The 72,089-nt window shown below is 38.9% G+C and overlaps 3 protein-coding genes across 4 annotated transcripts; 1 reads left to right on the top strand and 2 right to left on the bottom strand.

The window, feature by feature from the left end:
• Positions 1 to 24,320: 24,320 nt before the first annotated feature.
• On the bottom strand, positions 24,321 to 28,055 carry LOC144699923 (uncharacterized). 2 transcript variants are annotated; one of them, XM_078571263.1, is made up of 12 exons: positions 27,631 to 28,044; positions 26,495 to 26,827; positions 26,312 to 26,386; positions 26,152 to 26,210; positions 25,960 to 26,071; positions 25,771 to 25,867; positions 25,611 to 25,677; positions 25,436 to 25,534; positions 25,229 to 25,318; positions 24,996 to 25,150; positions 24,793 to 24,894; positions 24,321 to 24,640 (listed from the first exon to the last, which is right to left on the bottom strand). In XM_078571263.1, the coding sequence occupies exons 2-12, from the start codon at positions 26,742 to 26,744 to the stop codon at positions 24,490 to 24,492; spliced, it is 1,257 nt and encodes a 418-aa protein (XP_078427389.1). In that variant the 5' UTR covers positions 26,745 to 26,827; positions 27,631 to 28,044; the 3' UTR covers positions 24,321 to 24,489. The 2 variants fall into 2 exon arrangements, 1 of the variants encoding a protein (XP_078427389.1); XR_013580644.1 differs by having other exon boundaries at positions 24,499 to 24,640; positions 24,793 to 24,911; positions 27,631 to 28,055.
• A 16,814-nt stretch (positions 28,056 to 44,869) lies between these two features.
• Positions 44,870 to 46,875, top strand: LOC144699921 (Leucine-rich repeat (LRR) family protein). Its single transcript, XM_078571261.1, has one exon. The coding sequence runs from the start codon at positions 45,091 to 45,093 to the stop codon at positions 46,822 to 46,824; it is 1,734 nt and encodes a 577-aa protein (XP_078427387.1). The 5' UTR covers positions 44,870 to 45,090; the 3' UTR covers positions 46,825 to 46,875.
• A 96-nt stretch (positions 46,876 to 46,971) lies between these two features.
• On the bottom strand, positions 46,972 to 48,386 carry HMGB6 (high-mobility group box 6). The gene is made up of 8 exons (XM_078571262.1): positions 48,230 to 48,386; positions 48,038 to 48,120; positions 47,893 to 47,944; positions 47,676 to 47,789; positions 47,532 to 47,589; positions 47,387 to 47,431; positions 47,223 to 47,306; positions 46,972 to 47,143 (listed from the first exon to the last, which is right to left on the bottom strand). Exons 1-8 carry the CDS (start codon positions 48,328 to 48,330, stop codon positions 47,084 to 47,086), a joined length of 597 nt encoding a protein of 198 aa, XP_078427388.1. The 5' UTR covers positions 48,331 to 48,386; the 3' UTR covers positions 46,972 to 47,083.
• Positions 48,387 to 72,089: the final 23,703 nt, after the last annotated feature.

Below are 72,089 nucleotides of genomic sequence, written 5' to 3'. Positions count from 1 at the left end.
TATTTTGATAGCATAACCATCACTAGATATATGATATATGATAGCATAACCATCACTCTAATCTCAAAAGGAATCACAAAAATGCAAATGTGTATATAATCACTGGTTACATATCACAAAATAGACAGCATAAGTGTGGAGCTATGTGTAAAATTATTGCCTTCAACTGTACCTCATTTAAGGAGCACCCAAATTTTGACATTAAAACTGTCGCAGTATGAACGGCCTATTCTCCATCTCAAATGTCAGAATTTTCTGTAGAGAATTTGACATAGGGAGAAAGAGAAATAGGGATAGCAGAGAGGGATGGAGATAAGGAGATGGATAATTGAGATAGGGAGATAGATAAATAGGGAGATCAGAGAGGGATCAAGAAATAGAAAGATTGAGATTTTGAGACAGGGAGAAAGAGAAATAGGAAGAGCAGAGAGTGATCGAGAAATAGAAAGCTAGAGATTTTGAGATAGAGAGATTGATAAATAGGGATATCAGAGAGGGATGGAGATAGGGAGATGGAGAATTTGAGATAGGGAGATAGATAAATAGGGAGAGCAAAGAGGGATGTAGAAATAGAAAGATAGAGAATTTGAGATAGGGAGATCAGAGAGGGATCGACAAATAGAAAGATAGAGATTTTGAAATAGGTAGAAAGAGAAATCAGGAGAGCAGAGAGGGATGGACATAGGGAGATGGAGAATTTGAGATAGGGAGATAGATAAATAGGGAGATCAGAGAGGGATCGTGAAATACAAAGATAGAGATTTTGAGATAGGGAGAAAGAGAAATAGGGAGAGCAGAGAGGGATGGAGATAGGGAAATGAAGTGATTGAGATAAGGAGATAGAGATAGGGAAATAGGAAGAGCAGAGAATGATCAAGAAATAGAAAGATAGAGATAGAGATGCAATGATCATTTCTTCAGTGAAGAGTACGATCATATATACCATGGAAGAAGATCAACGTCAAGGAATAAGATCGGATATAGCATGGGGAAAAAAATTGCACAACTCACCGCAAGAGAGTGAGGATGAAGATCAACGTGAAAGGGAAATTTCCAGAGTTCTTCACGAATTGCCAGTGAAATAGGAGAGGAACGGGTCTTCTTCCGTCTTCAACTTTGACTTCGACTTCGACTTCAACGGTCAAAGATCGACCTAACGGGGCTCTGACTCAAAGAATTAGAAGTTGCGTTATTAGGTTTCTTAACATAGTAAAATAAATAATAATACTTCCATCACCGGTGATGGTGATGGTGTCACGGTGACGGTGACGTGATGGAACGAGAAAAGAGGGACGCGTGATGAGTACGTGACGGATTTTTTTAGAATCCCCAGACATGTGACGAGACTATAACATGACTAACATGTTGATAAGCTCAAATTATGGGTATTTTTACTGGTTATTGACTGGTCAATCGTGTGAGGATTTGAGCTTATGCAACAATATTTTTTTAACCTCACAGCCTTAGGGCGAGTAAGGTGTTGATCCACAGGGAGCAGATAAAACAACAGTAGTTCCTTTTCAATGCAGTTTAATTTATCAGATTTCTGTATCAATCCTAACAATCAGAGAAATTATCTTCAGTAGAATTCAGGGAATTTCTTCAGGAGAGATATGTAAAGTAATTTCTCAGTAGACTAATGAACTCTGTTTCAGGATTGGCTTAAGGGAGCTAACACCTAAAGGGTGTTTCTTCCTTCACAAGCTTAAGCCTGTGGTTTTGGCAAACTACCAAACACCCTGCGCGCGTGCACACGGGGTCAACCTGCGCGCGGCGTTGGCGGCGCGCGGGCGTGGCCTGCGCGCGGCAAATGCTGCGCGGTGTTGGCTGTCTTGCGAAATTGCTGCGCGTGTTGGCCTGCGCGACGGCAATTGCTGCGCTGCTGTGCTGCGCTCTGCTGCTGCGCCCGGCCTGGCTGCGCGCGCTTGGCTGCACACGGCCTTGCGGCGCGGCCTTGCTGCGTTGTGCGGCGCTGTGCTGCGCTTCGCGCGGCTTTGGCTGCGCGCGGCTGTGCTGCGCGCGGCCTTGCTGCACGGCTTGGCTGCGCGCTGATGTGCTGCGCCCGGCCTGGCTGCGCGGCTTGGCTGGGCGTGGCGTTGCTGCACACGGTTGTGCGGTGTGCAGCTAGGCTGCACAAAGCTGCGGTTGAAGGGGCAAAACTTGAACTGGGTGTGATGAATGGATAGTCGATTTGAAGAGAAACAAAGAGAGAATGGAATTGAACAAACTATAAACTTGAAATCAAACCAAAACGAGGAACAATTTCAGTTGGAATTGTTGGAAGATCACTGGTGAGAATCTTCCAACCCAACCTAGATTGTCTAATAGAGAGAGAATTACACAGTTTCTGAAACTTGGGAAATCGCTCCAACCTTGTGTCACGATCCTTGCGGCGAGGTGGAGGTCGTCTAGCCCAAGCTACTCCTCAGCTTGCTCCTTCTCTCTAGCTCCAATGCTCATCAGCTCTTGGAGGGTGCAGAACTCTTCTTCTCCAAGCCCTAGCCTGTTCAGGTGGAAATTTTGGACAACCTCAAAATGAACTCTCAAGAGAGTATTTATAGGTTTCTCTTAACACATGCCCCGGGGGCATTTTCGGAATTTTCTTCTTCTTGAATTTTCGCCAACTCCTCTTGATTCTTGTCGTCCTCCTTTGGTTGTCTTAACCTGTTTCTGAACTTACTAACCAAAAAATGTCAAATATAATCCACTTGATTCGAAGAATCAAGTGGGGTTAGTAATTTTATAAAATAATGCGTATGTATGACAACTCACATGAATTAACTAAATATTCTTGATGCTTTGATACTTAAAAGTCTAAATATTTGATGACTTATTGAGAGTCATCACATGTCGTCAGTTCATCGTTCGTCACATGTCATCATCCGTCTCGTTATGTCCTAGGTGTCACATCCCAGATGTGTCATTCCCTAATAACTACATTCTTAAATTTTGTTCCCCCAATTTCACATATAATTTTAAACTCTCTTTGTTTCAATGTCTTCTTTGTTGGGTTCTAGAAGCCATGACATGGATCAAGAAATCAAAACATTCCGCCGTAGAAGACTTTAACGAAATCAAAACGGCATAGATAAAACCATGAAACAAAGTACATTTACATAGATTGCATCCGTGATTTCTTGGATCCTAGAGCGAGCCAAGTCGAGATACTCAAATGTGCAACCTCTAGATGTATCCACGTGATCATCGACACATCGTATCTCATCCTTCTCATTGACAAGCCCCGTTCTATCTCCATAGTCATCGTAACGTCGTCTCGATCACATCGGGGATGGACAGGTAGTGTGGGGAGAAAGGAGAAGAAGGGGAAAGGCCCCTAAACAATTATGGCATGGGTGAATTTTTTTGAGGGTCTTCCCCTATTTATATTAAGTGGATATTTCTCACAAAAACCCTACAGGCGACGCCACGAGCGGCGGTGCAGGCGGCGACGCAAGCGGTGGCGCGGGTGGCGGCTCGGCGAGGCGGCGCTAGTGGTGGCACGGTAAGGTGGCGCAGTGAGACGGTGCAGCGGCGGCATGGGCGGCGACGCAGCGATACGGCGTGGTTGGCAGTGCGGCGAGACGGCGCGGCAGCGACGCGGCAATGGCATGGGCAGCGGTGCAGGTGGTGGCACAACATGGAGAGTAGCATGGGCGAGGCAGTGTGGGTTGAGGGGTGCAGCTAGAGGCAGCGGCTATGAATGGCCATTGCCAAAGATTGAGGGAGAGGGAAATGCCGACTAGAGGCGGGGGCAGGGAGAAGAGGAGGAGAAAGGCGGTGGTCTGACGGCGCGGGCGGCGCACGAGGCGGTGCGACGATGGCGGAGTCCAGCAGAACGTGGCGGCAAGACAAGGCTTGAAATTTGCGTGGAGAAGACGCGGACGGCGAGCCCACGGTGATTTGATGGCAGTGTCCAGTAGAAGGTGGCAGCCGCGGCAAGCTCGCGGCGGTGGCGATCTGCGGTCGGCGACTGCGATCAGTCAGTTGTAGTGGCGGCATGCAGTCGGTGGCCATGGCCTATAGGCTGCGGCGGCCGCGTCCCTAGTACGGAGACGACCTCTCGATGGTGGAGGCGAACCCATGGCGACGACGGTCGGACGGCGGCGCTTTCCCCTTTCTTCCCCTTTTCACCTTCTTCTTCTTCTCCTCCTTCCTCTTCTTCTTCTCCCTCTCTCTCTTGAATGTGGATTGGTGGGTCCCCTTTTCAAAAATAGAACTTGACTATGAAACTTTGACCAAATTGATAGCATTACCACTACGTCCCTTATATAAGGATGTTAATGGGCCTCTCGAAAGAGGCTCAACAAGGGGGGCCCATTAGACACAGGGCCCCCCTTAAAACCCAAAAAAAAAAAAAAGGAAAAAAAACATAGACGAAAATAAAAAGAGGGGGTTGAAATGAAGGGCCTTGCAGATGGATATGGCCCAAAACATGTTGAAACTTACGAGCATGGGCATGTCTACGCCTTCGCCTTAGTGTGCCAATCTGGCGGGGTTCGAGCCAGCAGTTGTCGCCAGTGACGGCGTGGGCTTTGGCATCTTTCTTGATGGAGGGGAATCTGCTGCTCCAACAACATATAGATTAATAAATGTCGGATAGATTTAACCCAATCGATAGATTTAGTCTCCAACACATGGGGTGCCAAGTTGATGTATAGACTCATGGAACTTGTTTGTCATCGGTTACCATGTACCTAAAAACCTGCATCCACATGACGCTCCTTGGATGACTTAGGGTATGGTCAACTATCAAACCCTAATCGGTCATCCGAGTTAGTATTGATGCATTCGAAAATCATCGGAGAACTCTTCTCCGATATTTCACTACCTTGGCCAAGGACTTCATCGCATCGTCATCGTTGAGCCTTTACCTCTTATACCAAGGGTGGAAGATCCCATTTTGACCACTCAATCGTCTTCCTAAACTTCTTGATGTACCCAAATTGATGGAACACAAACAATGCCGGGATTGAACAGCTCGTGTTACACCACAAGGAGGGGAGGGCAGTCATGTTATGTAGTGGAGACTACTTAGGTGGATTAGTGCAAGTGATGATGCAATGATGAATTTAATGAGAAGTAAGTCACCCGACGTCAACGGACACCAACAAACACTAAGTCACTGTAAGTAAGACCTGGGAATGTCACAAGGCTCCTGATGATCCGGATGTCGGGTCGAAGACCAACGGTGTGAGCTCAGCTATTGTCCCTAATGTTCACACCCTCGACGGTCCCAACCAAATATATGCATAGATTGAAATCCTAACCCTTCGTAATGAGAATCCTATCTATAACTAATCTAACCTCGACAGTGGACAAAACGTTCAGAGGCACTCAAGAATGAAAATATAATGCTGAGAGGGAGGTATGAGCGTACCGATAGAAGCAAGCGACAATGTCTGATTCGATAGCAGTTGACGATGAGCCCCTGTAGGCGGGATGACGGCTCAGATAGACGCAGTAGTGTGAGTAGATGCGCTGGCACAAGTAGACGTGGTGGTAGGCATGACAACGAACACAATAATGGGCACGACAAGGGCGCAATAGTAGTAGGTTGCAGCAGCGCGGCAATGTGGCATAGACAGGATGCGACGGCGTGGTGCAGTGAAGAGGTACGGCTGCAACGAATGCGGCAGCTGGGTGTGGCAATGTAGTGCCGGAAACTCAGGGCAGTACAGGGGAATGATAGAGGTGGCATAGCGGCGCAACAATGGCAAGGCATTGATAAACTCAATTTTAGGGCGTTTTTTACTGGTTATTTGTCAGTTGAATTCGTGTGAGGATTGAGCTTATGCAACGAAATTTATAACCTCACAGCCTTTGGCAAGCAAGGGTCGATCCACAGGAAGCAGAGAAAACAGCAGAAAATTCTTTTCTATTAAATCAGTCTATTCAGTTCTCTAATTCCAAGTGTTAATCTCTGTAGAAATTTTCTTCAGAATAAGTTGCAGAGAATTCCTTAAAAGTATTGATTCAGCTAATTCTTCAGTCAAATTATCTTCAGTTAAGTTTTACGGAGATATCTTGGCAAAACTCAATTGAGCAGAACCGTCAGCAGAGAAATTTTCTTTGTTGACGGTTCGCTTACGCCCTGTGAGGCAATTGAGCAAACACCCTGCGGGTGTTTGTGCACGCGCGCGGCGCTGCTGTGCGCGGGCGAGCCTACGCGCGGCGATGCTGCGCGCGAGGAACACTTGCGCGCAACTGGCTGCGCATGCGGCTTCTGCTGCGCGCGCGGCTTCTGCTTGCGGGGCGTGGGGGCGCTTGTGCGTGGCGTCCCTGCCTGCTGATTGCGGTTCGTGAAGGGTGCCCAGGCACAGGTGTGATTGATGAACTATTGATGAACGATTGATGAACGAGCGTGATGATGAATGGAACTAAGGACAAGAACGAGAACGACACTGAAAAGAAAATCAAGAGTAATAGATGAACAACTGTTGTTGGAAACTGCTGGAAGACACAAACTGTGATCTCCAACCCAACACAGATTGTCTTAGAAGGGAGAAGAGGAAAACACTGAAACCAGAACAATCACACCTCCTTGTGTCACTTCCTCCCGGCAAGGCGATGATCTTCTTGGTCTAGCTATGCCTCAGCTTGTCTCTCTCCCAACTCCAATGCTCATCAGCTCTTGGAGGGTCTGCAGATCTCCTCTCCTCCAAGCCCTGGCCTGTTGTGCTGGAAATTCTGGACAACCTAAACTCCTCTCTCAAGAGAGTATTTATAGGTTTTCTCTTAAGTCATGCCCAGGGGCATTTTCGTAATTTTTGCCACTTCGAATTTTTGCCCACTTCTCTTGATCCTCCTCTCTTCCTTGATCTTCTTAACCTGTTTCTGAATGTTCACTAGCCATAAAATGTTAAATATAGTCCACTTGATTCAAAGAATCAAGTGGGGTTAGTGATTTCATAAAACAATACATATGCATGAACTTAGCATGAATTCACAAGATAATTGTAATGAATTTAAACTTAAGAACTTGATTATTTGATGACATATTTTAGAGTCATCAGGCATGGCGGCGTGGCAGTGGCAAGGTGCGGCAGCACGGCGGTGGCAAGGCTCGGAAGCAGCAGGGTGCGGTGGCAGTGGGGGCGCAGTGGCAACAAGGCATGGCGGCGCAGCGTGACAAGGCATGATAGCAGTAAGGCACGGCGGTGCAGAGGTGGTGAGGCATGGCGGCAGCGAGGGTCGTAGCCACAGTCGGCGGTTGCGTTTGCGGTGGCACCTGCATAGCTATAAAAGAAACATAGTTGATTATATTCATCCAAAGTACTCATAAGGTTCCTCATTGAATCTCCCATAAAAAAGTAGGTAATTGATTGATCACTCTCTACAGGGTCAGAATACTCTCTCAGCTTCATTCTCCTCATTCCTCGTTCAGCTCTAAGATTTTGGTTGTCTTCCATTCTCTCTTATATTTGTTGATTTTCTCCCTCATAGCTCTCAGTGATACTATCAATACTATAACTTCTTCTACCAATCATCTCAAGATCAACATGATGGGTATTTAAGGATCTCCTACCATTCATGCAACGGTCAATAAAAACAGATATTGAGGACAAGTCAGATTATCTAAACAAGACAATCAAATTAAAAAAAAGACGAATGACACATTTGGAATTATCATTATGTGTTTTGATGCAATCAAAATTCTGAATTCAAAACAAAACTTGAATGCAAGTTCAGAATGTAGCAAAAATAGTTACTCTCACTAGATATGTATATTATTGATGTGTGATTTTTTATATTCACCTTGCCTTCCCAAGAACGGCGCCCATTGATTAGCCTATATTTGGGTAAGATTAAATGTGAGTTTAAATGTGGCATTTGGATTTAAGCTGACGCAATAAATTTATAAATTTCCTTTTTTAAAATGTAGAACGTATAAGATGAGAAAGGGTCGAACCACAGGGAGGCACTTCTCAAGAATTTTTTCCTAATTTTTTATGAATTAATTCAAGAATGAATTAACTCTTTTATGTAATGGGCATTAGTTATGTTTAATTTTGTTTTTTAATGACTCAAAAGTAAGAATAATCTTTATAGTGATCTTAATATTTTTGGTCAGAACACTCTGAAGAGGACAATTTGATTCTTGTGTCATAGTAATTCAGATTACCAAGATTCAAATCAAGATGATTTGTCAAAATAATTTTTTATTTAGTAAAACTGGGAATTAATAAGCAAGAAAGGGATTTTGAAATTCGGCAGCATTCAAGTGGATATTTGGATGTCTATGAGGAAGCTCAAAGGTATTTTTGAGTTTTTGAGAGGGTCCACTTGCATTGACTGGTTACACAGATGCTGATATGGCCAGGGATATTGACGAAGTCTACTTCGGGCTATGTTGTCACATTTGGGGAGGAGAGGAGGATGGGTGTTGGGAGGGTATCATGGCAGTCTAGAACTGCAAAAGCGTATGGCTCTTTTAACTACAGAAGCAGAATATATTTCAACTACTGAGATCTGTACGGAAATGTTGTGGATGAAGGAGTTCTCGCAACAACTTGGGCTCAAGCAGAAAGAATATGTGATTTATTACGACGGCCAAACCTTGTCCACACCCACATGAAGACAGACAAAATAGATTAGTTTGCCCTACCAGTCCCTAAGAAACGCTAGTTGGTGTTAATCTTTCCACCAATGCCTTTTAAGACTCCACTAATCTATTTTGTCTGTCATCATGTGGGTGAGGACAAGGTTTGACAAAATAGATTAGTGAAGTCGTAAAAGGCATTGGTGGAAAGATTAACACCAACTAGCGTTTCTTAGGGACTGGTAGGGCAAACTAGTCCAAAGATACCCCTTCCATACACGGTCAATGCAAACATAGAGCAAGAGGAATATGATGCTCAAGCTGGAAAAGACATGATGGTCACGCATGAACAAAACCATTACAATCAATATAATATACTAGGCCAAAATCAGTACCGAAGGGAATAAGTATAGCAATATTTACCAAGGTAATAAGCAACAAAGCCAACCCAGCACTAGTTGTTCACTTGGAACTAGGAGGGAACCTGACCAGACATATAATCAACCTATGTTCAACATACCCAGCTCAAAATACCCCTACACCTAATGATCTTTCCACTCAAGATATTTTCAGAAAAGTGGAGCAAATGACATTGCTCACTTTGGGGAATGAAGCATTAATGGAATGGGTAGAGAGATTAAAAGCTCCTAATGCATCTAATGTTACAGCGAAAAAGGTAGAATTTGCAGATCAACTCCCATGTAATCTAGGTTCAAATAGTAGGAATTTGGGGGCTTCACCTAGCAAGCATCAAGTTAATCAGATTCAGTTGAATGATCAAGGAGAATAACAATTTAATGCTATCTCTCTACTCAAAAGTGGGAAAACATTACTTGATCCATATAAGGATTTATTTATTAAGGATCAACTAGAAGCATATACAAGGGGTGAAGAAGGTCAGAATTGTGATGTTGTTGATGAAAGGGAGGATCAAAAATCACGAGTCAACACTCCGCACATTCAATTTCCCAATAGTGCGAAATAAGCCTCCAATAAAAGGCTCAAAAGCAACTCAGAAGCTGCTTCAGGGCCTTAAACATCAAACAATCACGATACCTCTAGTGGATGCCACCCAACACATACCGGTGTATGCAAAATTAGCAAGGGAATTATGCACCCCTCAGTGCAGTACTAAGAAAATTCAGCTGAGTGAAAGCACAGTTCAATCCTAGTACATCAAATGCCAAAGAAATAAGAGCTCTAGAGCACCTCTGATTACACGTGAGATTGGAGGCATAACTTTAATAATGGCATTACTTGACACGTGATAATCTGGAAAGTAGGGTTCTAGATTATCGATACTAAGTATCACTAACCTAGGTCCTGTAAAGAGTTCCCTAGATTTATATATAAAGTTATGTTCCTCACTTCTAGGGGAGTGCGGGTCAAACCACAGAGAGCAACTAGACCCAATTAGAGTGGATTTAAGCTAAAAATGGGTGTGTAAGAATTTTAGGAATTATATTCAATTTTACTTTGATTAAACAGAAAGTAAATAATGTTAAATTATGAATTTACCCATTTAAATGAATTTTAATGAGTATAAAACATCAAGGTGAGTTTATAAAATATTTTAATGATTTTTAGGTATTTTTTTATATTTTTTATCTGATTTAATTCTTTATGATTAAATCAAGAAGAAATTCAGAATAAAATAGACTTGTTCTTATTGAACAAATCTTGGTCAAAAATGTACTTTTGACCAAGATTTTCAAGAAATTGTTTCACCCCACACTCGTGGGATCTTCCAGATGTTGTGAATGGAATCGGGTGTGTTTTTGGGCCAAGAAAATCCAATTCCCATAGGGCAGGTGGCCTAGAGAGATAAAGAACCCCTAATCTTGATTTTTACCGCAATAAATCAAGATTAGTCAAGGAGGAGAATGGTAGAGAAACAAAGAATTGGCTTACCTAGATGGTGGGCCTCTCCTTCCACCTCCACAACCCCTTGACGCTTCTCAATTTTTGAATCCTTTGGCAGCTCCAATGTAGAGAGAGACAGAGAGGTTGGAACCCTTGGGAGTAGAGAGAGAATGGCTTCTCTCTCCCACCTAGGCCTTGTCAGCTCACCTTCCTCTTGGCCCTCACTAACACTCCAAATTCTAGAGAGAGAGAGAAAGTAACAAAAGAATCCTCTCACCCTTTCACTAGAATTCCAAATAAAAATTCAGGATGCCTTTTACAAAGGAGTCTAAAGCATTATAGGACATTGCCTTAGATAATGGATCAATTTGATTGGTGAGATTTGGGCCAAGCCTATAGGCCCATTTGTGCCCCTTCTAGAAGATTTGAATCCTTTTAAAGGGTCTCTTAGAATTCGTTCTTGGGTTTTCTCCCAAGAGGGAGTCCCATTAGCCAAATGAGATCTCATTTGGCTTTATGAAGAGTCCCTTGGTCCTTTCATAAGTAAAATTTCTAGTTCTGAAAAAGGTACAAATTTCTCCAAAGAAGAGGTTACATTCAGCCCAGTTTGCTGATTGGCCAAGTGGATAACATTAAGTACAAAAAACTAAACTTTTATACTATTTAAAAGATGAATATATCTGGAGAGTTCTATCATGATATTTCACTAATTGCCTATGCTCCAAGTTAGGATTTAATATGAAATGTTAATAAAAGGTGCATTAGTGAACTCTCATTTAATACCTTTATTTTGACTTATCAACACAAGAGCATCAATTAACATTATGCCTAAAGTAGTGTATGATGGATTCAATTTCGGGGAGATTGAAACATTTTTCATAGAGCTAACTAGCAAATGGCTCGATGAGGCAATCACACGGAATTAAAAAACATAATTGTGAAGGTGGAACACTCCCAGTTCCCTGTAGATTTCATAATGGCCGATATGAGTGCGACCCATGAGTTAAGTCAGGCTCCAATCATTTTGGGATGACTGATAAGCCGCAAATAGGGGTGAAAATTACACAATTTTTTTAGCCCTTGTCGTTGTGAATTTTTGGCTTATGCAATAAAATTTATAAAACTCTACTTAATATGTATAGTGATAAGTATGAGTGTCGTCCAAGGGAGGCAAGTAGGAATTTCAATTTGATTTTCTTTTTGGTGTTTTAGATCCTAATTAGAGTGAATTTGATCTTCAATGAGGATCAAGTCACCCTAATTAGATGAGAATTTAGAAAGGGGGTAGAAGAGTTGAGATGAATAGAAGAAATATGGAGCTCTAAAATGGCTTCTTTGATCCTAATAAAAGGATCCAAGAGATCAATTAGAGAGGTTAAAAGGGAATTTTTAATTTGAGTTTGGTTTGTTTTTGCAACTTTGATAATTCAGAACTGAAATGGGGGTAATTTAATCTCCTAAGAATTAAAACTAATTTTTTTAGAGTTTTTCTTTGGAATGCAGTTGAATGCTTAGTTGAATCCCTCAATTTCTCCTCTCAATCCTAATCAGGGCTTGTACATGCCACTCAAGCCAAGCGATTTAGAAGTTCAGACTAGAATGGAGATGAAGAAACAAACAACTTAACCTATTTCATTCAAAATGCACAAAAGTTTGAATACAGTCAAGGAAAAAGTACCAGATAACTTGATCCAGGGTGGGACTCCTCTCTGTCTTGCATCTGTGATAGAGAACCATCAAGAATGAGCCCCTCCTCTCGAAATTCAGCTTTTATACCTAGGTTACATGGTGAAAATTACCATTTTACCCCAGTTTAGTAATTAATATTTATCTATCAATGTAGGCTAGATCTGAATGATCCAATTTTTTAATACAGATAGAAAGAGGGGATCAAGACGAGAAAATCCATAAAAAATCATCTCAATCGGACTTCAGGATCAAAAGTTATTAATAAATCAATTTTAACCAATTTTAACCATTGGATTAAAATTGATTTATTTCTTAATTCACGCAATGACGTGTCGGCAGCCTATTGGTTGCCGCATTTCAAATATCTTTGGCGGGCTCTCTCTCATCGCGCCACGTACCCCACCTGCGAAAAAAAGAAAAACAAAAGAAAAATCGTGCGGGATTTGCATATGCATCGCTACGCACGCGTGCGGTCGTTTCTTTATACCTTATCCATTAAACTGTCGCCACGTCACCACCCGTGCGCGTGTTGTATGCACTGCACGGGCGGTGTATTACCTCCTGCGTGTGGCGCACATCTCATATCCGTTGGATTTTAACCAACGGCTATGATTCGCCACGCCGACGCCGGGCGGAAGGCACCGCGCGCTTTTTCAACGAAGCCCTTCATAAAACAGATTATTGATATCTGACGTCGCCTAGAGGTATTTGTATATATGTCCTTTAGGCACTCTCTCTCCTCCGATTTTCTCTAAAATTAATAATGCAATTACAAATAAACCTTGAATGATTTTAAATTGGATCTTTACGCCTTCCATGGCGACCGAGAGCTATTTTCAGGGTCTTTTTGCAACGAAGCGTTGCAAAAAGGCCCCGGAAAGTCTAGAAATTGCATAAATACATTTTTTTCTCTTATAAATATGCCCTTTTTTAATAGAATAAATGCATTTCTTCTTGAAATAAATCCCAGAAAATTCCTAAAAATTCGTAAAAAATTCTAGAAAATTCCCTGATTCATTCCCATGTTGATAAATGTCGAAATAAAATTTTTAATGTGCCATTTTCATCCAAAAATAATTATTTTGAGCTTCAATAAATCCTTAAAAATTCATATAATTAACAGAAAATTAGGGAAAAATCAGAAATTACTTGAAAACATTATTTTCTTGTAAATATATGATAACAACCCAATTTTAAGCCTTTTAAATGCATAAATCATGCTAATAACATGAAATAAAGACCAAAATTAGGGTGTTATCAATGACCCTTCTTAGCAACGGCTAAAGCCATAAAAGACTGGGAGTAAGGCGTGGTTGAATTGAAAGTGGGAAATGAGAAAGTGAAGTTTAACATAGTGCCACTTGTGAAGTACCCATTTAGATCTACAAAAGAGTTAAGTGTTACTGAACTTATGGATTAAATAATGGAGGAAACATTTATAGAGTTATTAAATATTGAACCTATCATGGAATTGGCTTTCAGAGCGTCTTATTGAACCTATCATGGAACTTAAGCCACTACGCTCATAATTGAAATATGCCTTTGTGTACCAAGGACAATAGACACTGGTAATCATATCTGCTCAACATGCATCTGATCAAGAGGTAGACTTCTCAACCTACATAGGATACATAGTCAAGCTCTAGGATGGTCACTCACAGACCTCAAATGTCTAGACCCCAATGTATGCATGCATCACATTTACCTTGAGCAGAATCCTAGGCCTATGAAGGAAGCTTGATGACTAAACCCAATAACTTGGGATGTTGTAAAAGAGGAAATTATGAAATGGCTGCAAGAAGGAATCATGTATCCTTTCTCAAACATCCCTTTGGGTGAGTCCCATCCATTTTGTGCCTAAGAAAGTTTGGATTATAGTGGCAAGGGAAAAGAAAGGGGATGAGATTCAAACTATTCTCCCCATCAAGTGGAGAGTTTGCAATGATTATCAGAAATTGAACTCTTCCACAAAAGACGACAATATTATTGCTAATTTTTAGATGGTTATTAAGGGTACAATCAAATTGCTATCTCCGCAAATGATCAAGAGAAGACCACCTTTACATGTCCATTTGGGACTTACGCAAGCAAACAGATGCCATTTGGGCTATCAAATGCCTAAGCCACCTTCCAGGTGCATAACTATGATCTCCTCCAACCTCATCAGAGAAAGCGTGGAGGTGTTTAAGGATGATTTCTCAGTCTTTTGCAAGTTTTGATGAACGCTTGTCCAGATTAGCTAAATTTTTTATCAGGTGCATAGAAAAATGAACGGTTCTTAGCTGGGAAAAATATCGCTTTATGGTTGAAGGAGTGGTGTTAGGCCATGTTGACTTATCAAGAGGGCTTGATGTGGACAAAGTAAAAACAGAAGTAATTCAAAATCTTTCCTTGTCAAAGGACTTGAATCATTTTTGGGTCATGTGGGATTTTAATGGAGATTCTTAAAAGACTTTTTTAAAAATAGCTAAACCTTTGATGTCAATACTAGCCAAAGATGCAGACTTTGTTTCACACAAAGTGACACATACATCTTTTCAAGCATTGAAGAAAGCACTAAACGAGGGCCCATCCTCCAATTTCCCAATTGGGAAATGCCATTTGAAAATCATGACTGGTGCATCAAATTTCGCAATGGAAACAGGCCTGACCCAAAGAGTGGACAAGAAGCTAGTGGTTATCTACTACACAAGTAAGACCCTCAATGATGTGCAAGAGAACTACACTGCCATGGAGTAAAGAATTGCTCAATGTTGTTTTTGGATTGGAGAAATTTCAATCTACTTGTTAAATAACAAAGTAGTCATATAGAGTGATCATGCTGCTTTACGATATATTTCTCCCAAAATGATCCAAAACTGAGGCTTACCCCATGGGTACTTCTTCTCCAAGAGTTTGATTTGGAGATTAGGGATATAAAGGAAAGTGAGAATTCAGTTGCGGACCGCTTATCTAGAATGATGATCGTATTTGGAGGGAAGATCATCTAATAATTCTCATTTCTCTCTACTGAACATAATGAAGCTTCATGGTATGCCAAACATAGTTAACTACTTATCCACAGGGATGCCCCTACAATTTTGGAGAAGAGAGAAGAAGAAGAAATTCTTTAGTGACCTTAGAGTCTACATTAGGGATGGCCTCGAACTGTACTTACTTGGACCTGACCATATTTTATGATGTTGTGTCCCAAAGAGCAAACAATTACACATTTTAGGCTTGTGTCATTCAGGCCCTTGGGCAGGCCATTTTGCTGCACAAAAGACACGAGAGAAGGTTCTACAATGAGGATTCTATTATCCCACCCTCTTCAAGGATTGTCAACTTTTCTATGACATGTGTTTAAAATGTCAGTCACTCATAAACATCTCAAAGAGGGATGGGATTTCACTGAACCCAATCCTTGAAGTTATAGAAAAGTTGATTTTATGGGACCTTTTCCTCCATCATTTGGAAAGGAATATACTTTGGTCTATATGGATTACGTTTCTAACTAGGTTGAAGCTATACCTACTGAAACAAATGACCACTAGGCAGTTGTCAAATTTGTTTCTAAAAATATAATAACATGATTTGGATGTCCACGAGCCAATATTACTAATGGAGGCTCCCATTTTACAAATCAACATTTCAAAGATCTCTTGAAGGAATATGGTTTGCAGCATAGAGACCACCATAAGTTTCTTTCAAGGAAGACTTTCAAGAAAAAGGACCAAGTTTCGCTCTTTCAGTCACGTTTGAAGCTATTCTCAGGCAAACTAAGATCACGATGGGATGGTCCATACACACTACTTGCATTGTGTGGATCTGGGAGTACTGATAGAAGACAACAAAACTGGGAAAAATTTTCAAAGTAAATGGGCAAAGGATCAAATGATATGTGGAAAGAGATCTAATACCAATTAAAGAGTTAATACAATTACATATAATAATGAAGAGTTAGCCTCAAACAAGGGTGATTAAGTTTAGTAGGATTTTAGATGTATTTGGAATAAACTATGGTTATAATTTATTCTCTTTGCTAATAAAATGCCAAAGTGAATCTCAATGAGTTTTCACAAGTACTCGACCACACCGAGTATGGAGCTGCTAACCCCCTCCTGAAACCAAGGAACTTAATTTCTCGAGTTCTTTCTCATCCACACTCTTCATTTTCATGAACATGTTTTATAAGCATCATCAATATATGGGAGTAGATGATGTAACACAATGAGCTCTGGGATCAGACAGCTTGTGTTACAACACAGGACAGGCATTAGATGGATGAATTGAACACTTGATGCAATATATCGAGAAACTCAATGAGAAAGATGCAGAAATTGCTGATTAGATCGACAATCGACTAAAGATTCAAGAGTGGACCATTCATGGTCAGACTCCCAATGACCCACTCGGATGAACTAGACGTCTTGCAAGGTGAATGGACAACAAGAAGTCCAAACATGTCCACGACCTTTTTTCTAGGGACCTTAGTCCTTATCACAAGAAATCCCTACCTCTTGACAAATATGTGGCTAATCCTATTGATCGTCAATAAAACCAGCCATGGAGCAAGTAGCAGAAAACAGCACTGGAGTAAGTAATAATACTGCTAAAAGTGAGGGAAACGATAGACCCTGGCGGGGGCACTAACCCAAAGTGTTCTTGGCGGTGAGGCGGAGAGACGATTGCCTATAACAGAGCCAGGACAATGGCGAGCAAGAGACCGGCGTGCTTCTTGCAGGCCATGCATTCTTGGAGGGGGCATTTTCTTGAATCTTCTCCAAGAAGCTCCACGAAAGCTCCAAGAAACTCCAAGAGAGGGCATTTTCTTGAATCTGCTCCAATAAGCTTCAAGAAAGTTCCAAGAGGGGGCCTTTTCTTGAATCTGCTCCAAGAAGCTCCAAGATAGGGCCTTTTCTTGAATTTCTAAGAAAGCTCCAAGAGAGGGCCTTTTGTGAATCTGCTCCAATAAGCTCCAAGAAAACTCCAAGCAGCTCCAAGAAAGCTTCAAGAGAGGGACTTTTCTTGAATCTGCTCCTAGAAAGGTCCAGGAACGATGTTCTTGGTAGGTCATCCACCCAAGAAAAGGATTCTTTGGGGAATGAGCCCGACAACGGCTGCTTGGGACGGCAGCGTGCGTGGGCATGCAGGGAAGGAAACAAAGATCATGCTTCTGGCAAGCTGGCAGTCGGGGCAAGGTGACTTTCTTGAAATTACTCCAAGAAGACGCGGCAACAATGACGATAAGGTGAGAAGAAGTCAGTGACAAGCGGTCCTCCCACGAAGTGATCTGCACGTGGTGAATCCGGAGACATGGGGATGAAGCTCCCATGATCTCGATCTAGAAAATGGTAAAGATAAACTAATAAAGGGAGAAGGTGGGAGCCCAATCAAAGAAAACTTTTTAAATTTTCAATTTAACTCCCAGGCTTCCTTGGGCATGCCATCCCTTTTTATAGGGGAGGAGGATGCCCAATTAGACCGGATGAGGGGAAAACCGTCTTGTGACGAGGGATTTCCCCTTAAACGTACATCAAAACAAATAAAGAGAAAAAAATGGATGAGGCCCAAACACAATGGCCCAACTGATCGTTCAGAAATCAAAATACAAGAAAATAAATCAACGCTCACAACCGTGAGTACTTGAAGTCGGGGTCATGGGTGCCAGCTCAGGCTGCACGGTGAGGTTGTTGGTGTCCTGTGGTTCAGCTAGTGAGATGGTCCCCCATAAGTAGATAGTTTAATTTCAGACATTTTGTTGCATTCATGTGCAACAAAAGATTAGTATCTAAGCTAGGTTTTGCATAAGCAAGGAAGTTATGTACTTAACTTCTTATACCAAATTTTGGGTGTCAACTTAACCCATACATAACCTTATACAACTTTAGGACCCACTTGGGATTGTATATATCTTCAAATTTTGATGTTGGCTCATCACATGGAAAGGACAAAAATATCATAAAATTTTTGCTATCAAAGGAATTGTCATCTCATAATGGGCTCATTCAACTGTTTCCCTTGAGAAATAGTTTTTACATTATTTCGACTATTTTCTCATTTTTAATTTAGCTTGTTCTTAAATACCAACTAAGTCATGACTTATTTGCCTTTAGGTCTTCTTACTGATCCCCAGACCTTGTTTCTTTCACGTTGAGCAAGTTCAGTGAAATTTACCCAACACAAATCTGTTAGAGCCTCAACAGACTTTTAGGTTTGATTTGATATGTGAATCCCACATTTACAATGTCTCAAAAAGTGGATATTTCTTGATCGATAGGACTACAAATAATGTTTCCATGTGAGTGGCTCTTTGCTACCCCACTGGACCTACTATCTTCAATCAAGATCAAGAATGCACCAAATGGAAGTGTATAGAGGTATAAGGCTCTGTAAATAATAAAATAATGATTTAATTATTTTGAGATATTTTCAACAGTTACAATATTTTTGAAGGATTCTATGTAATGAAACCTCATGTATTTCAAGTTCAATGAAAATAGGATTATCTCTAATATTTGAATAAGTTTTTATACAGATTGAAACTAGAACCAAGATCATGGTATGGAAGATTACATCATTTTCTGATAAAGTATGGTTTTTAGAGAAGTCTAAATCTGTTAGAAGACTCCTAAAGGTTTTGCGGACAATGTAGAGATAGAGAGGAGGGTGAGCATTCAAGGAAAAATAGTGACCTCTCAAAGGGCAGAAAGTAGATGGTGACATAAATGTCTCTTATAAAGTAACTTTATAAAATGGGTATGTAGCCTAATCTGACAACAGTATGTGGCTATTTCAGCATCACTAACAATCTACCCCTTAACAGTGATATCTCCCTTCACTCTTTTCAAAAATTAATTTGATTATGTCCATGTGCCTGTCTCATTTTGTCTTGTCTTGTCTTGTCTTCATTTAGTTATCCACTCTCATCACCCACACAAATAGAGTTTAAATTTTTTCCTCTATTCTCTTTTTTCTGATGCATATAATTTCAGGGTCTTACTCTCCTTTTTCATTTTATTTCCTTCTTGTGTATCATTCGCTTCTTTTTTTGTTTTTTTCTGATTTTCTTTTGCTCTAGATTCCCCATCGGAGACATCTCTTTTTTTGAAGTTTTTTTCTTTTCTTCTTGGCCATTCTAGGTAGTCTCCTACATTAGCATCTATGATTCAATGCTCTAGAGCCCTCCAGCTTCCCATCCCAGTCTTTCTGGTCTATATTCTTAACTTCTTTGATCTTCATCATCTCTCAAGTGACTGAGTGGTTTTATTTTTCAGCTAAACTTTTTTTGTGCTCAATTTAACACCATTGTTTGGCATATTTCTTCCAAAGCTTCTTATACAACTAGTCTTGCTCAGTTTTCTTGGAACCCATGGTCTTCAATAATAATCTACTCAAACATCATTCTTTAAAGAAACATAAGCCTTTTTCCAACTCCATCAAATACTTGATGTGTAAGTACTCAGCCTTTGTTTTCTACACAGATGAATTGAAAAGATGATAATATCAATTTTAGGTTTTCAATTTGCCTTTGCTAATTGATATTATTCAATAAAAAAAATATTTAACCATGCTTACTAGGAATATTTTGCTAGTTATGAGTATGGATCTTTTCCATAGTGAATGATGCTTAAGGATTTAATTTTCTTAATATTGATTAACGATACGAGAAAAAGATAAAGACGAGAATATAATAAGTGAGATAGTGCTATCGAGCAAATGGTTTTAAAAGTTCCCAGTCAAACTTAAAATTAGCAAAGAAAAGAGGAAGTAAAAGTAAAACTACGAGAAGTGTTAGGAAAATAGGGTACATGACGTGACAGATAAGATAGTGACCGTGTGCGTGAATAGTGTGATGGTAGAGTAAGAGATGAGATAATGAATATGTAAGGAAGTGGAATTATACTAAAAGGATCATAATATTCCCTAATTAAGCTAACTACAATGTCGGGAAAATGCGACATAATGCAAAGATGCTTACCTTAGATCCTTATGTTTTGCCAGGATCACGGAAATTTACAAGTTCCAGTAAGCTCCCCCTCTTCTCTTATGCTTCTTCCCAAACACCCAAGATATCAAGAACACCCTTGATAGATCTCGAAACTCACTATCTTTCAATCAACCCACACAAGTAGTAAGCAAGTTCAAGGTCAATTTCACAGTTATCCATGCCTTTATCTATAAAAAAGAGGATATGAATGGAAAGAGGAGGAGATGAAGAATTGCTAAAAATTTAAGCTCAATCAGAGCTGTAGAGTGTTATTTATCACCATTTGAAGTTGGATCAATCCTAGCCCAGTAGCCCCTGATTTATTTCTCTCTCCTCATCAGTGTCTCTCACGCTTCCTCTTTTTTGTTTTTGTTAACCCTTCATGTTGTTGAAATTCCCTGCCACATCGTCTTTCGCACTCGCATCTTTCAGAGTCACCACGTGTATCTACAGTTGGAAAAAGACAAAAGAGATTGATTAACTATATTATTTACATAGATTCTAGTTTAATATTCTTTGTAGCTGATGTGGCGTCATGTCAGCACGTGTCACATCAGCAACCTCCCTTTTTAGTCCCCTTAAAATCTGACATTTGTGTGCCACGTGTACATGCAGGCCCCATGTCTGCACGTGGCGCCATGTCGTGATGCCACGTCGCCTTGTCCACATTGTTGCCTTCCAAAGAGTGAGAAGAAAAAAATGGATTTTTTTCTTTTTGCTCCTCAGTCCACGAAGCATTTATTATAAAAAATGTACTTTTATATAATTCGTTAGTTGAATGACATTATGGCATCGATTTTTTCCATGTTATAATGGTGTACCCAAATAATTGGCTGTCATGAATCATTATCATTAGTTTTGATTCATCATTGTTCAATGAATCTAATGATGATATGTGGCGGCGCGAAACAAAAAGGTTCAAAATAAATTCGATTTTTCTTATTTCATAAAATAAAATTCCAAAGGATATAAATTTTGACTTAGAAAATTCATATCTTTCCAAATTTAATGTCAATAAATTCTAGAAAAACCATATTATGACTTATAAAATTATATTATTTTAGAATCTGTTGTAACAAAAATGCCATAACATGTAAATGCCAAAAACTCATAATATCACTCTACGAATGAATTTAATTAATTTAAGCTTGATAACATGCAAATATAGTAAGATTAAGGTATTAAAAATGCTTGTTTTCACAAGACTAACAAAACTACGATAACAATATATCATAAATAGGAAGCTCTTCATGAATAATCGTCAGTCTTGGAGTTTCTTTACAGAAAAACAAAAAGGAGACTTTTGTTTGATTACAAAGTTTCTAGAAAGATACAGACTTTGAATAAGACTCAAGAAAAGCATTCTAACCGACATACAAAAACATGTAGACTTATATTCATGACTAAATGTAATTTATTGGACTCATAGATGTAATTGTTATCCTCGATGATCAACAATCTACGTGGGGTCTCTATGACTCTCCTTTGGGTTGGGGTACTTAATATCTTTAAACCAGTGCCCAAATAGACGTCTTCAATCATTGGTTGGTGATCTACTTATGACATTTTTCTTGTGACTACTGTTTCAAGTGAATTTTTCAGGCAGAATTTTTGTACAATACATTATTCAACTCATCTGCCTTAATGAATTCACTCAAGATAACCTAAGACATGGATCAACCAACCATTATCAGATATGAAGGAAACTCAACAAACGCAAAAGACATGGACTCATGGTTGAAAGAATGCAACATGACTTTGGAAGAATTAAAGTTTCGCCATCTCATGCTCAAAATAAAATAAATTGATGGGAAAACAGTGAAGAGGCCCGGCATTTTTTATTCATAAATGTTATTATTTAAAGTATGACTATATCATCTCAATATTGGAAGCAAATTTTTTGGACCATTTTTTTAGGACATAGACTTAAATGAGACTAGGATCTGTATTCAAAAAAATTTTAAAATCCACCAAAAGCATAAGGGTGAGAGTAAAAAAAAATCTTCGAATGTATTAAAGAAACACAGCCTCCTTGAATAGGATTCTAATATTTACAAGGGAGGTCAGAGTACAGAAGGGACAAAGAGAAGATGAGATAAATTTTATAAAAGGGAAAAACAGATGAGAAGACCCGCACGTGAAGCCACATCTATTGCAAACTTTTTCACCAAGATAATATGTTAACCCTTCTTAGCTTTTACTTCTCAAAAGCCCTTAGCTTCAAATTTCAAGAGCTGTTAGCTTGAGCTCTATAAATCACCCCAAGTGTGAGGGGATATCATATTTTTATTGCACTCCATGGAAACTTTAAGAGAGTCCCTTATCTGAAAAGCATGTACATCTTTCCATTAAGTTTAATATGATCCATAATCTTATTGAAGGTTATAAAATGCTTTGGAAGAGTCTAGAAGACTCTTTAGAAGTCTAGAACATCTAGAAGGCTCTACAAGATCATAGAATCTTATAGAAGACTTCATATAGTTGAAACCTCACAAGTCCAAGATATTAGCAAGAGTTAGAGACATTTCATATTGACTATACCAATCTAGTGTCACCAACATTAATCCAGTTTTTTTCAAATTTTTCATTTTGAGGCATTTTTTGTCCAATTTCATCCGTGAATACATTACATGGATTATAAATGCTTACAAATGCATTACATGAATACATGGAATGGCCAAGTAAGTTATGATCATATCATAAAACATTGATCACTACTCTTTAAATATAATTTCTAAATATTATTATTTTATTGATACTCATGAGGGAAATAATATTATCCAGATAGAATATCACTTTCTAATTCCATTCATATGATGACTATGGTTGATCATGTAGCCATTAGTGAGAGGACACTGATAATAGATATTGGGTTCTCTTTATAAAAAGAGTTCAGTAAATTGATAGGTATGGATCCTGAACTGGGATTATACCTAACATTCAATCAATATATTCATCTCATTTTGTCTTAGTGGTCCTTCAACTGAAGACACATAAAGCACCTTGTGGATGGACTGTTGTGTTTTGCCTTTGGCATGTGAGTCTCTAACCATGAGATTCTAACCACTTTAGGATCAAATGCAATAAAAAATCCACAAATATGATTGTGTTGTCAATATGTGATTTCTGCCTTTCTAGTTAAATTCTTGTAATAATAGGAGATTGACTAAAGGAATGAAATGTAGTTAAATTATTGGCCAATGTAGTGGATATATCGAAGACGGTATTCTTTTATGATTTTATCACGCACCACTGTTGATTAGAATAACCAATTAGGGCATGCAAATAACAATATATGAAGTCATTCAAGAGTCCCATGCAGATAAATTATGATACATTCATAGTAACTGATGATGGAAAAAATTGAACATGAGCGTTGGCACACACCTATTCTAGATCACAATGAGTAGCTTGGGACCCCATGATGTCGGACGTCGTCCAGGACATCGTCCGGTCGGTACCGAGGACGATGGCTCGGTACATAGATAGTGGCGTTGGATCAAGACTTGGTTGCTTCAAGTAGAGCAAGGCTTTTGCATTAAAGTCCTGTTCCTAAATTGTTAGTTTACTACGGTTGTGTCAAGATGCAAACAATCATATCTTTGGATTTCCCTTTATCCCAAAAAAATTCTAGATACATTTTTATAAACTCTGGCATAAGACTTGATATATTAATGCTTAGACACTCGAGTAGAATAATAGTGATTTGAGACAGCTTCATCGTGCATTATATGTCCCTATTAAGCTTCACAGTGTGGAAAGCTTGACAACTATTTAATAGCTAACGCGGATACTAATTATTTATTATAACTAAAAAACTGATTTTATTATAATTACTTATTATGATTCTTCAGATCTGTACACATACTAGTAATGGAGAGGAAAATAATATCCTTGGTCTATTCTAGAGGAACTATGGAAGAGGACAGAAAATACTTAACATAAAAAGATATTTCAAGAGTTGAGTACTGGAATATCCTTACACCTTTTTTCACATCGAATGAGCTGGATCTAGTTCTTGAGAGTTAAGGAAGCCCTTTCTAAGGAGAAGGAATAATGTTTCCGACTGTGCGTTAATTTCTTTCCCTTAGTCACTTCATTGACTTGTCACCATATTCTCCCTCTCCCATATGTCCTACCACTCTCTGACCTTTCATCCCCTGATCTTGTCTCTCTCCTGCACAGAACTCACCTGTCGACGTCGGGGCTCACTAAGCCCCTCCTAATACGTTCTCTCCTGACCGTTAGTGGCAGAAGAAAGAACAAAAGGCGCGTAGTCATCACTCATCATCATATCTACGAAAGATAAACGAGTAAGGAAAACTCTTCAAAATACCGTTAAGCTTACTGTTCGGATTTGGCCTATCTGCGGATGCTTGTTTCTATGAAGAAAGTCCGCCGGTTAGCACTTCTTTTCCAGCTCTCTGGATCACACTTCCGAATGAGGACGAGCGCCGTCGCCTTCATCTCGGCGCTGGTTATTCTCATCCAACGAAGACTCTTCTTGCAAGGGGAGATCGTACCCATCAGGTTTGAGCGCCAGGATGAAGTCAGGCAGCGGCTGAGCAGACTGCACTACCCTGCAAAAGAGAGAATCCCGTTTGTCATTGCACCATCGTTGACGAGCAAGGCTCGGGAACGGACGACAGACGACGGAACGGCATTTCAGCGAGACATCTGTCGCAAAGATGGAATTGAAGTCAGGAAGAGCTATCGTTCGCAGATCGCTTACGACTTTTGATTGTTCAAAGCTGGGTTCCTTCGCCTCTTGTTCTGCGCGTCTCTTGGTATAACCTTGCTTAGAAACTTCATGTTTCCCCACGTAGCTGGCGGACTTCATCAAATAAAAGTCTATATCAAGTCGGTGTACGCTGATCATAACATGATGAAGTCTATATACATCTCTCTATCTCTATAAATATATTTCAATCTAACCTTGACCGTGGAGGAGCAGAGTTAAAGGCTTCGCCGCCCTGTATACATTCTTTGAGATATTCCTCCGCTGTAAGCAGAGCGATCGCGCCAGAGTCGACTGACCTCTCCGTGATGCTCTCGTCAAGAAACTGCCCGTGGAAATAGTACGCCGCCGCCTGCTTCAGATGAAGATCGCGTCCAGCGTTAAGTTAGAGATATTCAGATGATAGTAGGATAGGAATTTTCTGCATTACATTCGCCTCGGCGCATTTGCATTTGATGTATGACTGATATTTGAACCTCCATCCTTGCGTACATGGAATCTGTGCAATGCTTTCCTGCGCCTGTGGTCACCCAGAACCTCCATTAAAACCTTGATTTCCATCACACTTGATTTTCCCAGTTAAAAACTGGAAGTTTTCGAAGAATCAAAATATAATATTAAAAAAATGTATTGGCACCTGTTGCCAGTGTTTCGCCATTTCGCACGCCAGCCTCCGCTTCACAGCGAGAGTGGCTTTGGGACTGTCAATGGCGATTCCGAGCTGGACGTCGACGGCCTGCGCGAACAATGACCCATGAAGGAACCTAAAACAATCCTAGAAAAGTCTCTTGTTTTCAAGAACTAGGTAGTACCAGGGCCAAAGCCTGATGGCAAATAGCTCTTAACAAGCCCTCAGATAAATCTGGAGGAAGATCTTTCCTATCAGGAATTTCCAAAATCATCAGAAATCGGTATCTGTAGATTGATACTGCCACTGAAACATCATAAAAAGGAAATTAAAACGCCAAGAACCTGAGATGAAGGGGGATTCGTGGTAGGACCTCTCGAACTGCACAATCCACGTACCCGGCCGCCTTAAGCAAGATATCGATCGAACCCCTCTTATCTTCTGAAGAAAAAAAATTCAAAATTTACCATTTTCGATAATCACCACACACATCTTACGTTACCCGAAGACACAACTAAACAAGGAATACGCACCGTCTTCAGGAGCCGAAGAAAGAAATAATCGATTAACCTCCGAGAAGCAGAGAGAAGCCATTAAGTGCAGAACAGACAACACTTCATACCATGCGCATGAAATGCAGGGGTCCTACATCCCAGAAAATCGCCATTAATCTCGGATTATCAGATGAACGACCGTTTAAATTACAGGATAATCATCTATCTAACCTCGGTGCGTGAACTCTGATTGACCCACGAGAATTGTACTCCCTCAATGGACTGGCTTCCTGCAAAAGATAGTTAATGCCACAGTAAAGAGCCACGTGGTAGTGAGAAAATAGGTACATGCACTTGGGAGTGAAACTCGGGTGTACCGCAATTTTCTCACCATCTTTCACGGGCACTAGAAGAACGGCGAGGTACTCTTCAAGCAGTTCATTGAGATCGGCCGGTGGAGGACCGTCTGCAATGATCACCGCCGTCAAGAGTCATCGGCCGATATTTCTTGTTCTTTGTTTTGCTGAGATTGAAAGCGGAAAATGAAAGGTTTTTAAGATTAATCAGCACGAACCCTGGTGAGATGATGGCGGTGTCCGATCTGCTTTGAGGAAGGCATGAGCTTCTTGAGCGGCAATGGCGGCGATTCTTGCTCTAAGGGTGGAGAGCCGCTCGAGATGGGTTTCTGTTGATCTTTGGCCGATGGGGAGAGAAGGATCTGAAGTCTTGGGAATCCGCAGCCCAGGTAGAAAAATTGCCAACTCTCCCAAGGTTTCTGCACTTTCTTTCTTTCGTTGACTAGTCGTGGACAACAGGCATCCCATTTCGAGGCTTGAAAATGGAGTCACTTTCCCCCGGTAAGTAGAGCCAGCGACTTCTACTTAGTCATTTGACGTGGGAAGATTATCTGTGGAGTGTGGAGAAAAAGAGCATACTTCTAAGAGCAAGAAAGATGGATCGAGACCGAAAGAATGGGAAGAGAGAGAGAGAGAGAGAGAAAGAAAGAATGGGAAGAGAGAGAGTGTGTGTGTGTGAGAAAGGAAGAATGGGAAGAGAGAGAGTGTGTGTGTGTGAGAAAGGAAGAAAGAAAGTACGGGACGAGAGAGAGTGAGAAAGAAAGAAAGAAAGAAAGGATGGAAAGACAGAATGGCAGAAAGAGAGAAAGAGAGAAAGAGAGAAAGAGAGAGAAAACTACGGAGAGTGAGTAAGCGTGTGTGGGAGGATAGAGAGCAGAAAGAGAGATTGAAAGAAAGAAAGGATGGAAAGAGAGAATGGCAGACGGAGAGAGTGACTGAGTGAGCGTGTGTGGGAGGAGAGTGAGACAGATAGAGAGAAAGAGAGATACAAAGAGAGCGAAAGAAAGAATGTGTAGAGAGGGAAAATGGGAAGAGAGAATGGCAGAAAGAGAGAGAAGCAACGACAGAGAGTGAGTGACCGTGTGGGAAAAGAGAGAAAGAGATGGACAGAGTGTGTGTGTGGAAAGATAGAATGGGACAGAAAGAAAGAGGGAGAAAGCGGGAGAGAGTAGGAAAAGAGATTGTGAAGAGAGACAGAGAGTGTGTGTGCAGGTGGGAGCGAGAGAAAGAATGCGTGTGTGGGAAGAGAGAATGGGAGAGAGAAAAGAGATGGGTTGTGAAGATTTCTTCATCCCCGGAACAGGAAATGTGAAAGAGAGAAGATGGAGGGAAGCGCCAGAATAGAACAACTGACCTGCAACGCCGGAAATCTCACTCGAGAAATTCGTGGAGGATTTCAGAGGAGGCTCGTCACCCTGAAGCGCCCCTGTTCAGGGCCGTGAGAAAAACGGCTCTACACACACGGTCGACGTGAATCTGCATCAGACGAGACAAGAGATGAACAGCTCCGCCGGACGTGTATATGATCACCGTTCGAGAATTTTGCCACCGCTACGGCGAATCCACCGCACCGCCAGAGCCAGAAAACGATATCAAGGGAGAAATTTCACATCACAGTACTCGTGGAGAGATCGACACAAACGGGGATCCGGCGCTAGATGAGAAAAAGGAGAACGACGGGCACTGTGGGTAAAGAGGAGTCATTAAGAGGAACCGATCCCGGCCCCCAGATAAAAAGGAAGGTAGATTGATGAGAGAAACAACGAGGGCCCCTCAAATTAGACTCTCCCCACGCGATCTTCCAACTGGCCAGGGATGAGAAATTACGGCCATCTCCCCTACGCGTAACGTTTAGAGGGGGCATCTTTGTTGAAAGAGACCGTGATGGGTAGCCCGGATCTAGTTGCAAAAGGTTGGGGACCATTGGAGTTTGATCTTTTCCCCAAGAGGCTATCAAATTCTCCTGACGTTTCATCCCAGGGAATGAAAATAATGTAGACGACTGGCGAAGTGACAGCCCCTGTGAGGAAAATGAGGAGCTGCCAGCTCCATGTTGAGTTTTAAGTCTCCATGACGTCGTTGAGATAGAAGGATTCGAAAGCCATGTGCTCCGTCGGCGATGGGTTTCTCCCAGAAGGGCAGAACAAATCTCCTTTTATTTTTTTGCCTGCGACTGTGGGACATGTAGTCCCCCCTTCTCCGAGTGAGGAATGGGTTTCTCTTTTAAATTGATTAGATCTCCCACTTGGATACAATAAATTTAAGAATATGAATTGAAAATACAGTTTGGGGAAGAAACGAAGGGATTGTGGTTCTCAGATTTCAGATACGCATTGTGCGTATTTTTGTATTGCTCATTCTACCTTCAGCTTTTATGTGATATCAATCCTCGATGAACTGATGTTTAACAGTGTCTTGACATTGGAAAAGCCAAATCATATTAAATAGATAGTGTTTCAGAAGCCACATTAATTTGGCAAAAACATTATTATATAGCATGCCATTGAATTTCAAACTGATAGGAATAAGATCTAGATTCTAATCCATATTATTATATCACTAATTGAGTCCAGTTATTGTTCACTCAGTATTTATTACATTCATAAATTATTACATGAAAATCAAACTAATTAAATAGAGAAAGTAAGCTTCTAATAATCATTTCGGGTTGACATGCTTTTATCTTATCAAATTAGGTATTTTACTCATCTAGGATAGTCATTGAAAATTACTACTGAATCAAGTATAATATTTTTTATTTTTTATTTCTCAACTTATATTTTGATGTGGATTAACAAAAGGTGAATGTTGGTGTAACTCAAAATTAATGTATTTTACGTGATTAAGCCATTCAGTAAAATTATGTCAATCGAGTTCACTCTAAAAAATACTAATTCTTTTGTGGTGAGTTATACTGTTTCGCACATATTTTATGTACTGAAGACCAGACCCCACTTTACTGTGGAGAGTTTAGATGATAAATGAAGAGGAAAATTTGAAAAATTGAGTGATTAGTGCTCTTTAATAACTAAAAGGCAAAGAAGAATAGAATAAAATAAATCCATAAAAATGGGATTTGGTCTTGTAATCATAGGTTTCCTTGTATTTATACTTAAAACTAGTCTTATATCGAGGATTTATCGCTAGATAGTCTGGTTTCCTGATGGGATGATCCAACTCCAGAAATATTCATGGCTTTATACTATGGCTTTTGGATGGCAGAGCCTTTATTTTTGGCTGAAATATCACTGCATTTTCCAAACTGTCTGAATTAGTCAGAGTCTAGCACAGAGAAAAATCAAAAAGTCAGTATTTCTAAAATGTATGAATAAGGAAATGTCCATGTTCATGTTTTGATAAGAAGGCTGCCATATCCATGTTCTAAAGTAAGGTGTGACAACAAAGCCTAATCTTGTTGAAACTTTTACTGTCCCATTCAAATATGGATTGGCTCAATGAGATTGAGTCAACCTGGCCACTTCAAAAAAACCTTATCAATTTACAAGTTGGCTCATCAACCCACTCAAGCATCATTAGGTTCATCGACCCACTTCACTATGCCACAGGCTAAGTTTTCTCTATTTTTCCTGTACCTGATGATTAGATGATCAAAAATTTATTAATAACTTCCCAAATTCTCTTGAAATTTTATAAAAAATATAGAAACATCATGATGAATCAGGGGAAATTAAATTTTCATTTTGGAAAATGCTCTAATTCATATCATTTACTAATTAAATAAATGGATAGTATAAAATAAAAAAACTTGTGTATGAATAGTATAACATAAGCAATGCCATCATGCATTATATAATTATAAAAGACATGTAAATGTATATTTTGAATTTATGTTATTGTACCCCTTGGTTAGCTCATTGCCAACACTTTACTCATGACATTAAATAAAGTGTCAGGTGCTCAAACGTTTTGTTGTAAGGGCATTGTGAATTGAGAATTTTGTTGAATTATTCTACTATGAATTTTATCTATTTATTTACTAAGGATGGTGAAACAAGAAGAGGACACCCAAGATTTTTATAAAGGTTAGGGCTAGTCCCTTACTCCTGTCCCGGGATATCAAACCGGAGTTTTTAATAAGTTCTAACCAAGACTTTATAGCCCCCCAAGCTAAAACAGCCTGGTAATAGGGATGCACGGATATCTCCTATCTAGATATTAAAAACGAAAATGACCTTCAGCCCCCTTAGCCTTTGAAGGTACGCACGCTTTCACTTCTTCTTCCAATGGACCACTCAAGTCCCTCACAGCTGGCCCAATCTGCCTTCACTCAATTTTGTACCTATCTTCTCACAAGAGCTTAAAGAACTTGTGAAAATATTTATAAGCGCGTCTTTGTTGTATGCTTCAATTTTCCTTAAATTTTAGCTTAAAAGATAAAAGTATTCCAACTGCAATATAAAATGTTTCACTGCAACATGAATATTTGCCAATCCTTAATATGTAATTTTAACAACCAGTTAATGTCCTTCACGCACAGATTTAAAAATGATAGTATCTAATTTGATAACCACAACAACTAATTTGAGTATCAATTTCAAGATGCTAGAGTGATAAAGTTCAACCACATGAATTTCAACAATACTAACAATATTTTTATACCTTGTCAATCAACCTACTTCACACTGCAACAAACATACAAACGAAGGCAGTACAAATATATTTGATGCTTACAGATGTTCAATAAATTTTAACAGAAATATCAGCACGATGATCAATGTTTCTTCAGTTTTCAAACTCTGTAAAAAGATAACAAAATAAAAATTCAGATCTCTCTCTATCAGAAATGTATGAAGGTAACTAATGTTTCTTCCGATTGTAAAATTTTTGACAGAAATAAAATTGAAATATAGATCTTTCTTGATCAGCAGTGTCAGCAGATAGAATTTCTTCAATTCCAAACAAATTTGAGATCTAGATTTCTTTAATTCCACAACCTTGAAACAGAAAAGAAAATTTGATATCTAGATTTCTTTAATTCCAAAACCTTGCAACAGAAAAATAAAGTTGATATCTAGATTCCTTTTATTCCACAACCTTGCATCAGAGTAGCAAATTTGAGATCCAGATTTCTCTCGTTCTCTCCATCAGTAGTAAAAACAATTATTCAATCAAAGATGGAAGATTAAGATTGAGACAGTCAAAATTAGAGATAATAGGAAGAGAATCAAGATCATCAGTCAGAAAAAGAATATCAAGACTGCAACATTGATTTTGAATGTTAAGATTTCAAACTTGGATTATGAATGCCCCGATTTCTAAATTCAGATTATGAATGTCACGATTTCAAACTCAAATTATGAATACCACATTTTCTAACCCAGATCTTGAATGCCACAATTTCAAATTCAGATTTTGAATGCCACGATTTCTAAATTCAGATTATGCATATCACGATTTCAAACTCAGATTATGAATGCCATGATTTCTCACCCAGAGTTTAAATGCCACGATTTCTCGCCCAGAATTTGAATGCCACGATTCAGCTCGCCAATGCTGTGATTTCAGCTCTCAATGCTGTGATTTCAGCTTGCCAATGCCATGATTTCAGCTCGTCAATGCCCCAAAATTTTAGCTCACCAAGAACTTCAAGATTGCTTGATCGCGCTCACTATCTCCAAAATCACCCTTTTCATTTTTTTCACACATTTCCTGCCTCTTTCTATATCACTATTGTTTACATTTTTACTAAAATGCCCTTGTAACACTTAATATAGCAGTTACTTCTTGTTGAGGGTAAACTAGAAAATAAAATTGAGTTTTCGTAAAAGGATGTATTAAAAAAATACATTTTTCACTCACTTTATGCATTTGAAAAATATATACTTTTATTATCTTTATCCTACACCTTAATCTTGACTCTTGACCATGTATTAAATTCATCAAAATTCCTAAATAAGATTTATGCATATACATCTGATAACACCCTAATTTTGGTCTTTATTTATGTTATTAGCATGATTTATGCATTTAAAACGCTTAAAATTGGGTTGTTATCATATATTTACATGAAAATAATGTTTTCAAGTAATTTCTGATTTTTCCCTAATTTTCTGTTAATTATATGAATTTTTAAGGATTTATTGAAGCTCGAAATAATTATTTTTGGATGAAAATGGCACATTAAAAATTTTATTTCGACATTTATCAACATGGGAATGAATCAGGGAATTTTCTAGAATTTTTTACGAATTTTTAGGAATTTTCTGGGATTTATTTCAAGAAGAAATGCATTTATTCTATTAAAAAAGGGCATATTTATAAGAGAAAAAAATGTATTTATGCAATTTCTAGACTTTCCGGGGCCTTTTTGCAACGCTTCGTTGCAAAAAGACCCTGAAAATAGCTCTCGGTCGCCATGGCAGGCGTAAAGATCCAATTTAAAATCATTCAAGGTTTATTTGTAATTGCATTATTAATTTTAGAGAAAATCGGAGGAGAGAGAGTGCCTAAAGGACATATATACAAATACCTCTAGGCGACGTCAGATATCAATAATCTGTTTTATGAAGGGCTTCGTTGAAAAAGCGCGCCGGTGCCTTCCGCCGCGTCGACGTGGCGAAATCATAGCCGTTGGATTAAAATCCAACGGATATGAGATGTGCGCTACACGCAGGAGGTAAGTACACCGCCCGTGCAGTGCATACAACACGCGTGCACGGGTGGTGACGTGGCGACAGTTTAATGGATAAGGTATAAAGAAACGCACCGGTACGTGCGTAGCGATGCATATGCAAATCCCGCTTTTCGATTTTTCTTTTGTTTTTCTTTTTTTCGGAGGTGGGGTACGTGGCGCGATGAGAGAGAGCCCGCCAAAGATATTTGAAATGCGGCAACCAATAGGCTGCCGACACGTCATTGCGTGAATTAAGAAATAAATCAATTTTAATCCAATGGTTAAAATTGGTTAAAATTGATTTATTAATAACTTTTGATCCTGAAGTCCGATTGAGATGATTTTTTATGGATTTTCTCGTCTTGATCCCCTCTTTCTATCTGTATTAAAAAATTGGATCATTCAGATCTAGCCTACATTGATAGATAAATATTAATTACTAAACTGGGGTAAAATGGTAATTTTCACCATGTAACCTAGGTATAAAAGCTGAATTTTGAGAGGAGGGGCTCATTCTTGATGGTTCTCTATCATAGATGCAAGACAGAGAGGAGTCCCACCCTAGATCAAGTTATCTGGTACTTTTTCCTTGACTGTATTCAAACTTTTGTGCATTTTGAATGAAATAGGTTAAGTTGTTTGTTTCTTCATCTCCATTCTAGTCTGAACTTCTAAATCGCTTGGCTTGAGCGGCATGTACAAGCCCTGATTAGGATTGAGAGGAGAAATTGAGGGATTCAACTAAGCATTCAACTGCATTCCAAAGAAAAACTCTAAAAAAATTAGTTTTAATTCTTAGGAGATTAAATTACCCCCATTTCAGTTCTGAATTATCAAAGTTGCAAAAACAAACCAAACTCAAATTAAAAATTCCCTTTTAACCTCTCTAATTGACCTCTTGGATCCTTTTATTAGGATCAAAGAAGCCATTTTAGAGCTCCATATTTCTTCTATTCATCTCAACTCTTCTACCCCCCTTTCTAAATTCTCATCTAATTAGGGTGACTTGATCCTCATTGAAGATCAAATTCAGTTTAATCAGAGTGAAACGACCAATACAATTACCAAATTGAATTCCTTACTAGCTTCCCTTGGACGACACTCGTACTTATCACTATACGTCTTAAGTGGAGTTCTTATAAATTTTATTGCATAAGCCAAAATTCACAACGACAAGGGCTAAAAATTGCATAGTTTTTACCCCTATTTTCGGCTTATCAACATCAATCTTCAAATTTTTGATAGGTGGCATAAATATCGCACCTTAAGTGATGTAAGGGTCGTTCTTGGGCACAAACTATCAAACTTGTGATTCCAATAAACAAGACATACCCACAAGTATATACTTTATTCCCTTTGTTGACTTTGAATTAGCATATCAATGCAGTTATTTCAATAAGTAATAACTGTGATATGTAGATACAAAAACGGTTCATATGAACACAAGCCTAGATCATTACCTATCTTCTACTGTTAATCATGATTTACAATGTACATAAAATTTAATTATTTGTCTATATTTTCTATTAATATAGTATCTAGGAAAATTTTCAGTGGAGTCTCCAACAAGTACAACTTTAATTTGAAAATGGGGCTGTAAAATGCATTGTGCGTTTGGGAAGGCCGGGAAAAAAATGTATATTTAACAAACACTGAAGTATGATTACCTGTAAAATGCTTTTCTTTGGTATACACGTAATAAAAGTCAATTGTATGCATTAATATCATTTATTTTAACTAAAATGATCATAAATGCATAATATTGTATCATAAAATCATAATTATGATTTTAGAGTGTCATTCTAATGTCCTATATTTTATGGTACTTTTATGAAATCTTCTGACATTTGATTCACCACAAAATTTATGTTTCCTAGTAAGAATGTATTTTACAGATTTAATTAAAGGCTTTTATCTATTATTTAGGTTTCACCTTATATTTATCTCTGTTGTATTAATGACAATCAAACTCACTTTGGTTGCCTACAATGATGGTTAGGGCTATTATTCCAAAAAGCCATAAGGCACCAATCATAGAGGTGATGTTTTGTATTTAAGTGTGTAAGATATAGGGCATCTAGAGAACAAATATGTGGATTAAAATTGTAAATGCAGCAAAGCATGTGTACAAGTGGCCACAGGAAACTATTCAAAGATTAAAATCACAAGGTAGTACATTGTGAATGCCAGAACATGGACTTACATATTGCAAAGCGTGGTTTGAGAAAAGTAGAAAACATGTTCACGTGGAGACTAATAGGCCCAAAAATTATAGTTTTAGTTCATCACTGTTACTTTTGAGTTTAAAAGATAAAAATATAAACACAGACTCACTTAAGTAAAGCTAGCTAGTGATGATTACAGATTGTCTCCATAGGGAATGGTAACTAAGGATTTAATATTGTCTAAATAGTGATTAATAAGATGAAATTGATGGAAATATATGTGGCCGGCAAGCCAATCACACATTCCACATCTCGTTCCATGTTCATTAATAGAAAATATTCATTATAGTGCACGTGTGATGCATATAATGAAGTCCATGAATACATGATCAAACTTAGTGAATTATGATGAGATCGTAATATGGAGATCACTAGTCTTTAAGCATGTTCTAAACATTCCTATTCAAAGGATACGCGAGAAGGACATCTAAGTATCCGGATAGAATAGCACTATCTAGCCTCACTCAAATGATGAGTATGGCCGGTCCCGTAGCCATTAAGGTGGCAATACTAAGGATAGATAGTGGGTGCTCTTTAGTGGAAAGAGTTTACTGAATTGATCCGTACGAATCCCTGAATGGTATTATACCGAACTGTCAGTCACGTTGATTCACGTCATGGTTGTGTAAGTGGTCCTTAGACCTGAGACACCTAAGATGTCTTGTGGACGGACGATTGCACTTTGGCTATGGCCAACGAGTCTCTAATCATGGGATTCTAACGGTCTTAGTTCAGGTGCATCAAGAAGTACACGAAGGCGATTGAGTGGTCAAGATCGGATCGTCCACCCTCGATATAAGAGGTGACAGCTCAAGGAAGACGATGCAATGAAGTCCTTGGCCAAGGCAGTGAAATATCGGAGAAGAGTTCTCTGATAATTTCCGAATGCATCAGTACTAACTCAGATGATCGATTAGGGTTTGACAGTTGACCATACCCTAAGTCGTCCAAAGAGCATCAAGTGGATGAGGGATTATATATACACGGTAACCGATGACGAACAGGTTCCATGAGTGAGTTGATACACACTCCTTTGTATCTTCTAGGACACGAGGTGTAGCTTGGCACCCCACGTGTCGGAGTCTCGACCTATCGATTGGGTTAAATCGATCCGACGTTAATTAATCTATATGATGATATAGTTAATTAATTTGGAAGGCCAATAAAGGTTATTGGGCCACTAAAGTCGTTAACTAGACTGATACATGGGCCTAGAGGGTCACACGCAAATGGTCTTTTGGACGTTGGAAGATATACTTAAGTTTTGGGGGTTTTTATGAAAAAATACCCACATATTATAAATAGGGGAAGGCCCTGAACGAAATTCACCCAGGCCAGAATTGTTCAGGGGCCTTTCCCCTTCTTCTCCACTCTCCCCACACACCCTCTCCATCCCTGATGTGATCAGGATGACGTAACGACGTCGACGGAGAAAGAAAGGGGCTCGTCAACGAGAAGGAGGAGATCCGACGTGCCGAGGACTGCGTGGATACGTCTAGAGGCTGCACACTTGAGCAGCTCGACTCATCTCGTTTCGAGATCGAAGAAATCACAGATGCGATCCATGAAGATTCGCTTAATGTTTTCGTTGATGCCGTTCGATTCGCATAAGTCTTCCGCTGCGCATCGTTTTGATTTGTTCATCCATCTCAAGGCCCCTAGAACCCAACAGAAATGAGATACGTATAAAATATGGGGTTAAGAGATGATAAACTATAATGCTAGAGGGTCGTAAAATTAAGATGATTATAGTGGATCGTATGTAGTGATAATTAGACGAATGATTGAGAGACAAGATGGAGTGATGATAAAAAGATAAGAACGAGTTGTGTAAGGTGGATGACAGGTGAGATGGCAAGTGGGATGACAACAAGATGATGACGATTGAGATTTGATCAATTGTCAAAAGACGAGAAGTTATAGTAGAATGGAACGATGAAAGTGATACAAGCTAACAATGATGTCAAGAAGAACCAATGTAAGGTGAGGCTACTTAACATAGAGCCTTAAATTCTGCCAGAATCAAATCAATTTATGAGTGCAGTAAAGCTCCATTTCTTCAATATTCCTCTTCTCACACACCAGGGACACCGAGAACAGGCTTGATGGATCTTAGAAACTCAATAGTTTTCAATCAGCCCGCATGAGTAGAAAGCAAGTTTAAGGATGAATGTGACAAGGATACATGCATTTATTTACATATCAGAGGACATGGATGAAAAAAGGGGTGAAGACAAAGTGTCCCTCAAAATTTCAGCTCAATCAGCCATCTGGATCGTCAAATGTCAAGTTGTGAAGTTAGAGCAATCATGCTAGCCATGTCATCGTCGATATCACTTCCTCATTTTTTATTGACAGTTAGAATATTAAATAGCCATCATTTAATCATGGGCGTGACAACCTCTTCTTCCACAATTGGCTGCTCTGAAAACACCACGTGTCACTTTGAGAAGAAAAGATAAAAGTACTATTTATTTTATTATTTTAATCATTTTCTGTGACGGCATGTCACCCCATGCCACATCATCATATCTCTTCTTCTCTTCCTTTTTGTACTAAATGACATGTTGTGTGTCATTCTCCCCAGAAAAATACTAGTCATCTAATGACATGGCAACAAGGTTTTGTGTGCCGCATCAGCATCATTGTATTTTTTACTTAAAAGTAGTGGTACACATGTGCGCCACGTATACTGCCGGAACTCTTGACTTTTCTCTCTGATTTTTTCTTTATCTTTGAATTGCATTTCTTTCAATTTAAATAGCACTTTTTTGTTGATCAAGGTCACCCATACGAATAAAAAAATTAAAAACTTGTTAGTCAATGATTATGGCATTATGGCATTGCAATTTGTGATCAATCGCTACTCAAATCAGTCGAATGGCGATAAGTGAGGAAACGTCTATACTCTTTGGTCTATTTAGAATATAAAAAGAAAACTTTAAAAATTATCTTTCAAATTATCCCACTTAGCTGAAATAGTTTTGGGATTTGTTACTATTTTTATTTGTGCTCTTGATTTTATTGAAGGTTAAACACAAAAAAGTGTTGGGTTCTATGCCTTGGTTTGTCCATGGAAAACACATTTCCATGGATGCAGAAGTGTGTTAATCGATTCACAATCAAACTTTAAAATGAAACATTGAATGTACCTTGTGGGGAACTCGTTCCACCCTTGACTTTGCCGCTCCGAGATCGTTCTGAAGCCATTCACGCGTCCGGCCTCTAGAAGTATCCATGCGATCACTCTGTGCTTGGATCTCCACGTCTTCTTCTTTGATCCTTCTTGAAAATCTAGAAGATCTCCTCACCATGAAGACACTCTCCTTGGATGAGTGGAGAAGAGAGTCGAGAAAGGGAGGGGCTCTCAAATCAGTCTTGCATGGTGCTTAAAATGAGACCCCTTTCCCTCTTTATATTTCACTTAATGTTTTTCTCAAAAACCCTACAAAGTAAAATATATCCACCAATGCCCTTATGTCCTTGTGTGTGTGACCCCCTAGGTCCATGTATCATTCTAGCTAATAACCTTAGTGGCCCAAAAACATTTATTGACCAACCTTATAAACTAACTATATCAACATATAGATTACTTAAATAAGGATCGATTTAACCAAATCGATAGGCTAAGTTTCCAGCCCGTGGGGTGTCAAGCTACATCTCGTGCTCTAGAAAATACCGAGTAGTCTCAAACTCTCTCATGGAACATTTACCATCAGCGGTTACCGTATATGTATAATCCATCATCCGCGCAAGACTCCTGAACAATGTAGGGTATGGTTTATTGTCAAACCCTAATCCCTCATTCGATTAGTACTGATGCGTAACGGGGATCATTGGAGAACTCCTTCTCCAATATCCTCACTACCCTGGACACTGATTTTTATGCATTGTCGTCCTTGAGTCAATTTCTGCTTATACCGAGGGCGGATGATCCCGTCTTGACCACTTAATCATCTCTGTAAGCTTCTGAATATATTCAAGATATGACTTGTTTGAATCCCATGATTAGATGCTCATAAGTCATAGTCAAAACGTAGTCGTCCACTCACGACATGTCCTTGGTGTCTCAGGTCAGTGGATCACTTACACAATCATGACTTGAATCAACATGATTGAGATTTAGGTATAATATCATTCAGGGATTCGTACAGATCAATTCAGTGAAGTCTTTCTCCAAAGAGCACCCACTATATGTCCTTAGTGTCGCCACACTAATAGCCACAGAATCAGCTATACTTATCGTATAAGTAGGATCAGCTAGTGTTATTCTATCCGTATAATTCGATGTACGTCTCGACTATCCATCGAATAGGAATATTTAGAATACATGATTAAAGATTAGTGATATTTGTATTACGATCTCATCATAATTCACTAAGTCATTGCATGTATTCATGGACTTCATTATAAACATCACACGGAATAATAATGAACGTAAATATTTTATTCAATGAACTTAAATAAATATGGTAGTGTGATTGGCTTAACGGCTACATAATATCCATCAAAAAGAAGTGGGGAGGTTCATCTTGAAGGAGCAAAATGCATGATCCGGAAAGTGTAAAAGGTGCCAAGGTGAGTTTTCTTGCACTTACAAGGTCATACATTCATGTCACCAATTTAAATTATGTTCAACCACATCATCTGAACCTTATTCCCACCATGCATTCATCATACATCCTTTACACCATGCCATAGTACACCAAATTGATGGAGCGCGCCAACCCGCTCCATCGGATATGCCTTCGAAGTCATCAGCATCATCATCGTCAACCCATGTTGGCTCGTGTCCCGTGCGACTGGCACGCCAAGGTGCAAGCAAGGGCGCCCGTGTTCAAATACCCTGGGTGAAAAGCCCTTGTGTATCTTTCTAGCGTTTCCATTTTGTCTCACCTTCATCATTTTCATCTTTGTCATCGTCTTTGTCATTTTCGTCTTTGTCATCACCTTCATCATTTTCATCTTCCTAATCGTCATCTATCCATCATTTCAATTCTTTTCTTTTATTGTTGTTCTAAGGAGAATCCTTGTGTTAACAGGCCCTCCATGTTGGACCCTTTTATAAATGGCTAATGGACCCTCTTGTAAGGGTCCATCATGGCCCTATATAAGGCCATGATGGGCATCCAAGAGTTTCAGATCTGGTTTCTCTATTGTGGAAGTTACGTGATTTCCAAATCTCACCAAGGAGGAGGAAGGAGGAGAAGAGAAGAGAAGAAGGACAGGAAGAAGCAGAAGAGGAAGAGGAGAGGAGATGCAGGAGATCTTGCACCGTCTGCTTGTTCGATCATTGCCAGGTTCGGGCCATCTTTCCCTGCGCACCTAGCAGGCATCGCCCGCGTGGGTGGAAAGGAGCCCCGCGCACTGTTCGACCGCACCACATCGCGTCAGGCCCTCAAACAACGTCCTTGACTACATGATATTGCCCCCGATCGCGGGACACCGCACGTGTTGACTACAGGACGTCAACATACTCGCCAATCAACCCGACGCCCTCGCTTGCCCCAGGTCGACGCTCTCAGCCACCAGATACCGCACACGACACGCGACGCCTCATTTGACCGTTGGATGCCGGCACACCTACGGAACTTGATCCGACAATCTCGCCCAACCCTTACGAGGCCCAGCCGATGGACGTTGCAGCTCTCATGCTTGTGTTGAGTGTTGCACAGTGAGTACCTTGCCTGCCACTTGGACGCCGCTTCTGCAATGCAGCACACCTTTCTCGCATCATCGTCCGACGTTATGCCCGCTAGCGAGGCTTGTTACATCAATGTACGCCACTCTTGGCATCGCCATTGCTGACACTCCACGCGCACCACGACCAGCAACTCGCCAATGCCGCCACAGCTAGCATCGTTGCCTATCCATCCGTGCATGCCGCCAGCAAACACTACTCCGCACACACTGGACCATTGCTACTGCCACCTTCGGGTACCTTGGCATTACTAGCATTCTGTCCCCATGGACATCGCATCCCTGTGCTCTGTCGTGCTGACTCATCCTGACGAGTCATGCCCACTGAGCCTAGGTTGACAGTTCATGATGTCGTGCCAATGCTCCTCTCTCTCCACCTTTCAGCCCCCTGACACGTGGAGACCCTAATAGAGAGAGAACACTGAAGGAGGCTAAGACTCTGATTGAACTAGCACCGCGCGTGCTGTCGAGTTATTCCATGCTACTTATCTACACGTGTCCATTGCACCGCACTTGCAGTGGCTCTTTCACCGACGAAGACACCAATGAAGAACGACACCGCCGAGGAGGTATGTCCTTCCCCTTGCTCGTCAGTTAGATTGTGTCTTCTAGTATATTTTTGGTTGCACTCCACCGCGCTTGGATTAGAAGTAGATGAGATTTTTGTATCGAGAGAACTACATCACGAGTGAATTATTAGGTATGGGTCGAGCATGTCCGTTATGTGTGAGCATAAACAGAATTATTCTGTTTGACACCGTAGTCACCATCGTCGCTCCAACGAGGGTCAGAAGGTCACCATCACTGTCACTGGTTGTCCACCCAGAGCTCAGAGTTTGGCAAAATTCCACGAGTCGGGGCCAGTACGTACAACCGCCTAGGGTTCATGTCATCACGTAGTTGCATCTCCGTCAGACGATGTCACAGATGACGTCTAACATCATTTTGGTATCATAGCATCGTCTTGATACCCGATCAGACGACATCCTTGACGACGTCTGGCATCATTTTGGTATCAGAGCATCGTCTTGATGCCCGACCGGACGATGTTCTTGAAAATGTCCGCCATCAAATTTTATTTTATATTTAGCTGTATATACATATAGACGCATCTCTACTTCACTACCTTACTCTCATTTCTTCATTCCACTACTCTAATCTTCATTTTTTTCTTTCAATGTCTCTTTACACCCAAACCCTCCATTATCTCATATTTCATATAAATATTTGAAGTATACATAAATTGTAATTATCACATTTTATATCATCAATTCTGATTTTTTCTAACTTTTATTTGATATGTAACCCTTTTCATATCATAATAACTTTTGGAAATATACCAAATTCGAAATGTTTGCTCCTTGTAGAAATGACCATTGCTTATCATGTCTACTAATCAGTTGTAGAGTCACGATAAAAATTAAATATTATTGATTAAACTCAACTGATACTGTCAGCAACTAATAAACCCCCTTACTATAAGTTTTATCAACACACAGCAGAATCATGTTAAAATGTTTTGTAACTCATAGCCTACTCGGAAAGAATCATTTTTTCCATTATTATTAGTGCATCCAAAATGTCAAAAACTCAACATCATGCCATGAAGGTTTCCATGTAGGTCTTATTTGACCTTTGCTTGAGACAAGGTGAGTGAGTACATTGAGATGTAGACAAGTGTGAAAAATGTAGGTTTAGGAGAATGAGATATCTGAAAAGCCCTACGGATAAATTTTAACTCAACACAAGAGATATCTAGCAGCTCCAGCACTTTTATCACATAGAGTTCAGAACACCAGGGTTGCTTGTTTAATGAAAGTAGGAACCATTCAAAAAATTGGGATATGATGATATGAGCTTGATGCCATCTACCAGATATTTGCATACGGCCATTCACATCACATTAATCCTTCACGTATATGGTTGACCATATCTAAAGTTTAGTTGTAGACTTTCCCAAAATATCAACATAATTAATAGTAGCTCATACATAAGATGTAAATTTCAAATTCAGTAGTAAAGCTCTGCGTAAACCCAACATGAATAAGGAAACTTCTTTGTTATTGTAGGATGAAATAACATCAATTTTAGACTTACCTATTTTATGTTCCCTTCTAGACACCAGATGACATAGCAAAATCTCTCTTATGAAAGTAAATTTTATATCGCTTTTGAACTAACTTATTTTAGTATTTTTGATTTGGTGTGACACTCTTGTTATTTCTATCAAAATACCAAAAAGTAATCCACAAATAGATAAAATATAATTCACATTCTACTTTTCCTTCTTTCACTCTTTCTTCCCATTGTCTCAATTGAGCATGGAGTGGCAGCAGCAATATATGGATTGCAAAAATTGTGTGAGATTGACTGATATCCTTAAGGACTTTCATGTCTAACACGACAAAATTGACTAGGTACTCCTTTATATGAGAAATGTAATGTCTTCTATGATATTATAGATATATTTATGGACCAATTATCTGGATGGAGCTCAACGATAAGATATTGTAACTTGTTGAATTTAAATTTTAAAAAAAAACCTTAGCAGATAAGTTAAAAACAAAATTATATTTTGTCCATTGAGGTCTGAGTAAACCTCATCTTCAAAATCTCACACAAGTTAATAAGAGATAATGGTTATATATCTTCTTTCATGAAACTTTTATTCTGATTATCTCTATTTATGAAAGTATGAACCTTTAAAAAAATTGGGATATGCTGATATACGCTTGATGCCATCTACCAGATATTTGCATACAGTGATTCACGTCGCATTAATCATTTACATATATGGTTGACCATATCTAAAGTTTAGTTTTAGAATTTCCCAAAAATATCAACATAATTAATAGGTAGCTCATACATAAGATGTTTTTGTTGACCTCAGAAACACATTTTGTCACGTAATTCATCGTTGTCAAAGTTATTGACCATTTTGGCTCAAGTGACAATTTAATTGGGGAGAATCATGCTGATTAATTGGGGAAAAGGCTCAATTCAGTAAATAATCAGCATGATTCTCCCCAATTAAATTGTCACTGAATCTTAGATTGTGTGTAGTTTTATCTCTGCTTGTAAAATCAAACGGGAAAATATTTATTATACATTTCGTTTATTGAGTTAAGATTTAAATTTTATAAAGTGGCAAGAACGAAGTATGCATGCAGGGAAAAGGCCGATTAGTAATTTGAAGGCCAAATTTGAAGTGCATAAACGTTCAGTGATTATTCAGGGTAAGATTCAAAACCAAATTTTCGTTGAAACAAGATCGAAAGCTCCTTTGCTTGCCGACAAAGTATAGAGGTTGAAACTAACTGGATGCTGCAAACCCAATCATTTGTTGTTTTCTAAATAATTTTTTTCTAAAAATTGATTTCAAACGACTTAAGAATCACCAACTAACACGTCTTATTGCAGAAGAGTCCATGTTAACGTAAACTCTTGAGTATTACACGGATTCGTCAGAACTGAGACCAAGCTTCAAGCCTTCATATATTTCGTTCAAATCAGCATCAGTTTGCATGACTCCAAGACATTTGAGCGAAAGGATGGAGAGTTGGATTTGGCAGAATTCATAGAACCTTGATCATGGGCAAAGGATATACCACATTACTCAAAATTGCCACAATCAAAGTTCTCAAAAAAAAAAAAAAACTGTCACTATGAAACACAACGATCAGTTGACGCTGGACCCACAACAATTCATTTCAAATACTCACTCCCACGGGCTACATCATTATAAGCTGAATAGATCGATTGTTTCTTGAACTCTCTTGTCGACAGAGATTAAAAAAACACTCACGACCCAACAATCCATGCATGTTTCCAGATCTGTTTGACTTTATCTTATCATGTATTTCGGACCCTCATGTCGATAGACAAGTATAGCCAGGAAGGACTAACTGCGTCATCATCCACACAGCACGTGTGCGATTCCCAGCCCACAACCCACAATTCGAGTACATAAAAAAAAAACAAATACAATCATGCAAAATGAGGAGGCGAGGAGCGGGGGCTGCTCTGATGAATGCCGAGCGCGGAGTAGCGCACACGCAGAGCAGAGAGCAGGCAGGCATCTTTATCGCAGAGAAACCAACTAGTCTTTTGAATCTCCACCGCGCCTCCTCCGCGCAAAAGCGCAACCCGTGATAAGACCGGCTGCCCCCACGCGCCACGCTTCCTCCCCGCCCCTCTATATATCCTACGTCCCGTCAACCGCCCTCCTCACTACTCTCCCGTTTCTCTCTCGCCGATGGAGAGTCGTCGCTTAGCGAGAGCGATCCTGCTCTTAACGACGGTGATCGTCGCCGCCGCGGCGGACCGGGCGGCGGACCGGGCGGCGCTGCTGGGCTTCAAAGCCGGCGTGATGCGGGACACGACGGGGATCCTGGCGACGTGGAGCGGGCCGGACTGCTGCACCGGGGCTTGGGCCGGGGTGACATGCGACCCGGCGACGGGCCGGGTGGTCAGCCTGGAGCTGCAGCGGCCCATCGGCGGCTCGCCCGGGACGTTCATGGAGGGGGTGCTCTCCCCCTCCCTCGGCGACCTCGACGCGCTGGACGTGCTCGTCATCGGCGGGATGAAGAGGCTCGCCGGGCCCATCCCTGATACCATCTCCAAGCTGAGAAACCTCACGCAGCTCTACCTCGAAGGGAACCGGCTCGAGGGGCCCGTGCCGGAGGGGCTCGGCGGGTTGAGCCGGCTCCGAGCCCTGTCGCTCAGCGGGAACCGCCTCCAGGGTCCGCTCCCGGCCGGCCTCGGGAGCCTCCGGAGCCTGGTCCAGATCAACCTCAACGGGAACCTCCTCACGGGCCCGATCCCGGGCAGCTGGGGCAGCCTCCGCGGCCTCCAGTACCTCGACCTGGGCAGGAATTTGCTCTCCGGCTCCCTGCCCGGGTTCCTCGGGCAGCTCCGGTGGCTCCGCTTGCTAGACCTCTCCTCGAACCGCTTCTACGGGGAGATACCCGCGGCGCTGTGGGGGCTCGGCGGCGTGCTGGACCTGAACCTGAGCGGGAACCGGCTCACGGGTCCGATCCCGGACCGGGCCGGCGGGCTGGGCGCGCTGAACACGCTGGACCTGAGCAGGAACCTGCTGACGGGCCCGGTGCCGGAGTCGCTTGGCGGGCTGGGCAAGCTCTGGTACCTCAACGTCTCCCGGAACGGGCTCACCGGGCCGCTGCCCAAGGCGCTGGGGGCCGGGCTGCCGGCGCTGCTCTCCGTGGACCTGTCGTACAACCGGCTGGACCTGGGGACCGTGCCGGGCTGGGCCAGGGTCCGGAGCCTGAGAGACGTGCACCTGGCCGGGTGCGGGATCAGAGGGGTGATCCCGGACTTCTTCAACGCCGACTCGCTCAGCTCGCTGGACCTGTCGGACAACTCTTTGGCGGGAGGGCTCGAGCGGGTGCTACAGAACAAGCCCGCCTTGCAGAACCTCAAGCTCACGGGCAACAGACTGAGCGCGGACCTCTCGGCGCTGGCCCTGCCGGAGGCCCTCTCCAGGCTCGATCTCGGCTCGAACCAGCTCTACGGGTCCCTGCAGGCGTTCCTCCCCAAGGTTGGGCCCTTCATGGAGGTGCTCGACCTCTCCCGCAACAGGATTAGCGGGACCGTGCCCGAGTTCGGGCCGGGCCTGGGCTTGAGGTGGCTCGACCTGTCCGGGAACTCGGTGGCGGGCCCGATCCCGCCGACCGTGGCGCGGCTGAGGAACTTGGAGAGACTGGACCTGTCGAGGAACCAGATGGAAGGGACCATACCTTGGAGCGTGGGCGAGATGGCGAGCCTTGGGTGGCTCGACGTGTCGGTCAACCGGCTCAGTGGCGCGATCCCGGCGAGCCTTCTGCGGATCCCCAGGCTGCAGCACGCGAGCTTCCGGTCCAACAGGCTCTGCGGGCAGATCCCGCAAGGCCGGCCCTTTAACATCTTCCCCGCCGCTGCCTACGCTCATAATCTCTGCCTCTGCGGCCAGCCGCTGGCGCCCTGCGCTTGAACTCCCTCGGCAATCTTGGCTCTGTTTGGTGAAACCTCCTTGTTTTCCCGATTCTGCAAGCTTTACTACTGAGAGTGCCTGCAACGATGGCACTGTCAGTGGTAGTAGTTTAGAACAACGCTTTTCCTTGGGTGGGATGCCCTGAGATTCACTTCGAAGAACGCATTTCATACATGGTAACCCAGCACTAAACGAAAACCAAAGGTCTAAGATATCGCATTTTCGATGATCAGGTGAACAAAGATTCAAATGGGTCGTATCAAGCTTCATCTGCAGTCGCGTCCTCTTCTTCTTCTTGTCCTGGAGAGGCTTCGTTTTCCTGAGAATTCAAGTAGAGTCCTCTGCAGGATTAGGAAATGAATTAAATGAACGCGTGAATAAAAATGTAAAGAAGAAACCTCGTTATCGGTGCTTTGTTTTTCGACGGAAGTCTTGTACTCTGCCTTCAGCTCCGCCGCTTTATCAATGTATGGTTTCTTCTCCTGCATCGGATGTTAATAGTTTATTTACTAATTGCAGTGAAATGGTGATGTTGAATGGTGAAATGATGAAAAATACTCACTTCATCCGTCATCGACTTCCATTTTTCGCCGCCTTCCTTGGCCACCTAATGAGTTTTTTCCAAAAAAAATGAACCGTGAGTGAAGAGTAACTAACATCAACTGAAGATGAATACATAAATGAAAGATAGAGTTGGCGCAGGGTACCAGGGAAACGTTCTTGGAATCAGGATTCGCCTCCTTGTAAGTTTTTCTAAAGTCGTCCCTGCAAATAGATACTCAGAAAGTCAGCACGCGCAACGAGGCTTGTCATGAAAACCCAATTAAGGAGGTCGTCAGAAATTTAATTACATGAACAGAAAGAAAGCAGTCGGCGGTCGTTTCGGCTTGTTCGGATCTTTTGCTTTCTTCTCTCTTTTTGTAGATTTTTCGCGCTTCGGAACAGAAGGTGCAGCGACTTTCTTCCTGTATCAAGATAGTATTTTTATCACGGTCCCCAGTTAATACGTCCTTCCTGCACAGATCTGGGAGCCATTCAAAGAACGATCCTCAGTGAAATCGATCTTACTTTTTCTCTGCAGGTTCCTTGACCTCGGGTGCGCTCTCAACGACCTGAGATTCTGCGTCGGCGCAAGACAACAGAATAGGCTATAAGAACGGCGCAATTGATAAAAGGAATCAAATCAAGAAGAAATAGGTTTAGGTTATGATACCTAGGGTCATTCTGATTTTCGAATCAAGACTACAGCTGTGCATGTCGATCAAACCCACAGGCACATCTTTACCGCAAGCCTCACTGAATCAGCGAAACAAAAAAAAAAAACATAAAAAAAACACTAAACCAACTCGCACATCAACGGCGAGAGAAAGATCCAAGATTTACAAAACGCAGAATTGAGGCGTACCACTTGGTGAAGGCGCTGCCATCCCTGGCGCGTTTCAGAGCGCTAGAGTTTACCTCTACTCTCTTTCTCGGCCTCGGCGGATTCGACTGAGAGCCGGCCATTTCTTCTCCGCGGAGTCAGAAAGGGAGATTTCTTGGCTCGATGAACTGATCTGAAGAAATGCGGAAAGGATGAAAGATGGTAATAAAAGGAAGAGGTTTTAAAGAAGCGCGAAAATAAGCCAATTGAAAGAATAGATTCCTTATTTTCCCGCCTAATTTTTTGCTCGGTGGCATCGAGAAGTTTCGAGGCGATGACGGATGACGGAACATGCGCACAACGAGACGGAACGGTTGTTCGTTTTGGTTGCATCCAAATGATGGACGGAACGGAGGACGGACGGACTGAGGATGGTTACAACTTAAAAACCTAGAGCAAGTCAATGGCTCGCAATTTACAATTTATAATTTACAATTTACAAACGGATGACTGATGACAGATTGTATTTTGTTCTCTCCCGGTTTTTATCTGCTCCCATGTGATCGGGCTGCTGATTAACATGCAAATTATCATAGATATATCATCCATATTACATCTACTGCTTCATCAAAATGAGTTTATTTTCACGTTATATTGTTTCTAATTGGATAAAATAGTCCTTTATGAAAATTTATGGTTTTCCTATAATTTATGGCACTTTTACCCATTTTCCTAACCTTGGACTCGTCATATATTAATTTTACAATAAGGGAAAATGCGTATTTTGAATTACAAATGGCTTCTAGTTATTTTTTAGGATTTTCTGGATTTGTATGCATTTTTCTGATAAGAAATTCGCTGAGAAAATATTTTCTTGGTCAGAAATAGTGTATTTGGGTATATTAAATCCTCTGTTATTTTTTAAGTGGCATTAAACATGGTCTGACATGTCCTTCTGTCCTAAAACTAGGATTTAACATTGAAACCCCATAAGGGAATGCATAGTTCCTCCGATATCTGAGAGACATGTTATTTTGGCCTGTCAATTTGCGAGGTGAAAACCACTAAATATGAGCTAATCATTATTTTCAAGACTCTCAAGAATAAATACATGTGGCTAACTCAATTTGTAGTTCATCCAAAAAGCACAGTAGCCTACTTGACTTAATGACCAGAAGGATGAACTTTTGTGAAATAAATGTACACAAAGAAATGATGACACTGCTGGATAAAATTATATGGAATCACTTTAATGAATTAAATTGGCCGGGCACTCAATACAATCTGGGAAATGTGGTATGCTTGATAACACATAATCTATTGGGTTATTTTTGGGTAATTTACAGTTGTTTATGTACTCAAATAAATATAAATGAGTGTTGTCAATATTTAAACGATTAAACCTAATTTTAGAGTGATATTCTGACTTTTGTAGATTTATTCATATTTGTAGGTTTTTTTCCGACATCATATTCTTAAAGAACTTAATTTTATGTGTCAGAAAATACTTTATGAATTCTTTGAACTTATATTCAGGGATATATCAATTTTCTGAGTCAAAATATATATATTTACTATGATTTTCTGGGTTATTATTTATTTTATAATGTTTTATTAATTATTATTATTTTCCTTGAATGTGCGTCTACCATGTGTTGACATTTGATTCATTGAATGGTGACCAATCACGACTATCCACTCATAAGCTGCGACCAATCATTAGCTGACACTATCTTTATTTTTTATTTTCAGGGGCGACATTGACAAAGAAAGATAAGATTTAAAGTGTAATAAATGCAATTTGTAAATAGAAGAAAATTTAATACAAAAAGGAAAAGAAAAGTCAAGAGTTGCGGTGGTACCTGTGGCACGCACGTGTATGATCACAATTGATTAAAAAGACAGCAAATGTTGGCGTGACGCGTAGAAACGTGTGCCACGACAATCGATGATTGGGGAATCTTTCCCTTTTCTGACAATAATGACGCATATCAATGTTTCTGTTAAGGAAAAAAGGGAGTATTGTGATGTTGAGTGCAATGCCGTCACGTCACAAATATAAAAAAAAAATTCAAGTTTTTTTTTTCTCTTGCATGTATGTTGTGTTATTTGAGTGTGTGATCACACCAATCGTTAACTATTTGACTGTTGGACGATTCAACCAAAAATAGAATAAAGAAGAAGTTTTAGCGCCGATGATGAGGAGAGAGATAAAATGGACGGCTAGGATTGCTCCAACTTCAAAGTGTGATATTTGGCAATCCAAAGGTCTGCTTGAGCACAAATTTTCAGGGATGCTTCAACGTCACCCCCTCTTTCCGCCCATTCCCTCTGACACACAAATAAATCCTTAAAATTTCTTCCTACTCATGCAGGTTTATTGAAAGATAGTGATTTTTTGAGATCCATCAAGTGTGGTCTTGGTGCCAACTGTGTGGGAAGAAGCAGCAAAGAAGAGAGAGAGCTTACCTTCACCCACAAATCAACGTGATACTTGCAGAACATAAGGATTATAATAAACATCTTTGCCTTACATCGTTCTTTCTCGACATTGTTGATAGCTTAGATCGCTTTTACTACCACATCTTGCCATCACATCAACTCCATACATTCTCCAAATCATGTCTTACCACCTTCATGTAATTGCGTTATCCTTAACTTACTCATTAACTATTATTTTTGACTCGTTGTCTACCCCATTACTGTCACTCTTAGCATCATCGTTAGTTCTTGTTTCATTCTCGCATTCATCGAATCTTTTCAAACCTGGATTATCACTTTCTATTAACTACTCTCCTCAACTTAATATGACTATCTTGCCTCACATTTCCTCATCACCTTATTTAGTATTTAGTATTTATCTATTCTCATCTCAATAATCACCATATTAAAAATATTCAATCCTTAATCATCGTTCCTTGAGTGGAGATGATCCTTAGCGAGTAAATGTTTATATTTCTATTTAATAATTTTTAAAGTACCAACAACAAGTTTAAACTCTAATTTTGAGATTAGGAGCACCCTTAAGTGCCAACTATGTATATTCTCCTTTTCATTATCCAACACTGCATGATTTCCTTTTAATTTGCTGCATTTGAATGACATAACCGACCAGGCGTGAGTTTTTTGCACCAAGGATGGCACCACATTTTTGTATGAATGACATGCACAAAACCCCTAATCCATTATTAATGACTTGGAGAAAAGAGATAAAGAGAGAAGCAATCAGACGACTAGGCTTCATCCATTTTCAACATTCAATATCTCAAGATCCAACCACTGGATGTATTTTAAATTTTCAAAGTAATATCACCAGTTCCTCCTCTTTCCACCCATAATTCTGGATTGATAGAAAGAGGTCATGAACATAGAGAACTTCCCCAACCCTAGTTGGCCAAGAAGGACACAAAAAAAATTAAGTTGATTTTTTCTTGCATCTCGTGGATTGATTATGCGAGTCCCTTTTTTACTTATACTTGTATCTTTCCAAAATGCCAGGCGTTGCTGGAATATTCATGCTATAACATAGATCATTTAGGGAGAGAGTCACCATCGTTCAAGAGTCACATCAAACTCTAAAAAGATAAGGTAAGGTTTCTCTCCTTATTTAGATCACTGATTAGACATAGGCCCCTTGATATTAACATCTCATTGGGCACTTGTGATCATTTTCCCTTCAGAGTGTAGCCCTAAGCACACCTTCCTAACCTCATTCATCCCTCAAATGACTTAATCTCCAATAGATGGTTTAGGTCAGCTTGAAATTATCTATCTCATCCCACATTATCGGTCTTATCCTTCTCAAGCATCTGTCCCTTGTGCTAAGTTTCTCCCTGTTACTATCATAAATTATCGTGAATGATCCCTATTTTGCCCTGCACTTTTTGTAGGCTGAAAAAGTGGAAAACATGAACATATATGATTGCATATGCCTAAACGTAAATAACATGTATCATTCACATTAAATTGCGAAAATTTTAGGCTTAGAAGTTTTTGGATATCCTTGCTGATTTAGGTACTACCCATCTGGCCACTAGAGAACTGAATAATATGAGGTGACTCAAAATTAATATTTGACAGCTACGATCTCATCTGATTTTCGTTACACGTTTGCGTAATGAAGTTCCTCTTAATGCAAGTTTGCCCTTTTTGATTATGGCACAAATTGAGGCTCATCGAGTCATGAATGGTATTAATAAACTTGCACAATTTAGGGAGTGACAATTTCAGTCTTTGAATAATTTATTGCAAAAACTTAGACCTATACCTGAACTTTGCTATAGTCTCATTTCGATCAAATACCTGTTTTGGCTTGGTAAAACCTATAAGTTTTGGTCACTGGAGACTGAAAAATCAAATTAAAAAATGAAAAATAAAGATTTAAAGATTTAATGAGTTATACAACCAAGTTTTACCATTGAAAGATAGTACTTTTGTCATGAATTTACTAAAGAATAGAATACAGAACTGTATTTGTTAAAATTTCTAATATTAGTATTCATATTTATTTGAATACTTGTATTATGTTTATATTTGTGTATACATTTACATCTGAATATTTATTTGTGTCGGTCTTTCTATTATTACTTGTAGATTAATGTATTTTTATTCATTTTTTTCAATAACATGTGAGTGTGATAAAGTCAAGTTTAGGGTGTCAATTTGTCGTTCATATCTGAGATTAATCAATAATAATTTATAAATATTTACTCATAAAATAATTTGACTAGTTAGTAATGAGGAAGGGTCGTCTCTACATGGAACATATATTAGGGTTTAATACTCTATAAATGATGATTCATGAGCTGCATATAAAATAGGGGATAGTGTTGCGATGAATCCAAGGTGGTTGCCGGGGGGTGATAGTTATTGTATTTTAAGGATTATATGAATAATAATATGTTGAGAGTGTGAGATAGATGAAGATGTGGAGTGACGATTGATGTAGAAGATGAATAATAAGATAGGACGTGATAAGCCTATAAAGTGGTGGGGTTAATTTTCCATTAATCGTGTCGTTAGAGTTAGACTTATGCAATAAAATTTTTAAAATTTCCCTGTATCAAAATATAAGAATAATAGGATGAAAAGGGGGTCAATCCATAGGAAGGCAAATTCCTAAGAAATTCTGAGTTTTTATATTGAATAAAGTTTGAGAAAGCAAAGATGTACTTTAGTGAAATTCCTTTTTATGATTTTGTTTTGTTTTGGATTAACAAGAAGGTACTTATATTCTTCTACTTGAAGTTTAATGTTCGGTCAAAGAAGTTCAGACACAAAATTAATGACCTGTACATTTTTAGTAAAACCGAAATAAACTTGCTGCAATAATAGGATTGTATGAGATTTTTATGGTATTTATTTGAGAAATATTAAGCGAAACAATAGAATTTAAAATTGTTAATCGATATGGATGAGTTTTCGTGTGAAATTTTAATTTTAGATAGAGTAGATAAGGAATTGAATTTTTCGAAAATCAATTTCAATTCTAGAGGGAGAAAGTAGATAGAATAACCTAGAGGGAGAAAGTAGAGAAAATTAGGGGGAAATGATTTTTAGGGCGAATTCAATTGGATCTATCAATATAAGATAACAGATGAGATGAAAAAAAACAAGAAGATGTTTTCGTACATACATCTTGAACCAGAATCAACTTGCAATGCTCTTCATCATTCAAAAACCTCCACGGGTATGCATTTCTCGTCCATGCCTGGGCATTTTGGAAACATTAAAGAAAGCATTCAAAGGTGAAGAAGAAACTTACAATATCAATTCAAGAATCAAGAAATTTGGATATCAGAAACAGCTGTTGTGTCCTTGGCCAATAAGGTTGGGGAGAGCTTCCTCCGTGTTTTTTCCCTTCTTCCCAATATTTGTTTTATGATTCAACTGTGTAGATCGTAGAGGATGAAAAGACAAACATGCCCTCCAAATTGGGCCCACAATGACGGCTATATATTGTGATTTTAAATTGGTTTGATCTCCATAATTTGGTGAATTTTCTGTCTCCTCCACGTGGCGCCACCTTGATCAAAAAGTCTATTCTGATTTGTCGGCACATTGTATTGTTTTCTCTGCCGTCGGATCACATGCTGCCACCAGTCCTGAGCCCTTAAAGCAATGCAATCATAGACCATTAAATGATTTTAAAATATACATCTTGGACGGCTGAGAGCACAACACATATTTCAATCCGCATCGGCGTTGTAGCGTAATTAATGCTAAAAGGTACTTAAATTTTTTCTTTTAAAAAGAATCATCATTCTACCGCGTGCACTTATTGTGCAAAAAAGCAAAGCATTTTTTTCATTGGGCCATGTTCACGTCATGATTGCCTTTAATAATAAAAGATAAAAGTCAATCTTGAGCTATGCGTCATGTCTGCAAAAAGCTAAATGTTCATTGGATAATTATGGCATCGTGAATCACAATGCCATAATTATTCTATTGTGAATGATTGGCAGTGGCAATAATTGGCCAAAAGATTAGCGAATTATATATAACACATGACAGTGAGTTAAAAATCTTAAAAAATACTTATTAAATGCATTTAATAATCATAAAATATACTCCCTTAATTTTAAAAAATATTTCTTTACTAAATACCAGCCATAAAATTCTAAGAATATATGGAAAATCCGTAAAAATTGGTCAATGCCTTTATGACTTTCAAAGAGATATTTTATGACCTGAAAAATGAATATATCAACAAAACTAAAGTCAAAATGTTATGTAAAAATATTGTATAATATGGAAAAATCATAAAATCATAGCAATGCTATTTTGGTCTATTTAATCATAGTAAATATTATATTATACAATATAATATTGTATAATATGGAGTTTAGGGCACAAATATTCATGTATTATGCATGAGTTTTCAAAGCTATTTGTAAGTTATCAAGAGGACGAGATGGGTGAATGGATGTGGATGGATGATGGTTAAATAGAACGGTGGAACAAGAGATCATAGTGATCTAACTAATGGATATGATGGAAGAATGGATTGGCGGTTGTGAGATGGAGAAGAGGACGATGGAATAGATGATTTGGGGTTTTTGTATGAGACAAAGGTGATAAGGTCGAGATTGAGATTGGATGTCTGTTTTCGGGTGAGATGATGGAAGCTGCAGATGAGAATGAGATGATCGTGAAAATTAAGTATGTCGATATAAGTGAAGGGATGTGAAGAATAAAACCAATGTAAGGCAAGAGACTAACCTTAGATCCCTATGTTATGTTGGGATCAAGCAAGATTTCTGATGCAGATCAACATCTCCACTTCTTTGTTGATCTTCCCAAATTACTCAAAACACCAAGAACTCCTTCATGGGCCTTCAAAACCCTCACTCTCTTTCAATCAGTCTCTTTAGGAGGAAGTGAGTTAAAAATATAGTTTTTTTTTTAAATTAAGTCTCTATTTATAGATTCTGCCATATGGATGGAAAGAGGTGGGAATAAGGAAGTTCTGCTCAAATTTCAGTCTAAAACTCCTTATGAATCATCAAATATCATGATTTGAATATTGATCATTCTCAGTCCCGTGATTTTCTCTCCCCTCTGATTTTTGGAATGTCAAAGAGCCATTAAATAATTCCAATATATATATATATATATTAATTCATAAAAATATTATAAATATATATTTTGAATTTTAAAATGATATCTTTCGAATATAATGCCAAATAATTTAGGAAAAAATATATCCAGAGTCAAAAAATCAATTTCGTTCAGATATTGACATCAGAAAAGTCATTAAATGTATTAAAAATTCATAAAATTGAAAATATCATTACAATAATCTATTTATTTAGGCTTGATAACATGCATATATTATCAATTTAATGTGAATAAGTATGCAAATATATTCATATTAACTTATAAAATGTGTGTTATGAGATTGCCTTTCCAGATACATATATTTCCATCAAGCTCTTCATCTATTATTTCCATTTTTCTCTAAAAATAATGTCTCTAAAAATGTTAATTTCCTCAAAGTTTTATTTACATGAGGTGGTGAATTATTGCTGAGCTTTCCTCGTGTTATTAATAAATTATTCTTGACCAGACCTATCACTTAATGCACGAAATGTACTTAGAACTTTCCTTAGGAGGTTCACCATTCTAATGACATATTTTCTCTTTAAAACCTCATATTTTTCCCTAAAATATTTCATCAAATAAGGATATTTCAAAAGATGTTTTCCAAATTATGGGCAAAGTTTTCTGAATAATTAATGGACATAAAATTACACCACTGGTGGAATGGTATAATTTTCCATTTCAACATGATAGACTGATCCATGACAATTGCATATAATATATTTTTAATCCTATTTGGATTTTTTTGGGTTTTCTCTTCATATTGAAGCAGGCACAAACTTTCATTGAACCCATGAATCCCGCATATAATATCAGCTCGGTACAGTTTTACTGAAGTTAGGAAAAGGATGTCAAAAGGCAAGTGCGCTTATGAACCAAACCTAAAATTTAAATGTGATTATAAATGTAATTTCCATTGTTTTTATGAGATTTTTTCATGTAGTAGTGCGGGTAAGTTTAGGCCTATCAATTTTCCTAATCGGATGAATATTTATGTTTACAAAATCATAAATAAAGATTAGTTAAACCCTACACTATGAGCATTTATGTACCATTTAAATATGCAAGTACACCGCAAATATACAATGAAAATATATTGTTAACAACAACAATTAGTTTATGTATACAGCTAGTGGTGCTACACATCATGCCAAAGTGGAGCTAAAAATTTTCTTCTTAACATTATATATGATGTTTTAGATCGACTCTATAACAGTAATGGTTTAGCCCTAAACATTACATCCTACGAAAACACTTTAATACATGCTAATCATAAGTTTCAATCTAGATAATGGGTTGCATATTTGATAACATGCCTTTTTACCTATTAATCTACGATTCCTCATTGTTTTCAGCATAATTTACATCATTATAATGCATGACATCATGTTTTTTATGAAATGGTAGCAAATATTATATGATTTCACTCACACATTTATTTTGCACCACATTAAGATTATTTGAGCCTAATTATGATTTGAGTGGAAAGTAGACTCGATAATGATTAATTTGATGATTTTCTAAATTGACATCTTTGATCCAATAAAAATGATCAAAGTAGTCAAATCGAGGGGTTAAGAAGAAAAGTTAATGTCACTTTTTTTCGGTGGGAACTGGTTATCCAAACTAGCTCATCACGTTCTCATGAACTTACCCTAATCTTACCTAGAAATTAAACTCCTTTTTTAGTTAGTGCAATTCAATACTGACTCTGAATCCGCTCAAGCCAAGCGATTTAGAGTATCATACTAATATCAAGATGAACAATCAAGAAATTCACTAAAAAATCATCCAAATCACACTAAAATTCAAATACAATGAAATACAAAGTACCAAATAAGGTTGATACAGGTTATAGCTCCTCTCTCCCTGTCAGTTAATCCGACTTCATCTATGTAGACTTTATTTAAATTATCCAACCATATAGAGAAAGAGGAGGTCGAGATGAGAAAACCCATAAATTTTAAGCTTAATCTGACTTCACGATTAAGAGTTATGAAAAAATCAATATGACCAATCATAGCCGTTTGATCAATATTCATTTATTTAATTCAATCTTGAAAAACCCGTACTGTGTGTCAATTGCTGATTGGCTGGCGAGATTTATAGCTATTTGGTGAATTCTTTCTCGGTTCACCATGTACATAAGGGTTGGAAATAAGAGAAAATAAAAATTAGTAAAAATATAAGTCAATTTTCACTTACATATGCATTTTTACCAGCAGCAACCAATCAGGCGTCGCCACGTCACCTCATGTGCGGGCAACTTTACATGCGCAGTACGGGCAGTGCACTTACTGCCCAAAAAAGATTCCTCGGTCAATAGTATTTAAGCCTTCGAATTCCCTTTTGATGGCCGAGATTTCGCCACGTGCCTTTGCTAAATCAGTTTCTTATTTTTTTCACAAAAATCCCTGCTTTTATTTTTGCACACAAAACAATGCTGCCCAAACATAATTAGAGATATACCCCTCCAATTTCTCTCTCCTCCATATTTCCCTGAAAAAAACCATAGAAAAAATTCATAGTAATTCAATAAAACTCTTAGCATATTTTTAATTGGATCTTTACACTTGCAATGCATGACCTAGATCTGTTTTAAAGGTATATTTGCAACCCAATTTTTTTTAAAAAGTTCCTCTCACATAACACAATTACTTTAAAATCCTATCTTCCTTATAATTATATCCTTTTTCTCTTTAAAAAATTCTTCCTAGAATAAATTCCCAAACAATTCAATAAGATGATAGAAAAAACTAGAAAAATCAGTAATTCCTCCCCACATTAATTAGCATTAAATTTAATTTTCAAACATGCCACTTTCATTTAAATTGAGGTATTCCAAGCTCAAATAACATCCATAAAATTGACAAAAAATTAGGGTAAAATCAGAATTCACTTGTAAAAGTAATTAACATATAAATGTATAAAAAATCCCTATTTTAAATCTTTAAATGGATAAAAGTTATCTAATTACTTGAATTAAACATCGAATTTAGGGTGTACCATAGTGCAAAAAGGAACTATATTTTGAAAGATATATAAGTTTGAAATTTAGGTATTTTCTGGAATTTTAGGTAAATCCAAAGAATTATTTCAGGCCTAAAAAGAGAAAAAAAGACCCATTTACCTATGGGGTGATGTTTTGTACATGTGCCTGCCCATGTGTGCATGCATGCCATGTTGGGTTCTAGAGACCTTGACAAGGATAAATAAATCAAAACGATTCGCAGTGGAAGACTTGAACGAATCGAATGGCATCAACAAAAATATTGAAACGAAGTACCTTTGCACAGATCATATCCGTGATTTCTTGGATCATGGAGTGAGATGAGTCGAGCTGCTCAAGTGTGCAGCTTCTAGATGTATTCACGTGATCCTCGGCATGTTGAATCTCCTCCTCATTAACAAGCCCCATACTTTCTTCGTCGTTGTCGTTACGTCATCCTGATCGCATTGGGTGGGAAGAAGGGCGAAGAAGGGGAAAGGCCCTTGAACAATTCTGACCTGGGTGAATTTCATTCACGGCCTTCCCTATTTATACTAAGTGGATATTTTTCATAAAATCCCCAAAACGTAAGTATATCTTCTGACGTCCAAAAGGCCATTTAAGTGTGACCCTCTAGATTAATTAATGACCTTTATCTTCTATCATTTATTAGGGCCCATGTATCAGTCTAGTTAACGACTCTAGTGGCCCAATGACCTTTACTGGCCTTCCAAGTTAATTAACTATATCATCATATAGATTAATTAATGTCGGATCAATTTAACCCAATCGATAGGTCGAGTTTCCAACACGTGGGGTGCCAAGCTACACTTCGTGTTCTAGAAGATACAAAGGAATGTGTATCAACTCACTCATGGAACCTGTTCATCATCATTTACCTTGTATGTATAATCCCTCATCTACTTGGCGCTCCTTGGACGACTTAGGGTATGGTCAACTGTCAAATCCTAATCGGTCATCCGACTTAGTACTGATGCATTCAAAAATCATGGGAGAACTCTTCTCTAATATTTCACTGCCTTGGCCAAGGACTTCATTGCATTGTCTTCCTTGAGCTGTCACCTCTTACACCGAGGTTGGACGATCCGATCTTGACCACTCAATCATCTTCGTGAACGTCTTAATGTATCCAAACTAAGACCATTTAGAATCCCATCTCGGCCATATTTAAAGTACAACCGTCTACACATAAGACATCTTTGGTGTCTCAAGCCTAAGGACCACTTACACAATCGTGACGTGAATCGACCTGATTGAGAGTTTGGTATAATACAATTCTGTGATTCATACGGATCGATTCAGTGAACTCTTTCCACTAAAGAGCACTCACTATCTATTCTTAGTGTCTCCACAGCCGACCATACTCATCATATGAGTGAGGATAGATAGTGTTAGTCTATCTAGATACTTCGATGTCCTTCTCACGTATCCTTCGAATAGGAATATTTAGAACACATGCTTAAAGGAATATTTAGTAGTGATCTCTGTATTACGATCTCATCATAATTCACTAAGTTCGATCATGTATTAATGGACTTTATTATAAGCAACACACGTGCACTATAATGAATATGTTGTATTAATGAACATTGAACAAGATTTGGAATGTGTGATTGGCTTGCCGGCCACATATATTTCCATCATACCACACAATGGAAATTGATGGAGGACCATCCAGCTTCGAAGACCCCATCGAACCAGTTCGTCAAGCGAAGGCTTACGCGCAAGATACAGCCTTTGGAGTACCCAACCTCGTCAACGTGCCACAAAGGTTTGACATTATCTTTCTTTGAATTTTCCTTGTTTAGTAGGCCATGTATGTTGGCCGCGTATGTGTTTGTCTTTGTTTGGTTGCATGTGTTTGGATTGTTGTATGAACCTACAAGTTTGAGTGTGTGAGCCCATGGGTGGGCGTGTTAGTGGGTTTCTCTCTCATATTAGGGGGCCCTAATTACTCTTAATTGGGACTTCTCCCCTTTATTTCTAAGGGGGACACCCAAATTTGCTGCTATAAAGGTGGGGCCCGCCCATTGGAAGGGAAGAGAAGAAAAGATAGGAGAAAATGTGATTTTTAAGGATTTTTCCTATTTTTTAGTGTTTTTTAGTTTTCTTCATATTTATGAAAATGCCATTGCAAAGTTAGGAGAGAGAAAAAACACTAGAGTTCACCAAAAACTGCCGCCGTCGCTGCTGCCTTTGTATGTGCTCCAAACGTCGCCTCTCGAGACTGCCCAACGACACCCACGGGCGTGGTTGCAGCGACCACGGCAGCGTCTTGCACAATTGCGACTGTGGCGTTCGTGGGCCGCTGTGCCACAGGAGCCACCCGCGGCCGCTGGAGCAGCCCCCAGCCGTCATAGCAGCCGCCCGCGACCACCGCAGCAACCCATGCCCGCGACAACAGACGCTTGCAGCTGCCACAGCATCCTGCGACAGGTACTGCCCTAGCGGGTACCGCAGCCCACTGCCGCCACTGCAAGCGTTCCGCCGCTGCCATTGCCAGGCCTTCTGTCCGCGACCACCACTTCCTTGTGCTGCTCGTGATGCCACCGCGGTCACATTCACAGCCGCATCTGCCAGCCACCGCCGCGGCCACACTCGAGGTCACAACCGCCATCGTTAGTCGTGGCTACGTGCCTCGCCGCCTTGCGGCTGCCATATCTTGCCACTTGCACTGTCGTGCCTTGCTGCCATCACGCCCGTAGCCACATTTCGCCACAATGCCCGTTGCTACAGCCACCACCGCGCCTCGATGCCACGCCCATCACTGTAGTGCCTTGCCATCACGCCCATTGCCGTGCCTAGCCGCCTACTTGCACCGCCGCACGTACTTTCCCCGCCACGCCTACTTGCTCTGTTATACTTACTTGCGCCACTGCACCTACCTGCATCTTCATCGAGCCTATGTGTTGCTCGCCTTCCACTACTGCCGAATCAAACACCTCCCAGGCATACCGCTCATGGTACACTCACCAATTCCCTCTCAGCATTATATTATTTCTTTCAGTGCCTCCTAACGTTTTCTCCACCACTCGGGTTAGATTAGTGATAGATAGGATTCACGTTCCAAGGATTAGGATTTCAATCACTATGTCCTTTGTTGAGATCGTCAAGCGCATGCGCAAAATTGGCACTAGCCGAGCTCACACCGTCGGCCTTCAACCTGACGTCGGGGTCATCGGGAGCCTAGAGTCATTTCCAAGTCACGTTTGTCATAGTTGAATGGTCATTGGTGTACGTCAACGTCGGAGTTATACTTCTAAGTGATTTCATCATGACATCATCACTTGCATGACGTCCACGTTAGTGAGCTTCCCTACATGACATGACTGCCCTTGCCCTCCCTGTGGTGTAACACGAGCCATTCAATCCCGGCGCCCATCGTGTTACATCAGAAATGTGTCACGATCAGGTGGGAGGCGCCCAAAGACGACCAGTTCCAACAATCATTGTTGGATCTGATCGTCAAACACCTCATCTGATGGCCCTGATTTGACCCACACTAGGGCAAAATGTTCATAGGATCAATATCTCACCCGTAATTTATTCTTTGGGACAACAAAAATGGGAGAGTAACACATGGCATTGTTTTATTGCTTTTGGTGATCAGTTATCTGATCAACGACTGAAATTGGATCAGAATAAGGCAGTTATGGAAATGGACAGCTAGAAATGCATTTCAAAGCATCATGACATTTGGTCCCAATTTTTTCATTCTTTCTATTAGATTAATGCACACCCATTCTAGGAGGAATATACAGGCTCAAAAAGTTGAATGTTGAAGGGAGTACTACTTCTACCAGAGTTTTGATTTCATTGATTAGAATTAGGTTTTCTCTTGATTTATCTTCATTCACATATTTTTTTCATGCTCTATTTATGAGTTTTTAGATCATTGAAAGGATATTGAAAGTGTTATATTCTTTGAAATTTCCTATACATTCATCGGATCCTATCATTCTATTTAACCTAATTCGTTCATTTGATCTTCTCATCTTCCATTTCCAATCTCAAATATAAGATTAAATTAGAATTAATTACCATTTGTCTATGTGGTTTGGCCCCTTGATAACTACATACTTTGTTATTTATTTTTTAATGTGTATTTATAACAGTTATTAGATAAGATCAAAGTTTCCACAACAACAAAATTAAAACCCTACAAATTGACTTACTAGGTGTTCCAAGCATTACTGACAGATATTATATGTTCATAAGTTAAATGGTGGAAGGTTATGTTTTGATGTAATTTTACTATAATATTTGTTTAATATAGGACAAAGTGATAAGTTAAATAGTGGAATAGTAAGGGAGGATTGTACTACCTTGAGCAACATCGATAACCATGTGACTATAAAGGTGACTCTTTTTGAAACATCATATTTTTTGGTTTGCCAACTAAGCTTTCAAGATCCTATTCTTCTATGCCATTATGTGAATCAAAAGCATATGATTTCCTAATCATTGGTTACATTCCCCTACCTTGGTTTTTTTATATTTATATAAGTTCTCTGCATATTTTTTCAACAACAAAAAATCCCATAAATAATCTGGTACACCTCATGATATATTAAGAGCAACAAAAGTTAGTTAATTCACTCATAATATTCATAATCATCCATTCCACCAAATGTCTGTCACATCTCACATTTCTAATTTCAATCCTGTTATACAGAGTGCACTACAACATCTAAAACCATCAGAATTAGTCATTTAATTTGAAAAAATATATACTACTACTACTATGTGGATGTGCAAAATGGCCCAAAGCCAAGATGACATGTGATGTAATGCCCATTTATTCTACCACTTGCTTCCATTTGCCCCATGGCACCTAATCAGAAAATGCAACAGCAAAAAAGTCCACAATACATCTATATTGGTATTTGTGGATTAGCCATGATCTTACATCTGTACCACCTTTAAAATGTGAAAATTTTGGGTGACTTAGCATGCCGCATAGTTAAATAATAAATAATCACCTCCTCTTTTCTCATTAATGATGAAATTACTAATGACTTTCAAGCTAACCATATATTCCTTAACTCCTATATTTCATTAGTAAAAATACTTTTATTATAATGAAGTTAAATAATATGTGTAATTAATAATAAATTATGACTAGATAAAAACAACACACAATGATTTCTAAATGTATATTTTAAATGTTTATATTTATAGGATATTAAAAAAATGGCATGAAAATAGACAGATAAATTAGTAATGTCTAGTCTCACCCATGTGATGAGTATGCTTGATCAAATTACCATTTTGTGGATGCACTAGGAAGGGAGTGGGTCCTCTTTTAAGAAAGAATTCATCAATTTGATCTGAATGAATCCCTAGACTGTTAGAGCTGATGCACCAAATACATCTTCTGGATTGAAAGTTTTATTTTTATACATGTTTCCTTAGACATCCTCCCCTTATGGTATGAATGAAAAGGAAAGAATATTATACTTAAGTTATGGCATCACATATTGAGATGAAGATGAGTATATTTGACAAGTCAAGGGTTGTATCTATACACCTAGGGGTCAGATACATATAAAAATTCAGATAGATAAAAGATTCAATTGTGTCCCATGATTCAATCATTACATTTCAATTTGTTTTATATGTATGCTGCATTTTTTAGTTTTGACTGCATAATTTGGCTTTTGTTTTTTGATCAAAGTGACCAATCTGCATAGCCAAATTGTCACAAAAGTCAGCAGTTTCTCATTTTGGATGTCCCATCCCATTTTAAAAATTAAATGACAAAATCCAAATTTAGAAACATCAGTGGAAGTTTACAAAGGGTGTCCTCATGCTTACTTCATGAGAATCCTCCCCATTCCAATGAAAGTGGAACACTGAGGAGGAGATTCAAGGTACCAAGGACTGCATGGGATGTATAGAGGCAGGATGCCAATGCAACTTGAAGAGACTCTGTCAAAGTAAATTAATTGATAGAAAATTGAACTTTGCCAAGGTGATTAGCTCATCCTTTGTTTTTAAAGGACTGTCCCAATGCATCTTAATTTTGATTTTTCATATGAGTTTGGATTATCAACCATGGCATATAATGCAATATAAAGCAGGTGGCACCCAAGGAGACACAAGCATTGATTCTTTTGCAGTATGAGTTTGGGTCCGTTAATGTTCAGTTTTCCACGTATACTCTAACACTACAAGTATACCCTTTTGCCTCCAAAAACCTTATGTGTGTGACTATCTAGTTGAGACTCCATTACCTCAAGAATCATTGAGTGGCTTGACAAATTCATCATATACTTTACTCAATCGTGGATAATTAACCCATTTGATAGATCATTTCCAACATGAGAAATGGTGTGAGAAATGTCAAAAAAATTTCTAAATAGACCTTGGATTGAAACCTAAGGTCATACCTTTGCTGACATTAAAATAAAATCATATGGGGTACTGAATCCCATTAAGTTCTTATAATTTTCCAATGGGAATGAATCTCTATGTTGAAAATTTTTATTTATCAATAAAAATTATTATCTCAAAGTTTGAGTATTTTAAAAATAAACAATGTTTTTGGGTAGAAGTTTTCCTATGGAGTTTTAACCATCACTGATATGAATGAAGTAATTATGCTTAAAGTTAAGGATGAAAAACAAGGAATTTCGGAGTTCTAAAAATTATAAATGGATGAGTGTATGGTTCACAATCGAAATCAAGGGTTATGATGATTAGAAGACTGTTAAAAACAATGGATGAAAATTGAATGGCTACTTTGTCATTCAAAAGGAATGTTTCTCATTTCTAGTAGTTTTCTTTTGCATTCCGAATTGAAGATACATGCCTTGAATATAATTAAGTTAAACTATAATAATTAAATTATTTTTTTTTAATTATGTTTTAGAGTGTCTTCATTGATCAAGTCATTGGAATAAAGTATGATCACATAAATAACTATTTAAATACTACATAAATTTAATTGATAAATACATATGGTTTACTAAATTTATTATAAATCTGTTAAGCTATTATTTCATGAGAATACATATTTTTTCCTTGTGATTTCCTCAAGATACTCATTACTCACATTTGAGTTTTCCAAGACTCAATGATCCTCATTTGGAGGGCCATCAACTATCCTTCCGTATTGTATAAAGTTTTATTTTCTTATTTTAGTGAAGAAATGTAGATTTATGTTGTCAAGCACCAGACAAAGATCTTAAACTACTGAGTTTCCACTCACTTTCCCTCATTAAAAAATAGGATACACAAACATGTCGTAGTTTCAATAATAGACAACATTTTTGCGCATTAGGAACTGTGCATTGTTCAAGTTGGGGGCTTAGAAAAAAATATTTAAAAAAATTATCATAAATTATGAAACTTAATTTTGTGAGGATAAAATCAGAATAAAAACTGCATGAAAGAATATATATAACCATTATCTCTTATTACCTTGTGTGAGATTTTGTGGATGAGGTTTACTCAGTCCTCAATGGAAAAAATATATGTTTGTTTTTAACTTATATTCTAAGGTTTTTTTAACAAATTTAGATTCAACAAGTTACAGTTTCTTATCGTTGAGCTCCATCCAGATAATTGGTCCATAATTATATCTATAATATCATAGAAGATGTTAAATTTCTCATATAAAGGACTACCTAGTCAATTTTGCTGTGTTAGACATGAAAGTCCTTAAGTATATCAGTCAATCTCACACAATTTTTTGACATCCACATACTGCTGCTTCCACACCATGCTCAATTGAGATAAAGGGAAGAAAAAACTGAAAGAAGGAAAAGTAGAATGTGAATTATATTTTATCTAATTTTTGATTATTTTTTGGTATTCTGATAGAAATAACAGGAGTGTCACACCCAATTGAAAATACTACAATAAGTTAGAATAAAAGTGATATACAATTCACTTTCATAAGAGAGATTTTGCTATGTCATCTGGTGTCTAGAAGGAACATAAAATAGGTAAGTTTAAAATTGATGGTATTTCATCCTACAATAATACAGAAGCTTCCTTATTCATGTCAGGTTTACGCGGAGATTTATTAATAATTTTTCTGAAATATCTAGACTACTGATTTTGAAAGTTATGTGATAAAGTTTTTATCATTTCAAATACAGACTTTCGAACTTTAAATGACTTTTGGTAGAAGCCCCAGTTCCTAACTCACACTTATCTTGAGCAAAGCAATATAATTATTGCATTGGAGAACCCTTGGGTTAGATGTTATACAGAAATCTGATGCCATACTTAATTACATATGATTTCCTTAAAAGATTTACTAATTATTGTCTTTAACCAGATAAAATTTGGGATCTCACTTCTTTGGAAGTAAAATGGTACATATGAAAAACTTAGGCTCATCAAGTTCGTTTTTGCACCTTCAATAGGTTGAATTTAAGATACAAGATAAGAAGAGTGGTTAGAAATCGGAAGAAAATATGTCACTAATTCATAGCAGTAATACTGCTACTCTGAATTCTTGGCAGTAATTGTACTTCTATGAATTCTTAGCAGCAGATATGATTCTAGACTATCATATTTCCCAAAAAAAATATGGTTTATTTTTAAAAATTTAAACATAATTCTGGGCAATACCCAAAGTTTACATCCTTACCATTTATTACTGAACATTTATGTCAGTCATTTTGGTGCACAAAATACGTGAGAAAATATTCCCATAGTGGTATTTATTTCAGTATCATCTTCATGTAGAGATTGAAACACGAGTAACAATCAAACATCTTTAAAAGATATTAAATTTCCTTTTCACTCTCATTTTAGTTTGAGATCTGCAACTTCAAAAGTGGTATTTGTATTTGGCTTTATTGTCACATCTTCTCTTTTAACGGAATACTAGTAATTGATAGTGGCCATTTATCATACCACATAGTGGACAACAGCTACACCAAGTCAGAAAAATGACCTCACGATTGTGATTAGGTTCATTTGCAAAATATATTTATTGGATATGAATCTCCCAAGGGTTTTAATGATAATCTATGAATTTCACTTCAAAAGTTAATTATTTCACGCATAATGAAATATATATGGCTCACTTATGAGTGACCATGCCTAACTACCAATAACACAATTTCCAAGTAGAGGCCACAAACTAACATATAATTATTCAATTGAGGTTTTTAGAAAAAAAAGATAAGGATGGGTTTGGAAAGTTTTTGTAAACCTTACCGGCTTACTCATTAATTGTAGTATTCCATTTTTTCATTCACTTGCTTGTCTCAAACTTGAATTATCATTATCTACAAACTACTACATTGACTCAATATCACTCTTTTGTCTCGTATTTCCTCATCACTTAATTTCATACTAAGAATTATCTCATCTCATATCGATAATAGCCATAGACTCTATCTAAAAACCTATTATACTATTAAATTAGTACTATATTTTATGTTTTTTTCCGTTTTGATGTTTCTGTCATTGTGACATTGTAGTACTATAATTAATCACATGTTTTTTATGCTTTTAGAACCTTCCCCTATCATCTACAATTATTTACACCTATGCAAATTGCATCCGAAAAAGAATACTGAAAATAAAAATATGTGGAATGATTAGACTCACCGAGAAAAAGCTAATAATTGTGATGTGAATTTTGAGTTTAATTTTTATTAATTAATTTAATATTTTTAAAAATAACTTAATAAATATTTAGAAAACCAGTATATTTATATTTTTTTCATATTCCTGAATAATGGTATCACAAGGTATGACAGCATGTGGATTCATAACAAACACCTATTAGAACTTCACTTACAATTTTACTGGGGAGAAAATTGAGTGCTTTTACTTATATTGGTCTAGTTTATCTGAATCAAAACTGTAATAATCATAACTAGACTATGATGTGAAAATTTTGACCAGTCAAAGTGAACATGAGGCTTAGACCTATGCTTGCAAGGATTCATAGAAAATGAATTGGATAATGATCAATGGTCTAGACCATGTGAATTTAGAGCTATGTTCTTGGGTTATTGGGCCGAATTGGAGAAACATGGCTTTTAGGCTTCAAAGGAGTAGTTTAAAAAAAGTGAGCAACATTCTAGATCCCTCCGCAGAAGTGAGAGAAATGAGGAGAAGGAATTTGACATTGAGGAGTTTTAAATATTCCAACTCAACAAATGGGGAAAAAAGGAATGTAAAGATGAGAAATAGGAAAAAATAGAAATGTTTTTAGGTGATACCGTATGTATAAATATTCTCTATCTCACACACATAACTTTAATCTGGATGTGCTCTAAAAGTGAGACAAGGCTCTTGATGACATGCATTTTTAGTACCTTATATGATCATATTGACATGTTAATCTGCATTAAATTACTCATATTTGCATGTTATCAAGCTTAAAATGATTAAATCTATCTTTAGAATAAATTTATGAATTTTATGCATTTATTGGGATTTTTCTAACAATAGATTCTAAAATAATATAATTATTGAGACAGAATATGATTTTTCTGGAATTTTTTGACATTAAATTTGCAAAGATATGATTTTTATGAGTCAATATATATTTATATGTAATTTTTGGGCTTTTATTTTAATTAATATGGATTTTAAAATATTTTAAGCCCTTTTATTTTGTGCCGCCACGTGTCCCCATTCGATTTGTTGAAAGACAACAAATTAGAAGTGATTGTGATGATTGGCGACAACCAATCATTAACTGATTTAATGTGGCGTCAGCCAATCATTCCGTCATGCAGTCATGGCTTCACAATTCCTGAAGCCATGATTGCAATAATAACTCATAAATCATTTTCGAATTTCAGATGCAAGGGGTGACCTGGACGAAGGAAAAAAAGAAGCTCTTTTTTTGCAATAAATGCTACGATGACCGAGGCGCAAAAGACAAAAAAGACTTTTTCTCTCTCTCCCTCTCTCTTTTGATTTTGGCGCAGGGTGACGTGGCGCAATCTTGTCCAAGTATTTAAAACAGAAAAAAAGAAAAAAAAGAATAGAGAGAAGAGAGTGACATGGCGCGCCCTGACGCGTCGCCATGTCAGCCTCCGGAAAAACACATTTTTAATGCGTTTTTTCTTCTTTTCTTTTGTCTCTCTTTTGCCTTTTTCTTCTCTCTAGGTGCACATGTGATGTAATACACTATCGGCCAGGATTGATTGGCTCATATTAAACCACAGATGACGACATTGAAAGCACGAGATATCTAGATGGTATGATGCAATTTTGAGAAGTAACCACAAGTATGAAAAATTAACTAACAAAGTATGAACATCAGTTAAATTGGCGAAGTTCGATTGGGCACAATCGACTTCCCAACGTCCCTTTGGACCAAATTCAACGCGTAAGATGAGGGATAGTCGCACTACCCGTCGGCGTCCAATCTTCCCCGGTAAGATATTACAAAGTTACCACAAGAATTTAATCCTATTCCCTCGCTAAATTGTGTTGAAACGGGTCAATAAGGGATCCTAACTCTTAAGGCATGGAATTAAATTGACAAATACTGAATGGAAATAAAGAACTGCGTAGACGGAGGAGCTGGGTAGAACCTGATGGGAGGCGATATCCCGTTGGCTTTGTAGCAGAATCGACAGTTGTTCAGATCAGAGATCAGCTCGTCAGGGGATGACGAGATGCATGGGCAACCACTGGGTCGACAAGGCGCAGACAGATCAGACGCTCGCTGGATTGGCAGTGTAGGACGGCTGGCCCATGCTTGGATGGGCGTGCGCGCACGTGCGGGCACAAGGTAGCGGTGCGTGGGCGTGCGCTGCTGTGTGCGGGTGCGCGACAGGGCAGCGGCGTTGTGGGTAAGGGCGGTGGGACGAGCATTCACAGAGCCTAGCGGTGAGCTTCCGAGGTGAGTCGAGGGCGCTGATCGATCAATGGAGAAGACCTCGGAATTTCTGGACAGAAATCCAAGAAACAGTTTTCTTGAACTTTGGGCACCGGATTTTTCAAGAAGAAAATGTTCTTGATGCTTCCCAAGTGTAGGGGCTTCCCCAAAAGTGATGAACCGTTCACGAGAGTGAAGGCAGATCGATGATTCAATGGCAGCGGTGAGGAGCAGGGAATTACCAGCGTCACGAGCTTGAACCATTGTGGAGATCGACGAAGAACTCACAATGGGCTCCAAGAAAAGGGTCTTCTTGATCGAAATTCTTAAGCAACCACCAGATCAATATTATGATTCTTGATCGAAGAAGTGAACAATAGCTAACCGGCGTGGGCGACGTTCCACTGAGTTGGCGTCATGGAAGGAAGCCACGTTCCCACGTTCCCACGTTCTTGCTATCAAGCAACTACGCTTATCTAAGGCTAAGAGAACTAAAACAATTAAACTAAAAAAAAAACTTCAATTGATTTCCAAAGTCCAGTCTGTCCGTCCTCTTGGGCATGCCAGCCTTTATATAGGGTCAAAGGCATGCCAATTGGGCATAACAAGAGGGAATCACCTCAAGACGAGCGATTCTCTCAAAATGACAAAAAATAAAATGTTCGAAAATGGACGATGCCAAAACACGATAGGCCCGGTCCATAATTCAGTGAAGAAATTACAATAGAAAATAAGTAAATGTAAACACGTGCCGCTCCATCTTCACGCAAGGTACTTGAATGATGCGTCGGGGGTGTCGGCTCGAGTGGCTCGGTGAGGCTGCTGGCATCGTTCTGTGTTGATGGCGAGATGGTCCCCCATCAACATGGTGCAGAATGCAAAAATCACATAATGTAGAGCGCTTTGACTTCTCAACGGGCACGGAAAATGATGACAATGATGAGGAGAGAGAAATTTTATAGGGCTAGGATTTCTTCAACTTCGAACAGCTATAAGTTTCGATCTACAAATCCAATTGAACTGAAATTTTCAGCACTGCTTTGTCTTATCTTCCTCTTTCCATCCATACCCTCTGATCTATAACTGAGGCATGGATCATTGTGAAATTCATCTTGAACTTGCTTCCTAGTTGTGTAGGCTGATTGAAAGATAGTGAGTTTTGAGATCCATCAATAGTGTTCTTGGTGTCCTGGGTGTGTGGGAAGAAGCAGTGGAGAAGAGGGGGAGCTTACCGGTACTCATAAATTGCCCTGATTTTGGCAGAACGTAAGGATCTGAGGTAAGTGTCTTGGCCTTACATTGTGTTTTTCCCGACACCATAGTTGATGTAATTAGCATTTATCATCATATCTTCAGTCACATTTTACTCTTTTCTCTCATCTCTCTATCCTCTCCATCGCAACACTCCACATCCAACCACTATCCTCTTTCATACCTTCGTTCATCATCGTGTCCATCACATTCACTTACTCTTTTCT

The sequence above is a fragment of the Wolffia australiana genome, chromosome 2, assembly GCF_029677425.1.
Source record: "Wolffia australiana isolate 7733 chromosome 2, ASM2967742v1".
Taxonomy (NCBI): domain Eukaryota; kingdom Viridiplantae; phylum Streptophyta; class Magnoliopsida; order Alismatales; family Araceae; genus Wolffia; species Wolffia australiana.
This window is presented reverse-complemented; position numbering and strand designations above follow the sequence as displayed.

Bases quoted from the DNA above. Each gene is read 5' to 3' on its own strand.
- LOC144699923 (XM_078571263.1), bottom strand. From the start codon at position 26,744: ATGGGATGCCTGTTGTCCACGACTAGTCAACGAAAGAAAGAAAGTGCA. The intron at 25,868-25,959 runs GTGCGTATTCCT...TTTTTTCTTCAG, and splicing joins TTCTTCGGCTCCTGAAGACG to AAGATAAGAGGGGTTCGATC. The intron at 25,535-25,610 runs GTACTACCTAGT...TTGTTCGCGCAG, and splicing joins GCCATCAGGCTTTGGCCCTG to GCCGTCGACGTCCAGCTCGG.
- LOC144699921 (XM_078571261.1), top strand. From the start codon at position 45,091: ATGGAGAGTCGTCGCTTAGCGAGAGCGATCCTGCTCTTAACGACGGTG.
- HMGB6 (XM_078571262.1), bottom strand. From the start codon at position 48,330: ATGGCCGGCTCTCAGTCGAATCCGCCGAGGCCGAGAAAGAGAGTAGAG. The intron at 47,945-48,037 runs GTATCATAACCT...GCGCCGACGCAG, and splicing joins GAAAATCAGAATGACCCTAG to AATCTCAGGTCGTTGAGAGC. The intron at 47,790-47,892 runs GTAAGATCGATT...ATCTTGATACAG, and splicing joins AAGGAACCTGCAGAGAAAAA to GAAGAAAGTCGCTGCACCTT.